Genomic DNA, 72,089 nt, shown 5'->3' with positions numbered 1-72,089 from the left:
AATAGCTAGTTATGATATTTATGAGGGCCATGGGTTATATGATTCAAATGTACGAATATCACACCTCAAAATTATTCAACTAAATGAGTTATGGATATTCATATTAAAACTAATTTGAAATTAGGTGTCACAACTATGTCACGGGAACCATACCCGTAGTTGTGAGGATTCATTATTTAAGCACTTGAAATGATTACCTACCCAAGTGTATGAAAAAACAGTAGAAATCAAATAAACTAAAATAAATGAAAGAGTGTCCGCTCATGCTAATTTTATTTTTAATTATGTTTAAATCCAAATCTCACGGATTAACAAACAATTCTTTTCATTATCCTTCCCAATAGTGTGGGACTCAGTCGAATATCAACACATAAGGAAATTCAAAGCGCGAACTGGATCTAAACAGAAATTGAAGCTAAAGTAAGAAAGAAAAAATGTTTTCAGATTAATTTGACTCTACTAACTAAGAAAGTATCACACATGTACTAACATGAATAAAGGTTATTGCACTTCCTCCCATGAAAACTTTACCTAGAATCGGGCGTATCAAACTCAAAAGCCTTTTATATGGACAAAAGCTCCTCTTTCTGACTTCTATGTTCAGATTTTGATTGTGTTGGTTCTTTAGTAAAGCCAAAAGCCATACTCCCAAGCTCTTGAGTGATAAAATGACGCTACAATGGCGGTCGAGTAACAGTACAACCCAAAGCCAATTAGTTTATCTAGACGCTAAGTGCAAACAATCAACCACTAAGAAAATAGTAAATTCAATAAATCACACATCGATTGAATACTACGACTTGTGAACATGCTTAACTTTCCTCCTAGAAATGGACAGTAAACTCAAACATGCGCAAGGAATTCTAAACAATTGGAAGCTAAAGGGTTAATGATAGGAATTCTTAATTCAAGAAGCTAACTTAGTTCACCAAATTTCAGAACAACTGCTTAAATACAAGTCGCTAACAACTACTATCGACTAAAATACATTCAATGACAGTCCCGAAACTTTGATGCAAAGTAAGATCATATTCTCAACAAGCAGTCATGGTCGGACTCAGATCTTAATACGAAGGAGTTAACAACTCGAATACTCAACTCAAATTCCTCAAGTAATAACACTCAATGAATTAGGACTAAAGTAGAATGAGAAGCTATTTTTCCAATTCCCAGAACTTCAAGGATGGGCACAGCTAACACAACTGAACCTCAAGCTTCAATTTTAAGTCCAAACAATGGCAACAAATAGACTCGAACCAAGTTTTCAGCCACAATACATCAGAGAAAATCGACATAGCTCAGCAGACTTTACCAAAAATCTCAGCTTGTCACAAATCAATAAGAAACTAAAGTCGAACTCATTGATTCAATCCCTCAAAAGCTTAAATGACAGCAACAAAGAGATGCAAACTCATAAATTCCAACATACTCTATTATGACTTGGGAGTGTTTTCAACTAAAAAAATAGCATAAATGGACCTGAACCAAGCCAAACGAGCTTAGAACTCGACCAGAAGAAACAGACATTGAGTTTCAAGATTCAAACTAAACCATGATAGAATACGAACACGCACAAGCACATAATTACGAGCAATAAGGAAGAGGATAAGAAATGAACCTGAGTTGCAAAAAACTTAGATTAATTCTGCCTTGAACCCAATACAAGTGAATTCGATAATGAAAACTTCAAGAAAACAGCAGCTACAATGCGTTAGGATGCAAGAATTACGAACTCGAACTCGGACGGTCAACTCGATCTCAGCTCAGTCCATCTCCATTTTTGAAGGAAATCAAAGAAAGATAACGAAAACTTTTTTCCCGATTTTTTTAGACTTTTGAAACAAAACTAAGAACAAAGCAAAAGAAACGAAAATTTTCTAAACCTTCTTCTACGGAATCGAAACTGAAAATGCAAAAAAAAAAAAAACAGAAAGAAAACTTAATGATTTTTCAAACTTTCCTCTCCAAATCTCAGACTCCGAAAATTTTTTCTAAAAATCCCCCCCATAAAAAAATCCCGTCAACAAAGAAACTTACCTGATATATATACCTCCCAAAAAAGTCTCGACCCTTCTATTCCTTTCTTCACATACACGAAACTTGAAAATCTCTTTCGGAACCAATTCGGATAGATGGAAGGAGGGGATTGATCCTCAAATCAATCCATGGCTCCCATTTTTTGGAATTTATTCCTTAGAGATTTCAACGAATTAAGCACATGGGGTGGAAAAATGTCAGAAGTCGTTAGAATATTCGGTGAAGTGGTGAGATGGGGGGTGCGTGAGGTGAGTTTGAGCTCACTCGCCTGAAATTTGGCGAGTTTGGACACAGATCCAAGGTGAAGAAGACGGTGAATAGTAAGGCGCCGTTTCTGAATTTGGGATCTAGGGTTCATTTTGGGGAAAAATTTATAAGGGCCTTATATACTAAGGGGAAATGGGGCGGGTCGCGGGGCGGTCGGGTCAAGGGTTTGGGATGGTCGGCGGGTAAATTGGGATCAGATTTTGGGTTAAAAGAGCTGGGCCTAACAACCTTTTTTCCTCTCTAATTCCCTATCTTTACTCAATTGTTTTTCCTTTTCTTTTTTTTTTTGTTTCTCTTTTCCTAAATTAATAAAAATCCTAAATTAAACTCTTAAACTAGATTAATTTACATAACTAAACCAATTATCTAATATAATATTTATATTAAATTAATTACTCCTAAATTAAAAGGAAAAATTACTAATTTAGAATCAAAAGGCTAAAAAAACAAAAGATAAACCAATTTTTGATTTTTCAATTTTATTAAAGCAAATAATTGACTAATTAACCTTAAAAATATGAAAATGACCTAAATTCACTGCATGGTATTTTTGGCTTTTTCATGATTTTTATTAAAAATAAACATGCACAGAAAAATGTAAATAATTAGCAAAAATATTCACAAAATCCTCTAAAATTGTAAAAAATGGAAAGAATTGTTTTTCTTGTACTTTATGGGAGTAATTCACATAGGAAAAAATCATGTGCTCACAGCTTCCCCTCTTTGCTCGGAAACACGAAGAGTTTTCGTGCAAAGATAAAGTGAGCGTATACGAGCGATTTTTGCCCGTTTGAATACTCCGTAGGAAGCATTTTTGAGAGATTTGACCGCACCCTACTTTCGAGGTTGCCTACATATCCTTGGCTATAAAAAAATCAGGTCAGTGTAGTTCGGGAAGTTTCGGTAGCTGGGACTACCAGGAAGCTGTGATTCACTACTGCTGCTGCTGCTGCTTGCTGAACTCCTTATTACACCAAGACAAAATAAAAGAAGCTAGACTAAATTATGATCTATGAATTACAAGAATCTTATCTATATCTTCAACTTGATCTCGCAGTTTCTGCTGCTCTGTTGTCTTGTACTCTCCAGGCGAAATTCCTTTATTGCTGACTTGAATGGTATTCTGAAGTGCTTTCCCTTTGTTTTTTAGGTGGGCGCCTGATTGCATGAACTTGACCCGTCTTCCTTTGAACATTATTGCTTCCTCTTTGTTCTCCAGGTGGGTTCCTGATTACCAACATTTACATGGTTTTTCCTCAAAACTTGAACTGTTTCCCTTTGTTCTCCAGGTGGGCTCCTGATTACCGACACTTGAACTGCTTTCCCTTTGTTCTCCAGGTGGGCTCCTGATTACCAACATTTGCATTGTTTTCCCTCGAAACTTGAACTGCTTCCCTTTGTTCTCCAGGTGGGCTCCTGATTACCAACATTTGCACTGTTTTTCCTCGAAACTTGAACTGCTTCCCTTTGTTCTCTAGGTGGGCTTCTGATTACCAACACTTGAATTGCTTTTCCCTTTATTTTCCAGGTGGGCTCCTGATTACCAACACTTGAATTGTTTTTTCCTTTGTTCTCCAGGTAGGCTCCTGATTACCAACACTTGAATTGATTTTCCCTTTATTCTCCGGGTCGGCTCCTGATTACCAACACTTGAATAGCTTTTTCCTTTGTTCTCCAGGTGGGCTCCTGATTACCAACACTTGAATTGTTTTTCCCTTTGTTCTCCTGGTGGGCGCCTGATTGCCGAAACTTGAACTACTCCCTCTTGCGACTGCTTTCCCTTTGAACTGTCTTCCCTTGTTTCTGCAGGTGGGTGCCTATTGCTTGAACCTGAGTTATCCTCCATTCTTGAAACTCGTGTTGTATTCCCTTGTTCTCCAGGTGGGTGCCTGATTTCAACAAAATAGACAAAACAAACGAAATTTTTCTGCCCCGGTTTGGTAGCTGGGAACATCTGTGAGTGTTAATTGAATCATGCTACCAGAAAATCTCAAAGCATTTTAAAAGCTAGATCCCATTATCCAGGAAGGTCCTAAAAACTCCTAATAAATAACAGTTTTAAAGCTAAATTATATTTCCTAAAAGTATGACTTCCACTAAATCTTGTTATCTATGAAGGTCTTAAAACTAAATCTCATTATCCAGGAGGGCCCTGAAAATTTCCAATTGAGTCTCGTCCTAAGATGAAAACTTCAAAACCAACTTATATTTTCTCAAAGTAGAGCTTATGCTAGATCTTGTTACTCATGAATGTTTCGAATTTTAACTAAGTCCCATTGTCCAGGAGGGTCCTGAGAATTTACGGTCAAACCTGTCTGGTACTTGCTTTCCTTACGGAGGGTTTCTCCGAAACAAACGAAATTTTCTGCCCCTGTTTTAATCAAAGAAAAATCTTGTCAGTTTAAAAAAATGGTGGTTAGTTTGTGGCATTCTTGCTAAAGGTGGCCCTCTCGCTGCTGTGTTTTGCTTTGACTGTCTGCCTTGAACTGGCCAAAAATTATTTGCCTTTCTAACTGAATCTCAAACGCAGGACCCTGAATGACCCGAGTGTTCTACACTCTGTAAGCACGTGATTTTTGACCCTCCCCGAGAATTTTCACATTTTTAGCGTGAATATGTGAAATTGGGTCCAATATAGTCATTTTAACTATTTTACTTCATTTCGTTGCAAAAAGAAAATTTCAAAAAATATATATATAAATTTTAGTTTATGTATCTCTCATAAACTTGAAAAATTGTACTTTATTTTGGTACTTTATATAAATTCAAAAATTACAAAAAAAATATATATAGTTCTATTAATGTTTGCAGTCATTATAATTTTGAAAAAATACGAAAAATATTACTTCACATTTTTGTCTTTATTAAAAAAAACGAAATTACAAAAATAGTTTTATTAATATAGTCATTTTAATTTGGAAAAAATACAAAAATATTACCCCATATTTTATCTTAATATTTAAAAACGAAAATTACAAAAAAAATAGTTTTATTAATATTTTGTAGCTATTTTAAATCTTGAAAAATATTTAAAAAAATATATAGTTTTGTTTAAATACTAGTCTTATTTTTGGTAGTTATTTTGCTTACATAGGACTAGTTAAGCAACATGTTCCTATTTCTCGGGTCCGGGCAAAAGAATAATATTCGGGTTTAAACTACCCGGTTTTAGGCCTAATTTCGGACCTAGCCCACAATAAACCGTGTCCAGGACACATGGGGAACCCCACCACGCGTGGGGGACATAAGTCTCGAACCCCACCACGCGTGGGGCTCATTTTTTGGGGCAAACCCATACAAATGCACGAGACTTGGACTGGAAAACGGACGGACTTTTTTTGGAAAATTTGGGACGGGGACTACTGTTCCTCTTTCTTCTTCAAAAAGAAGAAGAAAGAGCAAACCTACAAAGGACGAACGAACAAGGATTTGAATTTTTTTGGAAAAAGTACTGTACACTCATCTTCTTCCTCAAGAAGAAAGGGAAAACCCTACTGACCCAAACGAGCAAAAAAACCACCCAAGGACCACCTCCAAACAACTACTTCCATCAACACGTCCGAGCACCACCTCCATCCCGTCACCTTCCCGACGCTAAACCACCAAACGACCACCTTCTCCGACGACATATCTCCCTCGTCGTCTCGCAACCCGTTCGTCGACCACTACCCAAACCAGTCGACTCTACTGTCCGAACGCCACCACCCAAGCACCATAACCAAACAGAAAACCAGTAGCAAACCCCCCCCCTAACGCCTGAACACCACCGGACAACCCCGACTGGAGCTGCTCCACCATTTTCAAGCTTCGCTGCATTTCCGAGCAGCTAGTTCTGCATGCTTTCGCGTCGCACCCCCCCCCCCCCCCCCGTCGCAGCCCCAGTCCCGTCGACCTCAACCAAAAACCCAGCAACACCCATCGACCACCCGTCAAGCAACAGCCATCGCTGCTGCGTCGTCCAACCACCCCCTTTGTCAACTGCCCAAACGACCCCTCCAACTGTGGCTTCACGTACACAAGTGTCGCGCCGGAAAAATACAGCAGCAACCAAACAATCCCTGGTCGTTGACATTTGTGGGTCCGAGCTTTCTGTTCGTCGAGGTCCGGTACGTCGAGGTGTTTGTCCGAGGTTTCGTCGTTGTTCCTCGTCCAGTAAGGTCCAACTTGAGTTCCGTCGGGGTCGTGTTTGTCGTCCTAAGTTTGCCGAGGTTCAAAGGTTAGTAAACCTCAAGTATTAGATAAGGAAACGTTACGTTAAATGTTCGAAGATGCAATATAGAAATTGGTATGATAATTTTCTACTTATGTTTTCATCGTATGCATTTTTGCTCATTTTGCGTTATGTGATTCTTATTTATTTGATGTCATGTAATCAAGTTTGATTAGTTGTTCTATGACACAAGTTCGACGTTAATTTGTTCGTCCTTTACTTCGCTTAGTTCATTCAAAAAATTTTATTATTAGTACATGCTATTACTACTCCCGAAATACTCATTCGCTAAAACTCTTTTTATTAAACTTCTAACAAGTTATGAGATTTTAGTTGTAAAGAAGCTGTAAGGTTTAGTATGATTAAAGGCGTGAAAATGACATTTTTAAAAAAAAAATAAAAATAAAAATATAATAATAAAAAAAAAGAATAAATAAATAAATTAAAAAAAAAACGAGACTAGGTTCGCTAAATAAAAATGTACAAATTGCGGAGCCCTCGCAAAATATATGTATTAAATACTTAGATTCCGGGACGGGCCGTTTAGTAAATTTCACGGCCCTGCCCCAAAATAATAATGCGCTAGTTGCTTTAGGCGCGCCTTTAATAATGTTATCTCCCTAACCTCGGGTGCACATTTATGTGACCCAAATCCAAATCTCAACGGAGTCGAAATATGTCTCTAGTCACGGGCGCATTGATTGTGGCGTGGCCCGAGATGCATTTCCATGACGTTGCAAATTCCTTTAAAAAAAGTAAGAATGAGATGAGCCTCGCCGAATAAAAATACAAATTGCGGGGCCCTCAGTAAATACTTGTTTTAAATTACTTAGAATTCAGGAGGGCCGCTTAGTGAATTTCGTGGCCTTCCCAAAATAATAACGCGATAGTCTCTTTAGGCGCGTGTTTAATAATTTACTTTCTTAAGCTCGGGTGTGCATTTCATGCGACCCAAATCCAAATCTCAAAACATCAAATAAAATGCGTTCCGGATTGTGGGTGCATTTCATGTGACGCAGTCCAAAGACGTGTTTTAAGCGATGTTCACATTCTTGTAAAAACAATAATAATAAAGCGGTTAAAAGTCAAAATTTGCACATAAGTTCATACTTGTATAAAATCAGATAATCAAGCCGAATATAACAATTGAGCGACCGTGCTAGAACCACGGAACTCGGGAATGCCTAACACCTTCTCCCGGGTTAACAGAATTCCTTATCCGGATTTCTGGTACGCAGACTATAATATAGAGTCATTATTTTCCTCGATTCGGGATTAAAATTGGTGACTTGGGACACCCTAAATCTCCCAAGTGGCGACTCTGAAATAATTAAACCAATCCCGTTTCGATTGTCCTTTAATTGGAAAAAACTCCCCTGCGCCCCTCGGGTGCGGAAAAAGGAGGTGTGACAGCTCTGGCGACTCCGCTGGGGATGTGGAAACCCAGAACCACTGGTTCAGGGTTAAGAATTCGAGCTTAGAATAATTGTTATTATTTGGCTTTATTTATTATCTGATTATTACATGTTTTGAGCCTAATGTGCTAAATGCTGCTTTTACCGCTTTGATATTATTTGAACTGTATATAAACTGTGCCGAAACCTTTCTCTTCTTACCTCCGGGGATGTGCTTACTGGTTGAGACTCCCTATTCTGTTAGTGTCATACCCTAAATAAAAGAGGCTCGGAAAGTTTCTAAGCCGGCTGGCCTTTTGGTTCCCGGAAAGGAGCTCCTTCCTCAGCTCGAGTTGTCCGCTCGGGTACACTGTCTAGAACACCGACCCAGGTTTTTGAACCTAGTATAACAAAGCCACATGCCGGATCCCTAGTAGGAACGTTTATTTGCATCATGTGCATTTGACTTAGGGGACTCAACATAGGGGTTGGGTCCGTCTAGGACAAGCAACCTGAAAATAATAGACAATCTTTCGGCATCCTATGTGCTACATGTTATATTTAGTCAAGGGCGTATGTGTCATTTGGTCATTTCCAGCATGATGTTATTTTAATCGAAGCATGGGGAACATTTGTGGAATCCAAGAAGCCTTGGAATTCCCTATGTCCCCCACGCTTGCTTTTGGGAAAGCACATGGGGAACATTTGTGGAATCCAAGAAGTCTTGGAAATCATTATGTCTCCCATGCCACATTTTTGAAAGAAATAATAAATATAAAAAATAAAAATACAAATAAAAATAAAGCATGAAAATTCAACAAAAGATTTTGTATGTTGTCATCATTTTCCACAAATTAGAAAATCGTGAAAAGATGAGGAAATGGCAGTGTAGAGATATAACTACTTATTTTTAGAAAGAAAAAAAAAACAAATGTCCAAGTAGTGTCGAAACTCTGCCGAAATTTTGAGAATATAAAATAAAAAATATATGTCTTATTAGTTTGTTTTATTAAAAAAACAAAAAAAAAACATTAATAGAAAAGAAAATTGTTTGTCTTGCCATAAAAATGAAAAAAGAGTCTTGTTTTAAAAATATGTGTTATTTATTTGTTTATGAAAATGACAAAATTAAAATAATCCAAAAGTATTTTCTCCATTATTGGCTTCTCTAGGAAGTCTTTCTAATTGTTTTCAAAAAATAATATAAAAAAAAAAAAATCCGAAAATATTTTGAAATTGAAAAGAAAATTCAAAATCCAAAAAAAAATATTTTGAGAAGCATTTCTTTTTATTAAAAGCAAAATTCCGAAAAAATATTTTCTTCTTCTTCTTTAGAATAAAGAAAAAAGAGCAAATGAAAATTAAAAAAAATATATCTTAGAAGTGTTTCTTTTAAAAAAAGAAAATCAATAATAAAAAAAAATGCTTCCTTTAAAGTAGTTCTTGTGCCCGAACTACGCGGGTTTGATTCTCACCGGATGTGAGATACGTAGGCAACCCTCATCGGGTCCAACCCCACCTTTTTGCTAAAAATCCAAAAACAAATAATAATGAAAAACAAAAAAAAAAACATGTCAAAGATTTTCAATTTGTCGTAAATAACTCTAGTGATGTAACTTTCCCCTTTTACAAAAAATATAGCAAAAACAAATCTGTCAAATTTTAAGTTCATAAAGAAGTCGGGTGACGCTGTTTTATCAAGACATAGCCGAACGTTCCCGAAAGGGACGCCGGAAGGCTGACTTTGCATAAACAGCCACTTTTGGGTCATTTTTAAGACTTGGTCCAGTTGACCCCCACAGCCTAAAAATCTTCGTCCCCGAGACGTTGAAAGGCCGTGTTTGCAATATTGACTTTTCTAATTTGAAAAACGATGAAAAAGGGTTATAAATAAGTCAGGTGATGTTGTTTTGTCATAAATAGCCGAATGTTCCCGAAAGGGACGCCGGAAGGCTGACTTGGCATAAACAGCCACCTTTGGGTCATTTTGAGATATGGACCCACACAGCCTTAAGAAAGCTTCGTCCCCGAGACGCTGAAGGGCCGTGTTTTGCAACACCAAGTTTTTATCATAATTTGAAAAAAATTAACAAAGAGTCAACGGTCGGGTGAATGCCGTTTGGATGTTCAGTCAAAAAATATATGAAAAAAATAAAATAAGCCGAGCCAGTTTCGGCCGCGTCTTAAACCGTTCTTGCCGAAATAGCCTTAGAGTATCTTTCAGTTGTCGAAAGGCTATTTTCGTAAAAGAATGGACAAGTTTGTAAAGTGTCAAAATAATCCTCCCCGGCCTCAAAATTCATGTGAAATTTGGAAGGGGCCGCATTTGCAAAAATAACCGTTTGGTTGCATTTGTCGAACAGAGAAAGGGAGCTAGCCTTTTGTTCTTGAGTTTGTAAAGCTTTTGATTAAAATATGTGGTTTGGTTGATTTTTGAGTTTGCAGGTCATCTTCAAACCTTTGAAACCCAGTTTGTTTTAATATGAAAAGTGAAAAGAAAAAAATGTTCATTATTGTTTATCTTTTATTGGTTCGAACTACGCAAGGTCTGATTCATGCGGGGTCATGATACGTAGGCAATCTCCATAAGATTCGACCACAACAAAAAAAAAAGAAATGAAATGAAAAAAAGAAATGAAAAAAGAAAATGAAAAAAGAATGAAAAAAGAATGAAAAAAATGAAAAAGAAAAAGCGAAAAAAAAGAAAAAAAAAGAAAAACATCGAAAAAGAAAAAAAAAGATGTTGTTAATAATGAGGACCGACTGAGTCCATTCTAACCTGTTTGTTTTGCAAAAAAGTTAAGGTGGTTGGTTTGTGGTAAGCCGGACAATGACACCTAAAATCCTTTACTTGCACCTCATGATGCACACTCTGCGGGGATCAGGCCTGATGACGGAAGCATTCGAGCCCTATTGGGAACTTGTTGACTAAGGGTAATGATATGGAAGTCGGCAATGGTCATTGCAATACTAATGCAAAGCTCAGTGGCTACGATGCCAAGTTTGATAAAATGGGAGGACGCTCCGTTTCTTGGTTAGCAAGAGAGAAGCTGTTGGTGGTTTATTTTGTTGTCATTTCTGTTGTTCGGATTATTCTTAGGGTTGTAATCCGAGCATTGTCTTGTGTCAAACCTTCTTATCTTTCCAGTTTGTGTTAGGATTTTATTCTGGTTGTTTTGTTTTTTTTTATTTCAACCATTTCGCCGGTAGTCTAATGCAAAATTCGGTCTTTGATTATTCCCAGTCATCTTTCTGTTTAGTCATTTTATCATTTTTGTTCAATGCCGATTCTAGGGACATGACATGCGCACCCAGTTTGGGCCTAGTCTTAAAAGTTAATCATAAAACCCTAGGAAGGTGATCAAAGCATTTAAAGAAAATAAGAACGGTTTGAGATTATGTGGAGCCCGAGTCATGTGGAATTGGGGCAAGTTAAACAAAAAGAAAACCGTTTAAAAGTAAGATTCGCCAAATTGGCATGAGGTTCGTTCACAATAATGAGAAAGAGAGTGTCACCCAACGGTGCTTTAGAAGTGACAAATGAACAAACAGATGTTGAATATAATTGTCAAGTCCAACACCATCAGAAGAGACTACAAATTTAAATTGTGTTGTTTGCACTTGGCATGTTTTGAAGACTGGAATGACGAAGGCATTTTGTTCTGCTACCTAAATACTTTATCCTTCGTTACCCCTTTTTGAGCCTTACTTATTTTTCTTTTATACCCCTCGTTCGGAATCAGTAAAAACGACTAGAAAATGCAAGCATGGCATGAAAAAAAAAAAGAAAAAAAAAGGAAAAGAAAACAACAAAATGAAAAAAGAGGGAAAAATGAAAGAAGGAAAAGAAAGAAAGAAAAATGATAACAAAAAAAAAAGAGGAATTGGGAACTACGTTTGACCTGATTCCTCAAAGAGGATACGTAGGCGCTTCACGGCTCGGTCATAGTTTTGAAAAATGAAAAAAAATCAATTAAAATATCCCCAAGCAAGAAACTGGGGCAAAAGTTGCGTTTGTTGTAAATAAATCTAATTCCGAAGGTTGTAATTAATAACCCAAAATTAATGCATTTTTTGAGCCTTTTATACCCTTTCTTTCTAGCCCTATCCAAAACCCACATTACGGTCCAAAGAAAGACCTTCTGATCAGTTTTCAAAAATGCCAAGTCAGACAAATGAAGAGTCTTACCGGCGAACATAACATTCTGTTCCACAGCAGAAAGGACTCTAATCTCCAACAGAAAGAGTCATACCAGCAACACTCCAAATCCCCAGCTAGAGAGAGATATAAAACGAGAGAGTCTTATTGGTGAAAACCTTCACAGGCACCATAAGGCGATGAAAGCTGAGAGGAAAACCCAAAAATGAGAGAGACTTGATAGTGAAAACCCTTCGGGCACTACAAGTCGAATAAGATTGAGAATTAGAGGGGGAATCGCCAATTAAAGATCTTGAAAGATGATTGACGGTAAAGGATAGGCCACATACGCATGTCATGTCCATTAGAGTCGGTATCTGCATTTTATAGGGTTTTTATTTATAGTTTCTTTTGTCAAAGAGTCATGTTTTTTCCTTTGTCTTTTTATTCTGTTCCCTTTTATCTTTTTCCTTTCATAAAAAATCCCCAATAGAGTCTGTTTGGTCAGAACAAATACGAAATGACTTCAAATAGGCCATCAGCTTTCCAAAATGAGATCTGACTAGTACATCCAAGTGGTATAGTCAGCAGGGAACAAACGCGAAGCCAGTGTCAAAAAGGTATCCCCAGCAAAAGGGAATTGACAGAAGGATTGACAAGCGTCAAGAGGGATACCGTTGCCTTTATCAAAAGTTATAAACCTCAAGGCCAAGGCCCATGGACAAAGCAAGGAAAGCAGTGAGCATGATTTGGCGAAATCCATACTAGACTAAAAGGTCGGGGAAATGCCAGTTTCCGAGCTATGCCACAAAAGAAGAGGGATATCCCCAGCAGAAAGGGATTGTACCCAGCAAATAAAATCGTCCCCAACAAGTTGTGCAACGCAGAGCAAGGAAGGAGAAAGGGAAAGCCATCCCAGTAGGAGTATCACAACCAACCACCATGTTTTAAACTAACAATTTTGTTTGATTTGAAACAGGTAAAGGAAATGGCATTGATGCCAGAACTGCGTGCCACAAGGGATATTATCAAACTGGGGCAGAAAATTTTCCTTCCATTTAGAAAATTTTCTGGAAGTCAGGTACCCCCAGCTGATAACATTTTACCCCCCAACAGGTAAGTAAATCAAGGGAGGTATTCTTTGAAGGGAGAAGCTATGCAAAAACAAAACAAAAATAAAAAAGGACTTAAAAAAAAGAATAATAATAAAAATGGGGAAGGTAGAAAAGGAAAATTCATCCCAATCCCCAGCAAGTATTCGAGGTAAGACATTTTCAAGTCTTAAGGATATTTTGGGTTCATCCGCCCTCAAATAGGATATGTTGGGTTCATCCGCCCTCAAATAGGATATGTTGGGTTCATCCGCCCTCAAATAGGATCTGTTGGGTTAATCCGCCCTCAAATAGGATCTGTCGGGTTCATCCGCCCTCAAATAGGATCTGTCGGGTTCATCCGCCCTCAAATAGGATATGTTGGGTTCATCCGCCCTCAAATAGGATCTTTCGGGTTCATCCGCCCTCAAATAGGATATGTTGGGTTCATCCGCCCTCAAATAGGATATGTTGGGTTCATCCGCCCTCAAATAGGATATGTCGGGTTCATCCGCCCTCAAATAGGATCTGTCGGGTTCATCCGCCCTCAAATAGGATATGTTGGGTTCATCCGCCCTCAAATAGGATCTGTCGGGTTCATCCGCCCTCAAATAGGATCTGTCGGGTTCATCCGCCCTCAAATAGGATCTGTCGGGTTCATCCGCCCTCAAATAGGATATGTCGGGTTCATCCGCCCTCAAATAGGATCTTATTTTCAAAGTTATTGTTGAAGACAGGCGCCCACCTGAATAACGAGAGGAATACATTTTTGTCTTTTCATTTCTTTTCTAGGTCACCCACCAGTATAATGCGGGAATACATTTTTGTCTTTTCATTTATGTTCTAGGTCACCCACCAGTATAATGCGGGCATATCATTTTTCATATCTTTACCTTTCTAGGTCACCCACCAGTATAATGCGGGCATATCATTTTTCATATCTTTACCACCAGGCGCCCACCTGAATAACGAGAGGAATACATTTCAGTATTTGCATTTCATGTTCCAGGCGCCCACCTGTATAACGAGAGGAATACATTTCAGTCTTTTACTTCAAGCGTTGAAATTGGGAGCCCGCCCAGATAATATAGGCATACATTCAGTTTTTACTTTTAAGCGTTGAAATTGGGAGCCCGCCCAGATAATAGAGGCATACATTCAGTTTTTTTTACTTTTAAGTGTTGAAGTTGGGAGCCCGCCCATAATAACAGAGGAATACATTCAGTCTTTACTTTTAAGTGTTGAAATTGGGAGCCCGCCCAGATAACAGAGGCATACATTCCACGTCTTTACCCATAGGAGATGCATTTCCTCCTAAGTTTTAGTTTTACCCATAGGAGATGCATTTCCTCCTAAGTTCAGTTTTACCATAGGAGACGCACTTCCTAAATTCAGTTCTACCAATAGGAGACGCACTTCCTAAATCCATTGTACCAGTAGGAGACGCACTTCCTAAAAAGTTTCACCAGTAGGAGACGCACTTCCTAAGTTTATTGCACCCAATAGGAGACGCACTTCCTAAGCAAGTTTTACCAATAGGAGACGCACTTCCTAAGAATAGTTTCACCAATAGGAGACGCACTTCCTAAAAGCAAGTTTCACCAATAGGAGACGCACTTCCTAAAAGCAAGTTTCATCAATAGGAGACGCACTTCCTAAGCAAGTTTCACAATAGGAGACGCACTTCCTAAGAATAGTTTCACCATAGGAGACGCACTTCCTAAAAGTCAAGTTTCATCAATAGGAGACGCACTTCCTAAGTCAGTTTCACAATAGGAGACGCACTTCCTAAGAATAGTTTCACCATAGGAGACGCACTTCCTAAAGTTCAGTTTCACCATAGGAGACGCACTTCCTAAAGCAAGTTTTATCAGTAGGAGACGCACTTCCTAAGATAAGTTTCACCAGTAGGAGACGCACTTCCTAAGCAAGTTTCACCAGTAGGAGACGCACTTCCTAAGAAAGTTTCACCAGTAGGAGACGCACTTCCTAAGTTTATTGCACCCAATAGGAGACGCACTTCCTAAGCAAGTTTTACCAATAGGAGTCGCACTTCCTAAGAATAGTTTTCCCAATAGGAGACGCACTTCCTAAGCAAGCTTCACCAGTAGGAGACGCACTTCCTAATTTGATTCATTTTAAGTTCGACCATAGGAGACACCATTCCTAGTCCAGTTTTTGAAGTTTACCCGTAGGAGACGCACTTCCTAATAGGGATTTTATTCATAGGAGACGCACTTCCTAGTTCTAGTCACTGAAATTTTCACCCTTAGGAGACGCACTTCCTAGTTTAGCTCATTCCGATTCAACCATAGAAGACACACTTTCTAGTTTGAGTCATTGAGGTTTTTATTTTAGCAGACACATTTGCTAGCAAGAGTTTTGGTTTTACTCATAGGAGATGCACATCCTAGCCTAGTCTTTAGTTTACTCTCATCATTGCATCAATAGTGTAAGTGAGTTACAAATTTTGCTAACGACTCACAAATCTTCCCAGTACAAACTGGTTAGGAAATTTTGTTTGTTTTGTTTGTTTTGATTGTCAGGGACCCGCCTGTAGAACGAAGTTTGTGGTATGTCAAAGATCGAAGAAGTCAGGAGTCCGCTTGTAGAACGGGGAAATTTTTTTCAAGATCAAGCAGTGACCCACTGAAAAGCAGAAGGTTACAACAAAAATCCCCAGCACTCAATCCAAGATAGAAGCAACAAGAAGCTCGCTCCAAGAATGCAAGTCCACAGTCTGGGATGATCAACAGAAGCTGGTCACAAGAAGAAAAAAGAAAAAAAGAAAAAGAACCCAAATTACGGAAGTGGAAAACAAATGTGGTCTGCTCAAGAACTAGCACCTACAACTAGCAAGTATCAAGGTTCAGATCCAAAGTCTGCATGAAGCACCATTCAAGACTCAAGACCAAGTTTCAGAAGACTTAAGAGATAGGAATCCTTGTAACTAGTAGCTGATAGACTTAGTTAGTCTTTTTCAGTTTTCATTTTTGTTGTAATGACAGGACCGCGGACCGGAACCTCAACGGAACGGCACCTCGATCGGCTCTTCACCTCGGTACACTTCACTATCTCTCTCATTCCCGAACTACACGTGGCCTGATTCCTGTATAACCAAGGATATGTAGGCAGCTCAGATACCAGGGCTCGGTCACATTCCCTCCCTTTCCTTAAGTGTAGTCCGTCCAAGTAATGGTCGGGTCAAAAACACGTCTAGTCGTTCTTTGTCGGAAAACTCTTCGTGTTTCCAGTCAAAGAGGGGCAGCTGTAAGCACGTGATTTTTGACCCTCCCCGAGAATTTTCACATTTTTAGCGTGAATATGTGAAATTGGGTCCAATATAGTCATTTTAACTATTTTACTTCATTTCATTGCAAAAAGAAAATTTCAAAAAATATATATATAAATTTTAGTTTATGTATCTCTCATAAACTTGAAAAATTGTACTTTATTTTGGTACTTTATATAAATTCGAAAATTACAAAAAAAATATATATAGTTCTATTAATGTTTGCAGTCATTATAATTTTGAAAAAATACGAAAAATATTACTTCACATTTTTGTCTTTATTAAAAAAACGAAATTACAAAAATAGTTTTATTAATATAGTCATTTTAATTTGGAAAAAATACAAAAATATTACCCCATATTTTATCTTAATATTTAAAAACGAAAATTACAAAAAAAATAGTTTTATTAATATTTTGTAGCTATTTTAAATCTTGAAAAATATTTAAAAAAATATATAGTTTTGTTTAAATACTAGTCTTATTTTTGGTAGTTATTTTGCTTACATAGGACTAGTTAAGCAACGTGTTCCTATTTCTCGGGTCCGGGCAAAAGAATAATATTCGGGTTTAAACTACCCGGTTTTAGGCCTAATTTCGGACCTAGCCCACAATAAACCGTGTCCAGGACACATGGGGAACCCCACCACGCGTGGGGGACATAAGTCTCGAACCCCACCACGCGTGGGGCTCATTTTTTGGGGCAAACCCATACAAATGCACGAGACTTGGACTGGAAAACGGACGGACTTTTTTTGGAAAATTTGGGACGGGGACTACTGTTCCTCTTTCTTCTTCAAAAAGAAGAAGAAAGAGCAAACCTACAAAGGACGAACGAACAAGGATTTGAAATTTTTTGGAAAAAGTACTGTACACTCGTCTTCTTCCTCAAGAAGAAAGGGAAAACCCTACTGACCCAAACGAGCAAAAAAACCACCCAAGGACCACCTCCAAACAACTACTTCCATCAACACGTCCGAGCACCACCTCCATCCCGTCACCTTCCCGACGCTAAACCACCAAACGACCACCTGCTCCGATGATACATCTCCCTCATCGTCTCGCAACCCGTTCGTCGACCACTACCCAAACCAGTCGACTCTACTGTCCGAACGCCACCACCCAAGCACCATAACCAAACAGAAAACCAGTAGCAACCCCCCCCCCCCCAACGCCTGAACACCACCGGACAACCCCGACTGGAGCTGCTCCACCATTTTCAAGCTTCGCTGCATTTCCGAGCAGCTGGTTCTGCATGCTTTCGCGTCGCACCCCCCCCCCCCCCCCCCCGCAGCCCCAGTCCCGTCGACCTCAACCAAAAACCCAGCAACACCCATCGACCACCCGTCAAGCAACAGCCATCGCTGTTGCGTCGTCCAACCACCCCCTTCGTCAACTGCCCAAACGACCCCTCCAACTGTGGCTTCACATACACAAGTGTCGCGCCGGAAAAATACAGCAGCAACCAAACAATCCCTGGTCGTTGACATTTGTGGGTTCGAGCTTTCTGTTCGTCGAGGTCCGGTACGTCGAGGTGTTTGTCCGAGGTTTCGTCGTTGTTCCTCGTCCAGTAAGGTCCAGCTTGAGTTCCGTCGGTGTCGTGTTTGTCGTCCTAAGTTTGCCGAGGTTCAAAGGTTAGTAAACCTCAAGTATTAGATAAGGAAACGTTACATTAAATGTTCGAAGATGCAATATAGAAATTGGTATGATAATTTTCTACTTATGTTTTCATCGTATGCATTTTTGCTCATTTTGCGTTATGTGATTCTTATTTATTTGATGTCATGTAATCAAGTTTGATTAGTTGTTCTATGACACAAGTTCGACGTTAATTTGTTCGTCCTTTACTTCGCTTAGTTCATTCAAAAAAAATTATTATTAGTACATGTTATTACTACTCCCGAAATACTCATTCGCTAAAACTCTTTTTATTAAACTTCTAACAAGTTATGAGATTTTAGTTGTAAAGAAGCTGTAAGGTTTAGTATGGTTAAAGGCGTAAAAATGACATTTTAAAAAAAAAAATAAAAATAAAAATATAATAATAAAAAAAAGAATAAATAAATAAATTAAAAAAAAACGAGACTAGCTTCGCTAAATAAAAATGTACAAATTGCGGAGCCCTCGCAAAATATATGTATTAAATACTTAGATTCCGGGACGGGCCGTTTAGTAAATTTCACGGCCCTGCCCCAAAATAATAATGCGCTAGTTGCTTTAGGCGCGCCTTTAATAATGTTATCTCCCTAAACTCGGGTGCACATTTATGTGACCCAAATCCAAATCTCAACGGAGTCGAAATATGTCTCTAGTCACGGGCGCATTGATTGTGGCGTGGCCCGAGATGCATTTCCATGACGTTGCAAATTCCTTTAAAAAATAAGAATGAGATGAGCCTCGCCGAATAAAAATACAAATTGCGGGGCCCTCAGTAAATACTTGTTTTAAATTACTTAGAATTCAGGAGGGCCGCTTAGTGAATTTCGTGGCCTTCCCAAAAATAATAACGCGATAGTCTTTTAGGCGCGTGTTTAATAATTTACTTTCTTAAAACTTGGGGTGTGCATTTCATGCGACCCAAATCCAAATCTCAAAACATCAAATAAAATACGTTCCGGATTGTGGGTACATTTCATGTGACGCAGTCCAAAGAGTGTTTTAAGCGATGTTCACATTCTTGTAAAAACAATAATAATAAAGCGGTTAAAAGTCAAAATTTGCACATAAGTTCATACTTGTATAAAATCAGATAATCAAGCCGAATATAACAATTGAGCGACCGTGCTAGAACCACGGAACTCGGGAATGCCTAACACCTTCTCCCGGGTTAACAGAATTCCTTATCCGGATTTCTGGTACGCAGACTATAATATAGAGTCATTATTTTCCTCGATTCGGGATTAAAATTGGTGACTTGGGACACCCTAAATCTCCCAAGTGGCGACTCTGAAATAATTAAACCAATCCCGTTTCGATTGTCCTTTAATTGGAAAAAACTCCCCCTGCGCCCCTGCGGGTGCGGAAAAAGGAGGTGTGACACACTCAACCCGTCGTTTTACATTTTTGTCCCTCTAATTTGAACCTCTATATCTTTCACAAAAATCATAAACCCCTTGACCGCTTGAACTTTCATTAACACCTTATTTTTACTTTTGCATCATGCTATCTCTGGTATGCTTTGGACGCACTTTGCTTTGTGCAATTTGGAAGTTGGTAGTAAGCTTTGAAATCCTTTCTTACTTGCTTAAACAAGGCTGACATTGGAAAAATCTTAGAGAAATAAACCCAAAAGAAATGAAATGCAATGACTTTGAGAGTTAGGAATAAAAGAAAATCCAAAACTGGATACCTGTTTGAGAGGGGAAAAGGAAAAGAGACTTATCTGAGTGGAACACTGGTACCAATGATCATGACATGCATTTCGGATTAATTAGCCCAACCTATTCAACTAATCACCTTTCAGTTGTTATACTATATGCCCCAGGATTTCCATAACCCGATTTCTTTGCCGAATCACTGACCTTGTTTGGTTCGCGGTGCCCTAAAGGGTTTTCACCAACAAACTTCTCTCATTTAATCATCTCTCGACTCACCGTCGCCTTACAGTGCCCGTGAGGGTTTCACCAATAAGAATCTCTCATTTTTTATTTCTCTCAGCTTTCCATCGCCTTACGGTACCCGTGAGGGTTTTCGCCAATAAGACTCTCTCATTTTTTCATTTTTCTTGCTCAGAACGGAGTGTTGCCCCTGATATGAATCACCTCTACTTGCTCGACTTGGAATCTCTCTAAGACTGGTCGGAAGGTCTTTCTTTGGATCGTAATGTGGGTTTTTGGATAGGTTTAGAAGGAAAAGGTATCACAAAGTCTCAAAACAACTTGAATAGGTTAAATGTTACAACTCTTGGAATCAGATTTCTTACAACAACCACAACTTTCTGCCCCATTTTCTTGGTTTGGGGACTTTTGGATTTTTACTTTGATGGGACTGAACCGTGAGGCTGCTACAAAACAAAACAAACTACCAAGACTCCTTCCGGGTAGGGAGAGGAGTAGCCTTCTAATTGTTAAGCTTTACATTCGGCCCAACGAACTGCACGTCTTCTTTGCTAGAACCTTCTCCAACTTCCACCATGTTCACATCATCGAACAACCTCTGGAACCTTTCGATTAACTCCTCATCAATGTCAACCACATAACTTGGAACTGTTGTCACTGGGCGTTTCCTAGCACTGGGCTTGACAAAAGACCTGGAGAGACGCGGAATAGGCTTTGGAAGTACCCACGCCTTTTGTTTCAACCTTTTAGCCCTTTTCATATCTGCCGCTATAGGTTTGAATCCGAGACCGAATGTACCCAAATTTTCAGGGAGGGACACTGGTTGTATGATACCTTGCAGAGATGCACCAAGACCTTTACTGGGCATAAAGCCATTTTTCAGCATTTCAAAGGCCACCATGACTGATGCAGAGGTTATCTTTGGAGTTGGAACACATTTCCCTTCTGGAACCTTCTCGACCGGCACTGTTTCAAAAACTTGATAGACCCAAGGCCTTTTTTCATCTTCAACCTCAATGAATGGGGCAGAGGTATCATTGTGAGCACACAAATTATCCTCGCCATGTACGACGATCTCCTGTCTATCCCATTCGAACTTGACCATCTGATGCAGAGTGGATGGGACTGCTTTAGCGGCATGAATTCAAGGTCGACCTAACAACAAATTGTAGGAGACAACCACTTCCAGTACCTGAAACTCCATGGTAAATTCCACCGGTCCTATTGTCAACTCAAGCACTATATCACCAAATGATTCAATACCTTCCACAGGCAACTCGTCATTAGAGAAGGTGACCCTGTTCACCTCAAATATTTTGTTGGCGATCTTCTCTAGATAATTCACAGATATTTTGTCAGGGACGTGAGCTTCGTTTAGAATTTTCATCAGGCCCCGACGATGCTCGTATGAGTGGATTAACAATGATAACAATGAAATGTGAGCAGGCGTCTTTCTCAACTGCTCCACAATGGAATAATCTTGCACCTTTATTTTTCTCAAAAACTCCTCCGCCTTTTCTTCAGTCACTGCTTTCTTCACTAGAACTGGGTTATCTCTTGATGTTTAGCTTTATTTAACTCTTTCGGGGAAAAACATCTCCCCGAATGAGTTAATCCCTGGGCCTCATTGACTTCTTCTTTCACTTCCTTTCCCTTATAGGTCACTATCACCCATTTATAATTCCATGGGATGGCCTTGGTGCTGATTACCGGCAACCGGGTTACAGGCTTGATGATGACAGTATCCGTACGGGCACCCTTTACAATTATGATAGGCTTGTTTGTCATTCCTAGCACAACCACTTTTGACTTTTCTTGCTTCGCCGCAACATCACTTGGGGATCTTTTCTTGACTACCACAGATGGTTGACCGTTTGTCATGCTCAACTTGTTCACTGACCCTTAAACTGTTGGTTTTTTAGCTGGCTTGACCTCACTAGACTGAATCGTCATGACGGTTTGTGAAGTCTTCTTGGATTCCCCTCCCTTATGTACTATCTCGATCATGTTTGTTTCCTGATAGGTTGGTAATGGGTTCTGGTTGATGTTGGGTGCCTCTGGAGTTTGGACTTCAATCTGGTTTGTGTCAATGAGCTCCTGGATGACATTTTTTAGGTGCCAACACTTCTCCGTATCATGCCCCAGAGTACCAGAACAATATTCACAGCTCACGGAGTAATCAAGATTCTTTGGAGGAGGGTTTGGCAATTTCGACTCAATTGGCCTAAGCATATCCAACTACCTCAATCTATGGAATAGACTGGTATAAGATTCCCCCAATGGGGTGAAGGTTTTCTTTCGGTGCAACCTCTCATTTTTGAATGCTGGATTGGGTCAGAAACCTAGGCCGGCTGGGTTTTGGTAGGCTCGTGGGGGTGGGTAGGTATTTGGTGAAGCTGGGTAAATGTTTTGTGGGGCCGGGGCACGCCATTATGCGTAAGCAGGAGGTTGGGTATATGTTTGGGTGTGGTGGACAGAAATATGAGGGTCTGGTGATGGGAAGTAGTGTTGGGGTGGGATATATGGGGTTTGGGTGTAGGTTCGGTGATGGGGTCGGGGCTGGGTTTATTGGTTTGACGGGCCCCTGGGTCCAAACCATGATCCTGAATCAATTGTTGCCACATCTTCTTTCTTCTTCTTTCCAATCACTCCCCTAGTACCATTCTGAATGGCTTGGGTAGTTGCCTTGATAGCCGAGTAACTCATGATTTTGCTTGATTTAAGCCCTTCTTCCACCATTCCACCCATCTTCACTACCTCGTTGAACGACTTGCCTATGGCCGATATCAGATGGCCAAAGTAAGTAGGCTCTAAATCCTGCAGAAAGTACTCCACCATTTTGCTCTCCTACATCGGGGGGTTAACTCTTGCCGCTTGTTCTCTCCAGCGAAAACCATATTCTCTGAAACTTTCACTAGGCTTCTTCTCAATCTTAGTCAAAGACAAATGATCTGGAACAATCTCAATATTGTACTGGAAATGACGGGTGAATGTTTGAGCCATATCATCCCAGGTATATCATCTGCTGTGATCCTAACGAGTATACCACTCCAATGACGAGCCACTTAGACTCTGGCTAAAGTATTCCATCAATAGCTCATATTTCCCGCCGGCTCCTCTTATTTTACTACAGAATCCCCTCAAATGGGCCACTGGGTCTCCGTACCCGTCATACAAATTAAATTTCGGCATTTTGAACCCCACTAGCAACTGAACATCGGGGAATAGACACAAATCTTTGTAGGCTATGCTCACCTAGCCTCTCAATCCCTGCATGTTTCTGAATGACTGTTCCAGGCTTCTAACCTTACTGAGCATCTCCTCCTGCTCTGGGTTTTTAGGTCGTTTCTCAGTCTCGACAATGAGGTCGAAACAAAGAGTGTAAGAGTAATGCTCGTGGGCCTTGAAAGTAGGTGCCGGGGGATAGTATTGGTTATCTTGGGTCTGGAATAAGGGCTCACTGGAGGATCGATGGAGTATAGAGGGTGGGGGTGCCACGAAGACAGGGGTGGCTGGTGGAGGAGGGTATGGGACTGGTTTGGGTAGTGGTGCTTTTGGTGTTTGGGAAGTGGTGCCTTGGTAATGGTGGTAAATGGGAAAGCCTGAAGATAAATCAACAGAGGGAGGTTCTTGGGATTGAACCAGCGGTGGGACGAAAGCAGGGTTGGCGGGGTAGGATGGTGGTGGATGCCCTTTTACCCATGCCTGGTACATCTCTGTCATCTGGTGTTTCAACTTGTACAACTCCTCTTTCAGGTTAACATCAGACTCTCCCCCTCTCTTGACGGATCAATAACACTTGCATCCAGTTCTCACTTAGTCATGATCAACTTGTCTTTGGACCTAATGTTGTACGGGTGAGTTGCCAGAATGCCAAACAAACTAACCACTTGCCTGTACTTGATGACAACAAGCAAACTTGTTAGCGATTAGAGCTTAACAGATAGGCAACCGCACATTGGAGATGCAATTCACCTAAGCAGTTAACCATTTCTATTTGAATTTGAACTGCAGCTTGCGTCATCCCAGCTTTCACTAATTTCCATTTTGCAATTTCTCTCTCATCTCTTTTTTTTTCATTCCTGCTTTTCTTTATTCCCTCATTTTCCTCTCTTGTTTTACCATTATTTATTTCCCACAACCTTTTTTATTTTGCTCTTTCTTTCTTCTTTTTTTCATTTCACGGTTATGATCGAATACTGTGGGGATTGCCTACGTATCATGACGCCGCATGAATCAGACCAAGTGTAGTTCTAGAAATAAAAATAAATAAAACAAACATTTTTTTGGGGTTTTCAAATTTTTATAAAATAAAAACGTCTTGATTACAACGATTCATCCTACAGAAATTAATCATAAAAACTAAAAGACTTGAAAAAGGGGACTAACAGACTCCAACAGAAAGATGAAAATACAGACTCGAAAACAAACTAACAGACTCCAACAAAGAAAATGAAAATACAGACTCGAATGAAAATCATGAATACATCAATGCCTCAACTGCTCCAGGGGCCCGCGGGACATCAGTCGGTCTCACCACGGGCCTATGCGCAAGATCCCCTTGCAGACGCTCCAGGTCACTCATTACTTGGCGGAAAAAGGTCATTACCGTAGCAAAGAAGGTGGTTCTAGTCATGTCTTCACATTCATGGAACTTCATGACGATGTAGTCAATAATTGCTCTAACCCTCTCCCTGATGATACCCTTTTATTGTAGCAACCGTCCAACCTGCTGAGACCTGGCCCCTAAAACTTGTTCAGCTGTATGATTTTGTTCTTGAAGCTGTTGTAGGTCTTTTTCTAGTTGTGACATCAGTGCATAACAGTGTTCTCTTTCTGCTTTGAAATCCCTTGCATGCTTAGTCATTTCGTTCTCAAGGACAATAATCTTTTTCTTCAACCCCACGATTCCATTGTCATATTTCTCTTTTAACTGTTTGACCAAGCATGATTGTTCCTCTGCATTTTTAGCCAATTTTGTTCGAGCTCTTGCCAGTTCGCCTTCGGCCTTGTTTAGATCAAAACCATATTCACCCACTTTCTACCTAAGGTTACTTATAAGTTTTTCATTTTTACACTTCTAGCGGGGTTTTTGGCTGCTATTTTCATTTCCTGATTTTGGGCTTGTAGGGCATCATTTTCTTTGGCTAGCTTTTTCTTTTCACCCTCATCCGCAGTGGCTTGCAAACCATTCTCAAATTGAAGATCTCTAACTTGCTTTTCCATCTTTCTTATGGTGGCCTATACTCATTTTCTTTGGCCAACCAATCCCATTGTTCCTGTGACGCCTCGACAAATTCTTGAAGATGGGGTCTTTTGGCTGGTCTTCCAAACTCAACACTTCTTTTGTACCATGCGAGGTAACCGGGCGAGACTTCACCCTTGGATAGATCATGCACTTAGGTGCTTGTTGTCAAGTACTGACACTCACTCCAGATCTAGCGAACTGCCGCTTCATGAAACTAACCATTGGAACCGATCTCGACTACCTAAGTACTAAGGTCTTCATCCTTTGGAACTATTTGATACCTCCCCGGCTGTCTCAAAACCCAGTACGGGACATAAGGCTGTATGCTTCTGAGACCCATCAAGAGGAAGTGAGGACCTGTAGCAGGCATATATATGATTTCATCAGCACAAAGCTAACCTAACTTCCATTCTATTTGATTGGCGGTGACGGAACGGAGGCAGGATATCCATTCTGCGGCCCCTTCTGGCATGTTGAACCCGTCGACCCTTGTATAAAACTTCTCTATGCAGCTTTCTCCCGTTGACCCATGGTTCATGTACTAGGGACGATGACATAGATACTCGGTGATCCACATTTGTAGCAACAAGTTACACCCTTCAAAAAAGTCTGCTCCGGCTTTGCAGGCTGTGAGAGCTCGAAATATTTCGGACACTATCATGGGTGCGAGGGTGCTTTTGTCCTGGGTAAGCAAAGTGTTGACGACCCCGGCTACACGTACATCGATATTTCCGTCCTTCCTGGGAAACACTAAAAGACCCAAAAATACTACCATGAAGGCGAAACATCTATGCTCTTCCCATTTTAGTCGAGTCCCTTTACTGCAAATTTTGCTCTCTGGGTTTTCGAATCCCCCTATGTGTCTGTACCGCTGATATATGAACTGTGGAGTAGAAAACCCAATCGCCAAATCTGTATATTCAACCCCTTGCTTATTTTTAGCAAATCAAGAAACTTGTGAGAGGTGACGGCTCTCGGGGTAACCAGATATTTATGTCTCAAAGCTTCGATACTCCCAACATAACTGGCTATCTCTTCTAAAGTAGGTATGAGTTCAAAGTCCGAACAATGAAACACGTTGTGTGCTGGATCCCAAAATATAACCAATGCTTTTATTATGTCTCCTTTAGGCCTAATCTTCAATAACCCGGTGAGACCCCCCAAGTACTGGTTGACCACATCTCATCCTGATTTTCCCAGATCTTCCCACCATATATACAGTTCCAAAGGAATCTTGGTCATGAACTTCATTGGCAAGTTTTGATTTGTGCTCATTCTGCACATTTAGGTTAGGGTGATTGGTTTACACACAAAGTGAATCTTATTTGAAAAACTGACAAAAAGGGTTATTTTTTGCAAAAACAAATTAAGAAATCAGGGCTACTTTTGCGAATACGGCCCTTCAACACTTTCAAGTGGAAATTTTTAGGGCTGTGCTCGCTAAGTGGCCAAAATTTGGCAAAACAAAGTCAACGGCTATTCTTGCAAAAACAGCCTTCCGGCACCCCGTTTGGGACATTCAGCTATTTAGACAAGAACGGCATGACCCATTTTATTTACGACAGAATGACGACGCCTCATATATTTTTCCAAAATTTTCAAAAGCGGGCTGGACCCGATGAGGGTTGCCTACTGATCCCACATCCGGTGAGAATCAAAACCTGCGTAGTTCGGCCAGTTTTTACACGATTGAAAAATATAAACACTTTAAATGATTTTTCTACTCTTTTCTTTTCTTTTTTTTTTCAAAATTTTCGGCAGAGTTTCGGGTTATTTTGGATACCAGATTTTGGGCAACGGATGAAATTTTCTCTTATTTTCCGCACTTGGTCTCTTTTTTTTTCTTAAAAAAACATCCTCCTTTTTTTGGATTTTTCTCACTTAATCCAGAAGCCAGTCAGCATGCAATCCGAAACAAATTAAATGCACAGCTAGCACATAAAAATGCATCAAGTTGGTCTTTTATTTTCGGGTATGCCTGTCCTAGACGGACCCAACCCCTGTGTTGAGTCCCCAAAGTCAAATGCATATGATGCAAATAAGCGTTCTTACTAGGGATCCGGCATGAGGCTGAGTTATTCTAAGTTCAAAACCTGGGTATGTTGTTCTAGACTTGTGCACCCGAGCAGACAACTCGAGTCGGGGGGGGGGAGGGGGCTACGTACCGGGAACTAAAAGGCCATCCGGCTTTGTAACTTGTCCGAGCCTCTTCCTAATTTAAGGTATGACACTAACAGAAGAGGAGTCACGCCAGTGTGCACATCCCCGGAGATGAGAAGAGAAGGGTTTCATAGCAGTTTATATACAGTTCAGATAATATCAAAGTGGTAAAAAGCAGAATTTAACACATTAGACCCAAACATGTAATAAAACCAGATAATAAATAAAAGCCAAATATAATAATTATTCAAAGCTCGAATTCTTGAACCTTGAACCAGAGATTCTGGGTTCTAATCCCCAGCGGAGTCGCCAAAGCTGTCACACTTCCTTTTTACTACCCCGGAAAGGGTACAAAGGAGCTTTTTCCAATTTAAGAGACAATCGAAACGGAATTATTATTTAAGATCAGAGTCGCCACTTGGGATAATTTATGGTGTCCCAAGTCACTGGTTTTAAATCTCGAATCGAGGAAATATTGACTCTGTTTTATAGTCCGCGACACAAAAATCCGGGTAAGGAATTCTATTAACCCGGGAGAAGGTGTTAGGTAGTCCCGAGTTCCGTGGTTCGAGCACGGTCGCTCAACTGTTATTATTGGCCTATTTATTTGATTTTAAAACATCTTTGAAACCTATGTGCATTTTTATTCCTTTTAAACCGCTCTTAATAACCCAATTATTATACTAATATTTATTTAATTATACGTTTCGAATCACGTCACGGGAACCGTACCCCCGATCCACAATGTGTTTACTTTATTAACAAGATTAAATTGTGGCCGGGTCACATAAATGTACCCCCGAATCTTAGAAATTAAGTTTCATAACTACGTCACGGGAACCGTACCCGTAGCCATGACAATTATTTAATTAACGCGCCTAAAGCAACTACGAAAGTTCGAAGCATTTTTCTAGGCTAACTTTGTGAGGGCCATATGTTATAAATTTTATTCGTGTATGGCGCACCTCAAATTATTTTGATGAAAAGTTTTGTATATATTTTGAAGGCTAACTAAAGATAATCCTACTTATCTAATTTTAAAAAAAAAACAAATATCACAACCACGTCACGGGAATCGTACCCATAGTTGTGATAGTTTAATTATGTGCCTAAATCAAACTACGAGATTCATTTTTTAAATAGCTAGTTATGATATTTATGAGGGCCATGGGTTATATGATTCAAATGTACGAATGACACACCTCAAAATTATTTAACTAAATGAGTTATAGATATTCATATTAAAACTAATTTGAAATTAGGCGTCACAACTACGTCACGGGAACCGTACCCGTAGTTGTGCGGATTCATTATTTAAGCACTTGAAAGGTTTACCTACCCAAGTGTATGGAAAAATAGTAGAAATCAAATAAACTAACATAAATGAAAGAGGGTCCGCTCATGCTAATTTTATTTTTAATTCTGTTTAAATCCAAATTCCACGGACTAACAAGCAATTCTTTTCATTATCTCCTTCCCAATAGTGTGGGACTCAGTCGAATATCAACACATAAGGAAATTCAAAGCGCGAACTGGATCTAAATAGAAATTGAAGCTAAAGTAAGAAAGAAAAAATGTTTTCAGATTAATTTGACTCTACTAACTGAGAAAGTATCACTCATGTACTAACATGAATAAAGGTTATTGCACTTCCTCCCATGCAAACTTTACCCAAAATGGGGCGTATCAAACTCAAAGGCCTTTTGTATGGACAAAAGCTCCTCTTTTTGACTTCTCTATTCAGATTTTGATTGTGTTGGTTCTTTAGTAAAGCTAAAAGCCATACCCCCAATCTCTTGAGTGATAAAATGATGCTACAATGGCGATCGAGTAACAGTACAACCCAAAGAAAATTAGTTTATCTAGACGCTAAGTGCAAATAATCAACCACTAAGAAAATAGTAAATTCAATAAATTACACCTCGATTGAATACTACGACTTGTGAACATGCTGAACTTTCCTCCTAGAAATGGACAGTGAACTCAAACATGTGCAGGGAATTCTAAACAACTGGAAGCTAAAGGGTTAATGATAAGAATTCTTAATTCAAGAAGCTAACTCAGTTCACCAAATTTCAGAACAACTGCTTAAATTCAAGTCGCTAATAGCTACTATCAACTAAAATACACTCGATGACGGTCCCAAAACTTTGATGCAAAGTAAGATTATATTCTCAACAAGCAGCCATGGTCGGACTCAGATCTCAATACGAAGGTGCTACCAACTCGAATACTCAACTCAAATTCCTCAAGTAATAACACTCAATGAATTAGGACTAAAGTAGAATGATAAGCTATTTTTCTAATTCCCATAACTTCAAAGATGAACACAGCTCACACAGCTGAACCTTAAACTTCAATTTTAAGTCCAAACAATGGCAACAAACAGACTCGAACCACGTTTTCAGCCACAATACATCAGAGAAAATCGACATAGCTCAGCAGACTTTACCAAAAATCTCAGCTTGTCACAATTCAATAAGAAACTAAACTCAAACTCACTGATTCAATCCTACAAAAGCTTAAACGACAGCAACAAAGAGATGCAAACTCATAAATTCCAGCATACTCTATTATGACTTGAGAGTGTTTTCAACTAAAAAAAATAGCATAAATGGACCTGAACCAAGGCCAAACGAGCTTAGAACTCGACCAGAAGAAACAAACATTGAGTTTTAAGATTCAAGCTAAACCATGATAGAATACGAACACGCACAAACATAGAATCACGAGCAATAAGGAGGAGGATATGAAATGAACCTGAGTTGCAAAAAACTTAGATTAATTCTGCCTTTAACCCAATACAAGTGAATTCGATAATGAAAACTTCAAGAAAATAGCAGCTACAATGCGTTAGGATGCAAGAACTACGAACTCAAACTCGGACAGTCAACTCGATCTCAGCTCAGTCCATCTCCATTTTTGAAGGAAATCAAAGAAAGATAACGAAAACTTTTTTTTTCCCGATTTTTTCAGACTTTTGAAACAAAACCAAGAACAAAGCAAACAAAACGGAAATTTTCTAAACCATCTTCTCCGGAATCGAAATTGAAAACGCAAAAAAAAAAACAGAAAGAAAACTAAATGATTTTTCAAACTTTCCTCTCCAAATCTCAGACTCCAAAATTTTTTTCTAAAAATCATCCCAGAAAAAAAATCCCCTCAATAAAGAAACTTACCTGATATATATACCTCTCAAAAAAATCTCGACCCTTCTATTCCTTTCTTCACATACACGAAACTTGAAAATCTCTTTAAGAACCAATTCAGACAGATGGAAGGAGGGGATTGATCCTCAAATCAATCCACGGCTCCTATTTTTCGGAATTTATTCCTCAGAGATTTCAACGAATTCAGCACACGGGGTGGAAAAATGTGAGAAGCCGTTAGAATATTCGGTGACGTGGTGAGATGGGGTCGCGTGAGGTGAGTTTGAGCTCACTCTCCTGAAATTTGGCGAGTTTGGACACGGATCTAAGGTGAAGAAAACAGTGAATAGTAAGGCGTCGTCTCTGAATTTGAGATCTAGGGTTCATTTATTGGGGAAAATTTTATAAGGGCCTTATATACTAAGGGGAAATGGGGCGGGTCGCGGGGAAGGCGGGTCAAGGGTTTGGGCTAGCCGGCGGGTAAATTAGGATCAAATTTTGGATTAAAAGAGTTGGGCCTAACAGCCTTTTTTCCTTTCTAATTCCCTCTCTTTACTCAATTGTTTTTCCTTTTCTTTTTTTGTTTCTCTTTTCCTAAATTAATAAAAATCCCAAATTAAACTCTTAAACTAGATTAATTTACAAAATTAAACCAATTATCTAATATAATATTTACAATAAATTAATTACTCCTAAATTAAAAGAGAAAATTGCTAATTTAGAATTAAAAGGTTAAAAATGCAAAAAGATAAACTAATTTTTGATTTTTCAATTTTAATAAAGCAAATAATTGACTAATTAACCTTAAAAATATAAAAAATGACCTAAATGCACTGCATGGTATTTTTGGCTTTTTCATGATTTTTAATAAAAATAAACATGCACAGAAAAATGCAAATAATTAGCACAAATTTCCATAAAATCCTATAAAATTGTAAAAAATGGAAAAAATTATTTTTCTTGTATTTTATGGGAGTAATTCACATAGGGCAAAAATCACGTGCTCACAGGTGGTTTCCCCTTTCGTTGTTTCGCTCGTCGTATTGAATCCGTTGGGGACTCGGGAGGCGGGCATAATTTGGTCAAGCAGTCCGAGCTGTTTTGTCACCCTCGGCCTGATAATATTGGCCGAGCTACCTGAACCCACAAGCACAAGTTTAATTCGAAATGTATTCACAAGATAAGAAGTTACTAGAGCGTCGTTATGGGGCTGAGATAGAGCCTCGAGTTCGCTTTTTCTTGGTGAGGGTTGTTTTCGTTCTCCTGACCGTGGGTTTCTGCAGGGCACTGATACCTTAAAAAATCGTATGGGTGACATGTTGTGGCTAGTTTGCTTCGTTCTTTTTGGTCGCATCTCTTTCCTGGAACTGATTTTTGGCTCAGTCCTTGAGGAATTCTCGGAAATGACCTTTGTTGAGTAGTTGGGCTACCTCTTCCCGTAGTTGTCGGCAATCTTCGGTTCTATGACCGTGTGTGTTGTGAAATTCAGATACTAAGTTATGGTTCCTTTGTGAAGGATCTGATTCTACAAGCCTTGGCTAAATGTTGTCTCTGATTTTACTGATGGCGAATACGATGTCTGATACGTCGATGTTGAAGTTATATTTCGACAAGTAAGGTGCCTCAGTCGGACCTATGTATCTATTGAACACAGCTCTGCTGACAAGTCCCCTAGGGTTCTGGCCTCGGTCCATCCTCCGATCATTGCGGGGTATGTTACGCCTTGGGGCATTTCTTCTATCTTCAATATATGGTTGGTATCTTTCTTTGTTTGGCTTTGGTTCTTTTGCCGGGAGCCTGTTAGGATATACTAAGCCCGAGGGGGCTCCTAATTGGTCGTCTTCGACCCTGATCTTTGACTGGTATCGGTTTTGAATGTCCGACCAGGACACAATGGAATACTCGACTAGGTTCTGTTCAGCTGCTTCGAAGCTACCGAGCTTTATTCATTCAGACCTTAGGTGAAAGCCTGTACTGCCCAGTCATCGGAGACTAGTGGTAGTTCCATTCGTTCCGTTTGAAAGCGAGATACGAACTCTCACAACATCTCATTCTCGCTATGCTTGATCTTGATGATGTCAGATTTCCTTATTGCTACTTTGATGGCACTGGCATGTGCCTTTATGAAAGAGTCTGCCAGCATGGCAAACGAGTTTATAGAGTTAGGAGCCCTTCACTACACAAGTGAAAGCGGTAACGTGCTCATTGGGGTCTGAGGTTCCATTGTATTTCGAAAGGTCTGGCATTCTAAACTTCTTTGGAATGGGTTTGGGAGCCGCTTTCTCTAGGCACGGCCTTTGCATGAACTTCTTTGAATCCACACCTTTCAGGATCGGGGGTGCGTCTAGAATTTGGTCGACCCTGGAGTTTTCGGTCTCGACCTTTTTGTCGTTGGCTTCTATCTTCTTCTCGCCCGATTCAATCCTCCTCGTGAGGTCCTCGAGCATCTTTATGATGGAGGGGTCAGCCGTCAATCCGTTGTTGCTCGATCTCTCCAATAACTACTCGACTGGGGGAGTCGTGCCCGGTGCTACCGTGCTGGGAGTTTTCTGGTGACTTTGCAGCTGAGCAATCGCCAACTGTTGTGCTTGTAACATTTCAAAAATAACGTGAAGGCTAACCTCCCGTTCTTCCCTAGTTGGGGTTTTGTGAGATTCTTATTGGTCTCCTTAGTGCACGCTCATATTAGTGTGGGAGCCTACATCGACGTGTTGAGCATCGCGCGAGACCGCGTCCACGGGGATTGGTTCTTGGGCGTTCTCAGGGTTTCGTGGTGGTACACCAACACCAGGGACATCCACACCGTTCTCTCCATGGTTCTCGAGATTGTTTTTTACTGAGTTAGACATTTTGACCTGAAATCAAAGATCTTGGGCAAAAAAAGTGTGAAAGATAACTTGCGTTACGTAGTGAAACCAGCAAGAAAATAATCACTATTATTTTTAGCCCCACGGTGGGTGCCAAACTATTTATCATGAATATAATAATAACAATTAAATTTGATTTGTGGTTCTAAAAATACGTGATCTATTTTTATGCTAGTTGTTAGGCAATTGATGTTATGTGAAAGACTTAGAAAGAGATAAGAGCTTGAGAGTAAGGTGATAATCAAACCGAATGGTTAATAATCGGGGCCTCGAGCTTGCCTACTTGGGGGCCTCGGGGTCGAATCTGATGCTCGGCTGGGAGCTATCGGGGGTAGTCGGTGGAGACTAACAGTTATAATAAAATCAGTGATGGCTCTTTATGGCCAATAATAAATAATAAATGATGAACAATGAATAGAACACAATAAATATGAGCAATCAATGAAGTAATAAGTCAAGAGAATATGTTAGAAAGCAGAGAGAATGTTTTTGTGTCTTTTATTTTTCACATAACTTTACAAAGTGACAAGAATCCCCTTTTTATAAGAGGAGGAATCCTAATATAGTACAAATACATTAATTACATAGATATAGAGATGAGACAGCTAGTTGATGTCATGATTCCGGTCTGAACTTAGCTCACTAGACTTTGTCAGCTCTTGCTATGCGCCTTGGAAACTCCCCACTTTTTCATTATAGCCGTTGGTCTGCACTGACTCGAGGTCGAGCGTCGATAGCCCTCGAGGGTGAACCTCGACCATAGTCTCGAACTTGTGAAATACGCTTACGAGGCATTATAACGATGGAAAATTAGACCCTCCGATTTTACCGTATACAGGCTGCTTCCGATAGACCCTTGGCATCTCTCCCTCCAAGAACTCTCCACCTTGCTTCTGGGGTGACTCGAACTCACAACCTCTTGATTGAAAGTGGAGGGTGCTCACCACTAGAGCAACCCACTCTTGTCCAGCCTGATAAGTAACTAGAAAATAAAGCGATAACTTGTGTCCATCATGTCAAATTACAGTTGTATAATCTTCTAATATCCAAACTTACTGTCTGAAATCGTATTGTGTAGGCCTACTAAAGAGGAAATACTTCCTATAAGCTACTCCCTCTGTTCCCTTTTAGTTGTCAAGTATTTCATAAATAGATTTTATTTTTATTTGTCACTTTAAAATAATTTATTTTTCTTGTTTTGCCCTTAACATTAATTATTCATTCCAAATAATTTTTTAAATCCATTTAGTTTTATACACCAATTAATATGGGTATCATAATAAATTAAATATTTTATTTATTATTTTTTAAGAGTATACAAAATTAATAGTGGACAAGTAAAAGTAAACGAAAGGAGTCTAAAGGATTTATCTATTCAAACGTGTTAAACCCAAAACTTATAAGTTGTCTTTGTGCTATTTTTGAGATTAGACAAAGTAGGGCCCATAGGGTGGGGGCCAAAGAGAAATATGTACGAGTGGGGCCCTCAAACGTACATACATACATGTTGTATATGCATTTATGTGTCTAGATTTTATATGGACAGTACAAAAAAATCAACATAAAATCTTTTTTAATCTCTTTAAAAAATGGAAAATTTAAATTTTTTAACAAAACAGCTGGAAAACTATAAAGAAAAAACATCCTTCTCTGGCAAAACAAATCTTTTTCTCTCACGTTTTTCAACTCTCTTTCCTAATGGATCCTCCACCGTTTTCCGGCGGCCCAACTTCCACAACAGCCGCCGTTCCGCCGTCGGGAAACGTCAATTATGCTGACTCAGCAAATTCCTCGCCGCGATCCCGCCACACAGAATCCTGGGACGAGCAGCCGCCACATGCCGCCACCGCCGGCGGCAAGCTCCGGCTAATGTGCAGCTACGGCGGGCACATAATCCCTCGTCCCCACGATAAATCTCTCTGTTACGTCGGCGGCGAAACCCGCATTTTCGCCGTCGACCGTAACACCTCTCTCGCCGACCTTTCTGTTAAGCTCTCTAAAACCCTACTCGGCGGCCATCCCTTTTGTTTAAAGTATCAGCTTCAGAATGAAGACCTTGATTCACTTATCTCCGTTACTTCCGATGAAGACCTCGAAAACATGATCGACGAATACGACCGTATGAACATGAATATGAACAATTCATCATCTTCTAAAGTCGCTCGGCTTCGTTTGTTTTTATTTCCGAGCAAAACTGAGACAACTGAAATAGTTCGAGAAAGTTTAATTAAATCGAAGACAATTGAAATGGTTCGAGAAAGTTTAACGAAATCTGATGATTGGTTCGTTAATGTTTTAAATGGTGCGAGTTCTGCTACGGTGCTTTCTGAAACTTCGTCTGTAAATTACCTTTTGGGTTTGGACGATGACGTGGAAAATGTTAAAAATGACGTGGAGGGACAGTTAGAGGTGAAAAATGGTGAAAATAGTGTTAAGGTTAGTGCGCAGGATGTTATTCAATCGGTGCCGGATTCTCCGATGGTTGAAACGACGTCGTCTTTTGGGTCAATGTCTTCTATGAATTTGCCGCCGATAAAGGTTCATGTTGAGGAGAATCAAAAGGGTGGAACTTTTGAGGAGCAATTTTCACAGATGACTCTTGGGATAGTAACGCAGAAGCCTGAGGAAGGAGCATTTGCGGGTTTATCTTCGCCGCCTGCGCCGCCTGTTTTAGTGCCGGCGACGGTTGTTTCCGGCGTGCAACTGCAACAGATACAGCTGCCTCCTCAGCTGCAACCAAAGCTTGTTGTCCCATCTGATTTGCCTTCCCCTGATTCAGTTTCTAGGTAAATTGTCTAACAGATCTTTACTTTAAGTCATATGGACTGACTTTACGTCAAAAATATTTATGCAATCAAGTGACTTAAAAGTAATTGCAGGTAATTTTATTTAATAGTAGCATTGATTGCTAACCTGGATTAAATAACAAATAAGAAGTTATAAAGGGCAGCCCGTGCACAAAGTATTCCGCAATAATGCAAGGTCCGGTGAAGGGCCGCACCCCAAGGGGTGTGTTGTAGGCAGCCTACGCTGATGCAAGCATCAGTGGTTGATGCCACGGCTCTAGCCCGTGACTTATAGGTCACACGAAGACGACTTGACCGTTGCTCCAAGGCTGATTCCACGGCTCGAACAAATAACATGTTATAATAGGTTAAATTAGACCGACAGCGTGTAAAGTCGTTAACAGCATATGTTACTTAAAATTATATGTTTGTGGAAACATATCAAATTGCTTGAGAAATTTGCTTTTACTTAATGCAAGTTCTTATTAGTGTTAAAAAAATGGGTAAATGAAATGGTCTGAATTTGGATCTTGATTCAATTTGATGCAGTGAGAGTAGTGTGACAAATCCTTTGTCCAGGCAAATGCATTACCTTTATCAAGAACCAGGGGTTCAATTCCAGTCTGGGAGTGGTAGGATTTCTGGTAATTCCGTTGATCCAAAGATGAGCGATTCGATTGGAAGGGCTCAGGTAAAACAGCAAGTTTTGGATAGTGGATATGCATTGCCAGTACAATATGATCATCAACAGCAAATGCATCAACCCCAACAGTTTGTTCATATGGGACAGTATATGCAGCATACGCCTTCTGGCCCTGTGCCGATGGCGTCTTATTATCCTATGTACCCTTCACAGCACCAAACTCATCCTCAACAACACCCGGCTCTTGAGCACCAGTATCCCGTTTACTTTATTCCTGCTAGACCTTCCCAAGGTTACAGTTTGCCGTTGCAACAAACAAATTATACTGAGCCTGCTCAAACAGCGCTTTCTGCCCGTCCCCAAACTCCTCCTACAATGGTCAATCCCACAGCAGCTTACAATCCGGCTAGAAATCCTCCGACAACTAAACCTGAAATGGTTGCTGGTCCATACAGAACTGTAAGTGCCGGTGCAGCAGCTCCACAAATTGTTCAGATCACTTCAGGCCAGCATCAGCCACAATATATGGCCTACTCTCAGATTCATCATCCTTCTCAGTCGGTTCCTCCTACTTCAGCTACTACTGCCAGTTATGCATATGATTTTGCTGATCCTACGCATACAAAGATGTACTACACTCAGCCGCTAGCTCCCCAGTTGGCTGCTCAATATCAAACAATGACATCCGCCCCTGCAGTTAGCTTCACAGAAACTTCTTCTCAGTTCCCCGTTGAAAATTTGAAGCAGCAACTTAGAACTTCGCAGGCATGAAACTGTGAGTTGAACATGAAGAAGCAATTTTGAAAAGTTGGTTTGGTAAATCTTAAAGTTTCTGTTAAATGCTTGAATTCTTATTATTATTGGTTTGTTCAAATGTATAAGTTATAGGTAATAAGAAGGTTGGGTCTTTCTTTTCTTTTCTTTTCTTTTCTTCTGTAAGTAATGCTGTTTTACCCAGGAAAGCATAGTGGTGAAAGACCTTATTGTGAAATTTCAAACTCATATCATACATCCTCAATTCAATACTATGTGGTTTTCAGAACAAATATAAAATTAGTGCAAGCCCTGCATATATTTGTTAAGTACACTCCTCTAAATCTATTTGTTTCTTTGTGTCTGGAGGACGACATAACTCGTTCTACAATATATTGTCTCAATATTTGTGCTTTCTGCGGGTGTGGAGGCTGGGAATTAGGATAGAGGGTTAGGTAGTCGAGCTTTTTCTTTGTTTTGTTACAGTAGCCATAGTACACCACTAGGTGTCTTTATGTTTTTTCGCCTTTCCGGGTTTCTGTTATTACTTGTTGTTGCCTTTGCTTCGATTTTAATTGTAATAACTAGTGCTAGTTGTGCGTCTTCGCTTGATTCTCCGATTGGTTTGCTTGTCATTGGCCCTTTCCTTTATCTCCCATGAGCGGAGGGTCTACCGGAAACAGCCTCTCTGCCTTTTAAAGGTAGGGATAAGATCTGCGTATATACTACCCTTCTCATACCCCACTTGTGGGAATACACTGGATTTGTTGTTGTTGTTGCGCTTTCTGCGGCTATCATTTCCGGTGTATATACTACCCTTCTCATACCCCACTTGTGGGAATACACTGGATTTTGTTGTTGTTGTTGCGCTTTCTGCGGCTATCATTTCCGGTCTACAATAATATTGGGAAGCCTAGTGCTCTGCATCTTTATTTTTATTTAACATCACATTAGAATATTGCATTTCCAGAAAGCTGATTAGATGAATGTACTAGTTCCTCATATGTAACCAAACAACCTGCTCCAAATGAAATAAAAAAAAATATTTTTTCACTGATTCTCATATCACTTTTAATGTGGTACTATATTCTATTAACCCTATATATATATGTCTCTTTTAACCCCTGCTTTTTTTAATCTTCATTACATAGTTAATTTATTATTTATATTATATAATACTTAAAAGGTACGAGGTTTTTGACAAAGTTTGGCTGATTAATGATAGTACCAATTAGCTTATTCAAGATTCGGATGTCTCTTTCCAAGTCCCACGGTACCATGTTGTTGTCAAAAGCTGCCAATTATTTTTGCTGCAACAGTTAGAAATTTTAGACAAGGTGGTTTGTTGCTGACTCCATGCCTTGTCATAACCAGCACATTTGTATGTCTCATTTTGGACTGCAATTATGAGAAATTTGACCATCTGGGGTCTTCATTTATTGTTCTTTTCTATGTGTGCTCAACTATAATATAAACAGTAAAAATGCGCGGCACGTCAAACTAATAGGTACATGATATATCTTCGCACGTAGGTTATTTTCACTTAACTAGAGTTAATTAATATATATATTTTCATCTCATTAATTCATTATACATAATAAGTTGATATGGTTTTGTGTAAACATTCGAGGAGGCAAAGTTTTTACGCTAAACTATATCTGCAACTAAATAAGTATCATAGTTTTATTTGACCAAAAAATATAGATCTTGGTTCAACTAATTAAATTTATATAAATGAGGGTTAATTTTAGCTAACAATAATATCCCAAAGATGGAGTTCTCAGATGTGCAATAAATGTAACGTAGGTATACTTGAGTAGCAGCAGCAGCATACAATCAATTTTCAAGGAATCAAAAGAAATAATACATCATTAAATATTGATGAATAGTAATAAATGATATTTAAGTAAATAGAATTAATGAGTCACCCAAAAAAGGATGGAATCAGAGAATTCTTTCTAACAATAATGAGTGATGGACAATCCTTTGAATATTTGAGTTATTCGTGGAAAAAGGTGTAGACAAGAATTTTAGTGAAAAGATCGTGTTTGTATGCTTGCAATAAGATCTGATTCTCTCTCTAAAGTCAAAGTATAGTTTTTACAAATAAATATCACATGTGATGTTCCATATCATTGTGTCTCTTTCTTTTTAAAGGGAACATGTTCCTAAAAACCTTAACAGTACAAGTGCAAAGAATATTCACTAGAATATTCTCTTTTATGTCCTATCTCGAAACAAGCCGTTATAGCTCTATTAAGGATGCTCGACCTCAGCCTTAATAACAATTCCTCGACTTCAGTCTTGCTAACTCTTCGACTGCGGCCTTCGTTGATAATTAGATTACTTCAACGCGTGGCATTCTAAAAATATTTTACAAATACCATCTCGACTAAAGATAGATTTTGACCCATACAAGTTTTCGGCTTTTCGGCTTAATAGCATAGTAAGAAAATGTGTGCTTCGGAAGTGTGAAGGCATCAAACCTACTCAACACGCATTTTCCACAATGGCTTTGAACCTTTGTCTACATGTAGAGGTGATGCAAGATAATTTTTGTACATTTTTCCTTTGCCAAACATAGAATACCTTTTACTATTTATGCTATCATAGATAATTATCTTTATTTGTGTTTATTCAGATTTAAATCTACAAAATTTCGTTCTTAGTATTACATCTATTCATTCCATTACTTAAATAGTCGCGTGCATGATTATAATTAACCATTATTCCAGAGAAAATATGAGCATTCTGCATTAAAAAAATTTCAGAAGAGGAACCTTGGAGCTAACTGTAAAGTTGTCTTCGTGTAACTTATAGGTCACAGGTTCGAACTTAAGAAATAACCACTAGTGCTTGCATTAGAGTAGGTTGTCTATATTACACCTCTTGGGGTGCGTCCCTATTAGGTGTTTGTCCAAATTTTTTTTTATCATAATTGGTTTTCCTATCTCATGAAGGAAATGACAACATATTTACCATAATTGAATTTTTCTTTTCCTAGAAGGAAAATATAATTCTTTCATATTTGATTAGTCTCTTTTCTTGTAGGAAAAGATTTGGACTTCTATAAATTGAGGATCCTTCCTTCTCATTCAGTAGCATCCACAATGTAGCCATATGAGGTTTGAGAGTCGTGTTTAGGGGGAGAACTTTACGAGACAAGTGTTAGTGTATCACTTGTGTTTTGCCTCTTCGTGAGGTTGTTCTCTCGATATGGATTGCTCATCTCCGCCGTGGATGTAGGTCAGTTGACTGAACCACGTTATATGCTTGCGTCTCTTTTGATATATTTTTCTTTTGTTGTATGATTTATCGTAGTTCAATGTTTGTTTTACTAGCTTTCGCATGAAATCTATTTTTCGGTCCTAACAGTCCCTTCTTCGAACGCTACGTGAACGCATAATATTTTATGCATCGAATTGCCCTCATTAATTTGAAATCTTGAAACTGTCTTTAGTAAAGGCTACTAGGCTCCAACATTCCATTCTCCTTATATGAAACGAATGCCGCAAAGTGAGAACTGAGAATAGGATTCGATAAAGACAAGAAGAGCTGAATATGAACGCCGAACAGGACAAATGGGCAATCTTTAGTCAGTCTTATTCTTTCATAACAAGTTACGGCCAATTTGAACTTTCTTGATGACCACATGCCTATGAGAAAGGGCAGCCCAGTGTACTTGTATCGGGAAAAATTAAGTTTATATATAGAATTTATTATAAGATGACATGTCATGATACGTAGACCAGTTAAAAAAGAACAAGTGATGAAGAATAATCAAAGAGACACGAGCTTCAACAGGCACAGACAGTCATTCAGATAAAAGGCAAGGAAGGCAGGTGCTCGAACCTCTTTATGACGGAAGAGAATGAATCTGATAGAAAATAAGGAATGGATGCGAACTATTGGTCTTTAAATACAGAATCGTTAAGGAATTTGTATTGAATCAAATATGATTGATGATTGCAACATTACATTAAATGCCATTAATTGACAATAATGGCTCAATTATAGAAGAAACGAAACGTACCACTTAGAAATAGCTATAAAATGAGAAGATTGATCATTTGTAAGGACACGAAATATCACAGAAATATACTGATTTACTTTGTTTTCTTCTGCTGATTATTATCAGAGTCAATTTCTTTTATTCATTTTATATATTGATTATCAGTAACCCGAGTTCTTCTAAAATAAAGCTTTGACCGAAATTACTATTTTTGGTTAAACAAATTGGTTCCGTTACGGGAATATGATAATCGTTTACTTTCTTAATCAATTCTTTCATCAAAACTTACCATGTCGAATAACAACGACAACAACCAAGATACTCAACATCAGGAGAATGATGCGGGTGATAGGACACCACTTCCCTCACCGCGTGATTCACAACGTCAGTCACGAGAAGGAACTCCAGATGGCTCTAAAACAAATAATGAGGTTGCAAACGAACAAGCACTTGATGATGCCTTAAAAAATCTCATTGCTCAACAAGTCAGCAATGCCCTCCGAGCTTTTACCAGCCAATTGCCAACTGCACAACCAACACCAACTCCGAATCAGAATACTTTGGAAAACCCATGTTCTGGGCTCGTTAACTCAGGAACTGGTGGAACTCCAAGCGAGTCTCACGATGGCGAGCCGGGTAACATAGTTAATTCTGATTTACAAAATTTAGTTCTAACCTTGCAGAAGCAGCTCAAGGAGCAAAGCGACCGTATAAAGCAAATACCTGGAGTACCACCTGTAATCAAAGGAATAGACATGGATAAGTACTCACAACAACCATGGAAGCCTAGTGCAACTCTAGTGCCAATCCTAAAGAAGTTCAAAATGCCTGATATTCCAAAGTATGATGGTACAACTGATCCACGAGATCACGTGGCTGCATTCACAACTGGTGTGAAGGGCAACGATTTAACCAAGCAAGAAATTGAATCAGTGTTGGTCAAAAAATTTGGTGAAACACTCACCAATGGTGCATTAACATGGTATTCCATTTTGCCCGAAAATTCTATAAATTCTTTTGCTGAGCTTACAGATTCTTTTATCAAAGCACATTCGGGAGCTCAAAAAGTTGAAAAGAGAATGGAGGATATTTTCAAAATCAAGCAAGGAGATTCAGAGTTGCTTAGGGAGTTCGTGGATAGGTTCCAGCGTGAAAGAATGATGTTACCACGCGTACCAGATAATTCGGCAGCTATGGCTTTTGCCAGTAACTTGAATGAGAAAAGTTCAGAAGCCACGAGACGACTCAAGGAAAGTCTGCGAGAATTTCCAGCAAAAACCTGGAAGACGTTACAACAGATACAACACGAAGCTGAGGATAAAAGAAGACACTATCTCCCGATCTCAGAAAGAGGAGAAGGTAAGTTCGAGACGTTCAGAAAACAAAAAAAGATCCGATAAAAATAGGTACGAACCATATATGTGCCCAGTAGAAAAAGACTCACGATCAAAGCAGGATAATTCAAGGTACGATCGTAGATCTAGAAATAGAGAGTCGGGTTTGTCATCGAGATTTGGGAACGATCGAAACTCACATGAAATTCGAGATGATGATAGAAACTTAAAGGCAAGATTTGGCGGTTACAATTTCAATGTCAGCACTTCAGAATTGGTAGCGGTGTTAAGAGGCATGGGCGATAAGGTGCGTTGGCCAAAAGAAATGAGATCAAATCCAAACAGGCGCAATCCTGATCACTGGTGCGAATTTCACAACGATCATGGTCATAAAACGGCAGATTGCAGATTGCTAAAAGGCGAAGTTGATCATCTATTAAAGCAAAGGTATCTCATTGAATTATTCAGTGAGAAAGGTAAGCAAGCATATATGAAGAACATGCAGGAGTCCCCTAAACCTCCTTCTCCCAAAAGGACCGTTAATGTTATAAGCGGGGGCAAAGAAATCAATGGTGTAACGTACACAACAGCCAATAAAGTTTCCAAAGTCACAATTACCCACAGGAAGCGAGTACGACATGTTTTAGAGGAAGAAAGCATTACGTTTAATGATATAGATGCGGATGGCGTGTTAACTCCACATAACGATGCACTGGTAATGTCTCTACTTGTACATGATACTAATGTGAAACGAGTTTTGATTGATCCAGGTAGTTCTGTGAACATTATTATGCTGAGAGTACTGCACGAGATGCAAGCTGAAGATAAACTAGTACCAAAGGCACATACTTTGTCTGGATTCGACAATTCTAGCATTGTGACGAAAGGGGAGATAACACTTACTACAATCGCAGAAGGGGTTGTCAAAGATACAAAGTTTCAGGTAGTAGAGATGGAGATGGCTTACAATATGATTCTCGGGAGGCCATGGATACACGACATGGATGTCGTTCCATCTACCTTACATCAAGTTATTAAATTTCCATCACCATGGGGGATACGTTAAATTCGTGGGGATCAACAGACATCTAGGAACATCAACTCCGTAGCAGATTCAAATACGAGAAACGAAGAAAAATAGCAGTTACAGAATCCAGTTGAGGACACCACAACACAAGCCTCAACTGAACAAGGGCGAAGAGATGTGGACTCAAGGCCCGATTCCATTCAAGAACTAGAGGAAAATAAAAATATCAAAACAACGATTGAAGAACTGGAGGCTGTAGAGTTATTTACACAATGGCCTGAAAGGAAAGTCTACGTTGGGGCTAACCTAAGCCACGACATGAAAGGTCAGTTGATTAAGTTTTTGAAAACTAACGTGGATTGTTTTGCTTGGTCCCATTCTGATATGACAGGAATACCACCGGAAGTAATGACTCACAAGTTAAATGAAGACCCATCATATCCACCTGTCAAACAAAAGAAGAGAAAGCAAGGGACTTTCAAAAATCAGGTGATTCAAGATGAGGTTCAAAAATTACTAATAATTGGGTCTATCCGTGAGGTAAACTATCCTAATTGGTTAGCTAATACTGTTGTAGTACCGAAAAAGAATGGTAAATGGCGAGTTTGTGTAGATTACACAGACCTTAACAAAGCTTGTCCTAAAGATTCTTTTCCATTACCACATATAGATCAACTAATTGATGCTACTGCAGGATATGAGTTGTTAAGCTTTTTAGATGCGTATTCAGGGTACAACCAGATCAAAATGGATCCCTAGATGAAGAAAAAACTTCATTTATAACAGACATGAGGACTTACTATTATAAAGTAATGCCTTTTGGTCTCAAAAATGTTGGTGCAACGTATCAAAGATTAGTAACCAAAATGTTCCAAGAACATTTAGCAAAGACTATGGAAGTCTACATAGATGATATGCTCGTCAAAACTCAACATTCAGGGGACCATATATCGCACTTGTCTAACACGTTTCAGATCTTGCGAAAATTCAATATGAAACTAAATCCTGAGAAATGTGCATTCGGCGTTTCATCAGGTAAGTTTTTGGGTTTTCTTGTTTCTAACTGTGGTATTGAAGTAAATCCCTCGTAGATTAAAGCCATTGAAGAAATTCTTGACATGCTTACGAGTAAAAAAGAAGTGCAAAGGTTGACAGGAAGAATTGCAGCCTTAGGGAAATTTATTTCCAAATCATTAGAAAAGTGTTTTAAATTCTTTTCATCTCTTAAAAAGCAAGATCAGTTCGAATAGACTGAGGAGTGTCAACAAGCACTCAAAAACTTGAAGACATACCTGTCAAATCCGCCGTTGCTCGCAAAACCAAAGGTTGGGAAAAATTGCTCATTTATCTTGCTGTCTCCGAAGTAGCAGTAAGTGCTGTTTTAGTTCGTGAAGACCAAGGTAAATAATCTCCAATTTATTACGTCAGCAAATCATTATTAGATGCAGAGTCGCGGTATCCTCAATTAGAAAAACTTGCACTTGCACTAATCATGGAATCTAGAAAACTAAGGCCTTATTTTCAACGTCACCCTATTGCTGTAGTAACTGCTTATCCATTACGCAATATATTACACAAGCATGAGTTGTCAGGTAGGTTAGCCAAATGGGCTATAGAATTAAGTGAATATGACATCACATACCAGCCTAGAACCGCGATAAAATCTCAAGTGTTAGCAGATTTTGTGGCTGATTTTAGCCAAGGAATGCAATTAGAAGCAGAAAAAGAATTACAGGTGTTCAACGGATCTAATCCAGGAATTTGGACCTTATTTACTGATGGCTCATCTAATGTAAAGGGGGAAGGTTTAGGAATTGTTTTGGTACCACCTACAGGTGAAACCATTCGACAAGCCATTAAATGTCATTTTATAACTAACAATGAGGCAAAGTATGAAGCTGTGATTGCAGGTTCAGAACTGGCACTGGAACTCAGCATTAATCAGATTGTAATCAAAAGCGATTCGCAGCTTGTAGTTAACCAAATACTGGGGACTTATACAGCCAGGGAAGCACGAATGCAACAGTATTTAGAGAAGGTACGGGATTTGATTAGGCAATTTCAAACCTGGAAGGTCACACAGATACCAAGAGATGAAAATGTCGAGGCAGATGCCCTAGCCAATCTCTCATCTGCGGCAGACATGGCAAGCAATGAAAATGCTTCCGTAATTCATTTGTTTCATTCAGTACTCGATCCAGACAAAAATGAGGTAAATTTTAATAACTTAACCTGGGATTAGAGGAACGATATTGTTGCTTTTTTACAGTATGGTACCGTCCCTAAAGACAAGAAGAAAGCTCATGTGCTTCGAAAAAAGGCTGCTCGATATTGTTTAAAGCAAGGCAATTTTTATCGAAAAACGTTCGGTGGTCCCTTGGCAAGATGCCTCAGGCCTTCTCGGACGGAATATGTAATGAGAGAAATACACGAGGGGCATTGTGGGAATCACGCCGGAGGAAGATCACTGATAAGAACTATGATTAGGGCAGGTTATTATTGGCCTAAAATGGAAGAAGAAGCAGAAAATTTTGTGGCTAAATGTGATAAATGCCAAAGATACGGTACTAACATGCATAGACCAGCGGAGTTGTTACATCCGATCATTGCACTGTGGCCTTTTATGAAATGGGGAATAGATATCGTGGGTCCACTACCACAAGCAAAAGGACAGGTAAAATTCTTGCTTTTACTCACTGATTATTTTACTAAATGGGTGGAAGCATGAGCATTCAAACAGGTGCGAGAAAAAGAGATCAGAGATTTCATTTGGAGAAATATAATATGTCGATTCGGTATACCAAAGGAAATCGTGTGTGATAATGACCCGCAATTTATAGGCGCACAAATCACAGAGTTTTTTCAAAGTTGGCAAATCAAAAGGATTACATCTACGCCTTATCATCCGGCGGGTAAAGAACAAGCTGAATCAACAAATAAAGTTATTGTTAACAATTTGAAGAAGCGATTAGAAGAAGCTAAAGGCAATTGGCCAGAATTGTTACCTGATATTTTATGGGCATACCGTACGACAACGAAAATAAGCACGGGAGAAACACCATTCTCATTAGTAAATGGAGTTGAAGCTTTAATCCAGTTGAAATAGGGGAGCCAAGCGTGAGGTATACACAAACGTTAGAAGAATCCAATGAAGAAGAAATGAGCATAAACCTTGATTTACTTGAAGGAAAAAGGAAGTTGCACTAATAAGAATGACAGCACAAAAGCAAGTCATGGAACGATACTACAATCGAAGAGCACGATTAAAATACTTCAAGATTGGGGACTTTGTACTCAAGAAAGTTTTTCAATCCACGAAGGCGGCCAATGCGAGTAAATTAAGTCCAACCTCGGAAGAACCCTACAAGATTCATGGTATTGCAGGGAAAGGAGCATACGAGTTGGAAAAAATGGATGGCAAGATATTACCTTCACATTGGAATGTCGTTCACCTGAAGAGATACTATTTCTAAGGAGTACCCATGGTCAGGTATCCTCAATATAAAATTCTATTTTTGAATTGTTAAAATTTTACTAACGATTTTAGATGATACGCAAAAAGCTAGCCCGTACTAAATGATGAATCACGGCCTGCAAGGCACGTGGAATAAATTAAAATTTTCGGTCTAGGGTTACACCTATTCTAATAGAAATTGATACGGGTTAAGCTGTCTTCATCTATTATCGTACCTCCGAGTCCCGTATATTTTATTCCTTTACAGGAAAAGGACCGAGTAAGAGGAGTAATCAAGTGCTCGAGATTCATACTTCAAAGCTCAAACACTTGGGGGACTATATAATATACATGGACATATGTATAAAGAAGGCAAAGAAGATTGGGAAATAATCAAAGTTCAAGCCTAAAAAGTTTACTCATTGAATGAGTCAAGTGCAGAGCAAAGTTACAAGCTAAGGCCAAAGAAAAACCTTATCATAGTTAGGTTAAAGGCAATGTACTGAAACGAGTTATAAATAAAAACCTGTGTGTTATTTTCTTTTTGAAATTTGTTGTAAGGAAAACAGTTACGAAAAAGTTATAGAAGTTACTTAAAAACATGTAAGGTAGAAATTGACAAAATTCAAATAAAAACTTGTCTAGGTTATTCCAAAAAACATGTGTATTCCTATTTCTTTATCGTACAGTAACACCATTATGAAGCTGAGACGTCTTCTTCATTAAGTGTCGAATATAAAAGGGCCCTCTTTTATAAAATTCATTAAAAACATGTGAGGTAGAAATTGACAAAATTCAAATAAAAACTTGTCTAGGTTATTCCAAAAAATATGTGTATTCCTATTTCTTTTATCGTACAGTAACACTATTATGACGCTGAGACATCTTCTTCATTAAGTGTCGAATATAAAACGGTCCTCTTTTATAAAATTCATGATTGATTTAAAACATTCATGGAATTAAGAAAGCATTTTACAAAATAAAAGTGCAAATTATCGAATAAGTCTTTAAATATAAAGGCAAGACAGAAGTTCAAAAATAGCTACGAAAACTTCTTAATATTAAAAAGTTTAAACTAAGTATGAACTTAGTCATAAACTAAGAGTTGCTTATACAAAATGCCCCGAAAAAGGTTTGGGGACTTAATGTTTTCAAACTCTAAAAAAAGACCAAGGGTTGCAACCATATTCCACCAAAGAAAAAGAAAAAAAAAGTCACACATCATTGACTTGTCACTGAGGAGTTGAAGAAGGAACCAAAGCAGGGTCTTCAGCAGCAGCAGGCTCAATTTGACTTGAAGGAATTGGGGTACCCATATCATCTTCAACATCGCCAGAAGCTTCATCCACGGGAGAAGAAAAGTCTTGGCTCTGCTGAGTTTTTTCAATAGTCTCTTTGATTTTGGCTAACTCAGATTCCAAGTTAAAATTCTCCTAGCTAACTTCAACAAGGATATCATGGCGAGAATTTAAAAACGCCCAACTCACTTCAATTGCGGTTTTATCTTCTAGAATCTCATAATCTCTTTCCAGTCAGCAATATCATTTTTTAGCTTCTCATTCTCAGCCAAGGCAGAATCATAAGTAGTTTGAAGAGAAGTATGTAAAATTTCTAAGGAACAAACTTTATCAAAAGATACCCGGAGGTCTTCTTAAATTTGAGCCAGAGTCTGCACGAGTTCACCAGCATATGCTTCTTTCTTATCTAAGAGAGCCTTCAACTCTCTGATCTCTTCACTTGCCCTGGAGAGTTGCTTGGAAAAAGAGGTTTCAAGAAGATTCTTCTCTTTACCTGCTTGATTTGATGAAGCCTTTTCAACCGCCAACTCTGAAGTTAAAACCCTTACCTGTTGCTCTAAGGTACATTTACTCTCTTCTAATATTTCCATGTCGATTTGAAGACTTTCAAACTGTTCCTTTCAATTATCCGCCTCCACTTGGTAGTCACGCGCTAATTGCTCTGAGAGGTAAACGCTCTTCATCATCTTCGTGCCAATTAGATTGACCTAAAAAAAAGGGGAAAGATGAGAACCCTGAAAATAGGAAAAAAGTAAAGTAAAGTTTGAAAAAGGGATACATTTAAAGAAGCATGCACTATATCGTTCATCAAAGTCAAGGAACTGTGGCGATCAAGTTTAGCTCTTTCAACTGGACCAATCAAAGGTTTCAACCACACGTCAGCTCGACCTGATTTTCTCAAAAGGTTACCCTCAGCATGAACTTCAATGGTAACTTGCCTCATAGTTTCACCTCTACTTGAGGAACCAACCTCGGTATGATGGATAGTTGAAGTAGGAACTAAAGAAGGAGAAACTGTAGAACGAGTAAAAACAGCCTGGGGAGTAGAAACAACCTGGGGAGGAGCAGCAACGGTAACAGTCACGACTGGTAAAGAGGGTATCAAAGGAACATGTGTAGAAAAAGAAGCAAGGGGTGCTACATCAGAAATTGGCCCAAAACTTTCACTACCAAACCCGCAGGCAAAAAGCTGTTCAGCAGAAACATGAGCAGCAACGGGAGTATCGTCATCAAAAATCACCAACGAGGCATCAACAGGCTCGGTGGAAGAAATATACTAAGGGGGAGATGCTTCATCATCTGAAATAATTCTTCTTCTAGCCCTTGGCCTTTTTATCAACGAGCCCTCATCTTGTTCTTCTTCCTCCCCAGAGTCTTGATTAACAAAAGCTTTCCTTTTTGATGAAGAACCTAAAATTATCTCTTGGTCCCTTTCCATAGAAATTTTGGAAGCTGTGATGGCCTCAGCACTTACGCCTCAAATGGAAAATCCTGACAAAAAGAAGGATCAAAATAATTTCTGAAGAAAACAATGAGTAAAATAAGAAAAACTCTTAGAGTGAGTTTTCACTTTCCAGCCAAAACGATAAGAGAGATTTTTCCAAGATCTATTGTCCATCGGAGCGGTACGTAACAATTTTCCTACCCAACCACGGAAATTGGGAATTTCATCAACAACTCCCATGGTTGCTGGAATAGAAAAGGAAAATTAAAATAATGATCATCAAAATTGATGAAAAAAGGTATGAGAAAGTTATTAAAAAGAAAACTCACGTGCAAAATTCCACTTCTCAGGAAAGGGAACATTTTCATCACCCATTAAACCAACAGTGGGGGCAGCAACAAACCAGGCGTACCAGCCACGGCCTTTGTCATCTTCTGGACTGACCAGAACTCTTTTCTTCTTGCTACTAGAGTAAAGACTCCTTGGCGAAAGCGTTTAGGAGAATAGAGGTGGATAAAATGAGAGAAAGTAAAAGGCACGCCAGCCATGTTGGTCAAATGCCTCAAACATGCAACAACCCTCCATACAATAGGGCCCATTTGACCTAAGCAAACGTCGAAAAAACGACAGAATTCAAGTATAACAAGGTCAATAGTAGTCTTAAAACCTAATGTGAAAGGGTAAGTGTAACAAAAAAAAACAGTTAAGTAGGAGGTGATTCTTTGGTTCGCATTAGGGATTATAATGGGAAAGTCATGGCCCCAATGGCAATCTCTGCTAACTATTGAAATTAGACCTTCAGTGATTTGAGTCGGATAAGTATCAGCACGATCTAAAGAAGAAAATTGGTTTCTAAGGGATTCTCTATCGTTGTAGAAAGATAGTTCCGCATGGACTATTTCCTCTACTAAAGGTTCACGAAGAGGTTCAAAGGGTTCTTTACCTCTAGAAGAAGACCTTTGAGAAAGGGAACCTCTAGTTCTAGAAGGAGGAGAAGAACTCGATGAAGGAAAAGAGGGGATTCGTGATGAAGAAGACCCTAAACTACGAAGCCTTCCTCCTCTCCTACTTCTAATAGGAGCAAGAGAAAGGTTGTCAACAATGGGAACTCTCCGAGGGTTAGGGTGTGAGGAAGACATAGTAGTACGAGGAAGAAGAAGATTAGAATTGAATATTCTGAACTTTTGTGAAAAAGACAAGGGTAAAAAGTTATATTTATAGTCAGAAGCAACAGTCAAAGGAAAAGGTGCAATGATGGAAACGTCATAATAAAAACTAACGCTTCGTAATTGGTGAAGCCATAAAAGAGTCTTAAAGGGCGCTGAAAGGTTGCAGAGCCAACCATGAAACGCCACATGTCATGGACATTAAATGGAAGAGATAGTTGAAACATCAGTTCCAGGGAAAAATTAAATGGCGGCAAATATTCCCGCTTAAATAAGATTCACTTCCCAAATATTCTATTGATGAATAAATGGCAAGTGGGGGGACTATCTGTATTGGGAAAAATTAAGTTTATATATGGAATTCATTATAAGATGACACGTCATGACACGTGGATCAGTTAAAGAAGAACAAGTGATGAAGAATAATCAAAGAGGCACGAGCTTCAACAGGCACGGGCATCCATTCAGATAAAAGGCAAGGAAGGCAGGTCTGCGAACCTCTTTATGACGGAAGAGAATGAATCTGATAGAAAATAAGGAATAGATACGAACTATCGGGCATTAAATACAGAAACTTTAAGGAATCTGTATTGAATCAAATATGATTGTTGATTGAAACGTTACATTAAATGTCATTAAATGCGGGGAAGGGACGAATCACAAGGGCCTATTGTACGCAGCTTTATCCTGTATTTCTGCAGGAGGCTATTTCCACGGCTAGAATTCGCGACCTCTGATCACATGGCAACAACTTTATCAGTTACGTCAAGGCTCCCCTTTGACCACATGCCTAATAATCTCAAACAAATGTCCGGCAGCATTCTTAGTATTAAAAAAATTCCATTGTTTTCATAAATCCTTGATTTTCGGAATAATTTATTACGCCCTCCACCTTATTTTAACTATTACTTTAGCTCAAAAATTTTATTTCAAAATAATTGTCACTTTTAAGAATTCAACACCAAATTTGTTAATTGTTTCCAACATACCACACCCTTAATACTAAAGAAGTAGTAGTTCTTCTTTTTTAATACTATTCAATTCTTAAAAAGTATTTAACAAGAATAATTTAATAAATTATACCTTGTATTTATCAGTTTCTTAATGGGCGGAAAAAGTGTTGAAGCGATTGTTAAAATGGGACATAGGAAGTATCTATTTGATTTACAATATTGTTCTATTTGACATAATTTAAGTTGTAACTTAGCTTTCTTTAATGACATTATGTTTCACCTAGTAAATTGTACACATCAAACAAGTCGTGTATGTATTAAATGTTTGCTGCCAGTAAAACTGCTCACAACAGTGACACTGCAAATCATCAAATGGTTGAGCCCATAGAGTAGTTGTATATGGGGCTAGAGGTCGAGGCAGAGGCAGAGGCAGAAGTAGAAGCAGAGCTACAAGCAGGGTCGGCTTTAACGTGACGCTGGTAAGGCTTGTGCCTTAGGCCCCAAAATTTTGGAGGCTTTTTTTTTAAAAATAATAGGTTTATAGGTATTTAAAAAATAATATTTAGTACTTTTAATGCAAAGTAGAAATTTAATATAAAAGGAAATAGGGCTCTTTAGATAGGTAAATAAAGTAATAATTTGCCATATTTAAAAACAAGTAGATGAATAGATAATGTATAAAAAATTTACTATCCCTTTCTTATTATGTCCAAATCATTCTTTCTTCTCCTCAGTCTCTTCATATTTCAGAAACCCCTACATATTTTTTGTCTTTCTCTTTAATATTCTTACCTACCTTTCTCCAAGATTTCATTATTTACTTTCTTTCTCCAAGATTTCATTACTTACTTTCTTTCTCCAAGAATTCATTAGTTTTGCTGTTCAACAATAATTTTAAGTTTCCAATAATTCTATGTTTCTATTGCTCTATAAAATCTTATATAAAATCAACAATATCCCAAGAAAAATTAAATGAATTGGCTATATTATCAGTTGAATAAGAATAATTAGAGAAAATTGATTATAAAAAAGATTATTAACAACTTTGTATTTCAAAAAGTTAGAAGAATAAACTTCAAATAAAAACATATGTTATAACTTTTTTTAAAAAAAATTTAGGCCTCACATTAAACTTTGGCTTTAGGCCCCACATGTTCTTGAGCCGCCCTTGGCTACGAGTTCGGCTGAATTCAATACCCTTTGCTCAAACAGTATATCTGTGTTAAGAAATCCATTAAATATATATAAATATTAAATTTAGAATCCAGTCATTAGCACGTAAAATGATCATTCTAAGATCTAGAACTTTTGAAATCTTAGCTCCGAGTCTGATTGTATAACACAAAGTCACCCTTGGTTTAGTTGTACTACTTAGAATTAATGTAGTACGTCGACCATCTTGAAAATGATATATGTTGAGTCAACATCAACTGTATGTCGACATCTTTATGTTGCAGATGATTTCTGGGCAGTATCAGGCACAATTTCATGTGGACTACTCTCAGATTTCGTCAAACTTCTCAGTGGATTCCTCCTTACTTCAGCGCAGCCTACTGCCAAAATGCACATGAATTTGCTGCCTCTACACATGCAAAGATACATACATTCAGAGATAGACTCAGGATTTGAAAGTGGCGGGGGCATTATTATCGGATAAAAATTTGAATACCCAAGTTGGAATCGAACCTAGGCAGTGTATTAAAAGTCAAGTTATACCTTCTAAATTGACCAATTCGGCTGCCTAAGATTTGAATCTTAGGGTGACAATAAAAATACATACATGTTATTTAAGATAGAGAAACTACCAGCTATGTCTATTTATAAGTAGTTCATTACAATGGTCAATTCATAAAATATTATTAATATTAGTCAATTAGCTACTTGTAGCAAAAAATGTAAAATTTTTGCTTTCTTTTGAGTGGTTGTTATTAGAATAGATTGGGTACATCTTAAAGAGCTTGAATCTCAATTTTGGTGAAGTTTTGAGAATGTTTGAATTTAAAATTTGAAGTAAAAACTGAACATGAAAAAATGATATGTGTATCATTTGTGTATCATATTTGTATCACATGTATATCCATGTATACCTATGTGTGAGATACATGCGTGATACATGTTTGATACATGTGTCGCAAAAGAATTTTTTGAACTCGATTTAATTACGAATTTTGATACAAAATCAGTCCAAATTACCTCAAATCTTTCTCAAATTTTGTATATTGACTTATCTATATTTTTTTAATGAATTTCAACTACACCCATTGAAAAGGTTCCTTTTTTTTCTTAGAGTTTTAGAATATTGTTTTTTTTTTTTTTTGTATTTCTCACCTTATTTGCTACCTCATCCATAAAATTTCCTTTCCGTCTTGCATCTAATATTGCTAATCACGCTTAAAGATATGGAAGGTGATTTTTGCATGTGATTCTTTGAGAGAAAGAACCTTATTTATTTGGTTTTTCAAGTTTTATATGTGCTTGGCTAGTTTTGGTAAGTCTATAACCATTGGTTAGAGGTTGGTAAGTTGAGACTTATGTTAAACATTTGTGTAAGTTTCCTTTTAAGATATATACACATATATACATACATTTTTTCAAAGTTATCGAGGGCCCATAACCCCTTACCTAAAGGGTAGGTCCACCTCTGCATACACTTATCAGCTGTGGCCAGTGGCGATTTAGGAATTCTAATATTGGGATTAAAATAAGGGATTTTTTCATACCTATACAAAATTATAAACTTTATTACAAAAAATATGCATGTTTACATAATTATCCGACCTACCCATGTTTAGTCTACAAAATATATACAAGTCACCTTAAAAGGCTCCTAAATTCATTATTTGTGCCTTGAATCGAGGATTTAGTTACACATTTTTCTTTTTTTTTTCTCCTTTTCTCTTTCCTTATTTTTCTTCCGCCCTATTTTTTTCCACCTATGAATAAATATCAATAAGCTACGTAAATGATTGATGCAAAGGTTTTAGTTTTACTGCTACTTTATCCTTGGAAGGGTGGGAATTAATAAGTGTACCTCCATGAATTGCACTAATTTCATACAACTAATTATATATTATACAAGCTATCTATAATTTTCATATATTTTTTCTACATATTTATATACTACTACAATATTATACAACTTAAATATAAATTTTGTACAAAATTTAAACAATATGTCTTTTGTATATTTTGTATCTGATTTATACATAGTAAAAACAAACTTCATACAACTAATTATATATTATACAACTTATCTACAACTTTCATACATTATTTTTACCCAGTTATATATAACTACAATATCATACAACTTAAATACAATTTTTATACAATATTGTTCAACTTTCATACAATATTTAAATAAACAGTTTTTTTATAAACAACAGAATACAATTTTTCTACAATTTTACTATAACTTTACTACAATTTCTGCAGTTATAATGTATGTCATGTCTTTTCTGCTTTTTCGAGTTTCAATCTGAAATTCAGCCAAAATCAAGTCTAATCTTCACCAAAACACTCTCAAAATTGAGATATAAACTCCAAACCATATTCACAATTGTTTACAACAACACTCAAAACAAACAAACAATGATTTTTGAAAACCCAAATTCGAATTCAAAGCTTTAAAGCTTTTTAATGGCTGTCAATGGTGGAATTGCTGCTCTCTTTTTCTTTGCTTTACATTACTGAAATTAGGGATTGAGAGATAGAGAAAGACGTAGAGAGAATTGAGAGAAAGAGCGCATGAGAGAGAGAGAGAGAGAGAGAAAGAGCGCATGAAGAGAGAATAAGGATGAGAAATAATTGATTCCTAATATAAAGGGATACTCATTTAATTTCTAAAGTGTATATAATTGGTAAGTTTGTATATAGAAGGTAATGAAATTGAAACTTGAGTAGGGAGAGTAATAAAGTTTCCGCCCGACTGCGGCAACAAAAACGAATAAATAGGTGGTCTTTCCAGAAATGTTAAACAAAAGTTTTTCCCTCGCATCTCGGTCACTTTTACCTTTTCGTTATTTTTTAATCCCCAGAGTATGATATCTTATAACTTCACAGTTACAAGTCATTTTCTCATTACTTTGGGTGTCTAATTTTTTATTTTTATTGGTATTACTATAGTGGGATTTCAAAAAAAAATGGGCTTCATTTTTTAAGCTTCTTATTAGCACCTTTTTTTAGTATTCCTTGAGCTAACCCCTTATTGTTTTCGAGCATAAGCACGCTAATGGGATAGAGACGTTAATTGGGAAAAAATTTCATTTGCTAATGCGCATGGCCCAAGGTATTCGTATTGGAGCCTCGATTAATTCAAATTCGCGACGTAAGATCCATCAAAGGGGAAAGCGCTTTCTATTAGAATTTTTTTTATTCTGTTTTTTTTTTTTTTTGCTAAGGGAATTTTTTTTATTCTCAAGGTTCGAATCTAAAACCTCTGGCTAAGGGCAGATGAATCCTTCCATATTTCTCATCACAACCTATGCTGGTATATGTACTAGATCTTCTATAGCAGAATACCGAGCTCAGAATGGAATATAATTAATAAAATAATAAATCAAAAGATTCTCGTCACTTTGAATTGTACCGGATATTATTAATCTTATGTTGTTTTTTATTCACACTTGGTGTTCGCCTGTTCGGTATTCATCTGAAAGCCTCGACTAATTCGAATTAACATCGTGTAAGGCTCATTAAAAGAAAAATACTTTCTATCAGGGTTTTTCATTTTCAGGTTCGAACGTACCCGAGATATCTGGAATCTATAGTATATAGTTGAGGGGAGTCTTAACGTAATTAGTAAAGTTGTTGTCATGTAACCAGGATGTCACATGTTCAAGCCGTGGAAATAACCCTGCAGAAATGCAGGGTACGGCTGCATACAATAGACCCTTGTGGTCTGATTCTTCCCCGGACCCTGCGCATAGCGGGAGCTTAGTGCACCGAGCTGTCGTATGTAGTTAATCATGATTATTTTATACTTGAAAAGTACGAGGTTTATATAAATTTGTTTTGAGATTCGTACCAATTAGCTTTTGCTAGATTTGAATGTGAAGAATAATGTTATACCTTGTGTTAAAAAAGCTGCCATTTATTCTAAGCTGCAATTGTTGCAGCCAAAGTTTTAGGCAAAGTGTCCTTGTTGCTGACTCCTTCCCATGACATAGCCACCACCATTTTCTTTGTCGTTGCTTCAACAACTGTTTTTGAACTGCAATTATGAGAAATTTGACTTTCTTGGAATCTTTATTTAAGTTTTTTTTATTTGGTGTTTGATGTCCGTATTGGTTATGACTAAATTCGACTTCATGCCGAAAGTCCCATGTTGGGATAAGCAGAGGTGGACCAGGATGGGCACCGTGACATTTAATATAAATTTATCAGTGCTCATAAAGATTTGTACGGAGGTCCGTGCTAATATCAGGCTATTTTTTGAAGACATTTGCAAATATATATGAAGTTTTGAGGAAATTTTCGGGTGTCGGCGACCCCTCAACTCATCATGTGCGTCCGCCTCTGGGGATAAAGTGCTTCCTAATAGATGCGATTTCATACTCAGGGCTTGAATTCAAAACCTCTAGTTAAGGATGAAGGAATATTTACTACTTTTTTACGACTGGTGCCGACATTTATGGTTCTTTTCAAGTGTTCCAAAGTCTGATTCTGCATCTTCTGAGTATCTTTATCAGCAACTAAATCTTGTCTTGAGTTTTGCTTTTGCTGCCTTAGTAGTATAGATACCCTCCTTGTGATTTAGACTTCCCACCTACACCCTCCCTAGACCCCCACCCCCCAAAAACAAAATATGAAATACAATTACGAAATTCTTTCATAAAAAGAAAAGGAAAAACTGTAATTTTGGCCCCCTGTGTTATTGGAAAATTAAACACAAGAACGGGTAATCACATGATGTTATATTTAAAAGAATTTGTTAGCCAAAGGACTGTAGAAGTATAGATTTAGACTTTTTCCTAGAAAAATTTGGACAAGTGAAATCCACCAATTTTACATGGAAGCTTAGTTAATGGCAAAGGCAAATACGAGACTATATACTAGGGGTGTCAAATGAGCGGGTTGGGGCGATTTTGGGCGGAGCAAAATGGGTTGAGTGAATAAATGGATGGATCAAATGACTCATCCAAAAGTTACTTGGACTGAGATGGGCTAGATCAAGATGGACTAAATTTTGGGTCATAACTAACCCGCCCAACTCTTACCAAGCTTTAATTAATATACGTTATTTTCTTATGAATTGTAAAATTAGTAAATAAGACATTTTTCTTTTGTTATAGTCATAAATAGCATATCAAACAAAACAAATATTCTTAAAGATATTTTAGCAAAGTTACTCATGGATCAATTTAGGCTAAAAATTAACCCAACTTTAAACGGGTTGAGACAGGTTATGTCAAAATAAGTTAAATCCAATAAATGGACGGGTCAATAACTAGCCCAACCTTGGGCGAGTCATTTGGGCTTGGGCCAAATTTGACAGCCCTACTTTATACTAACGACAAGGGTATGAATGGACCAAAATAGTAACGCAGGGACAAAAATTTGAGCAATTTCACATAGTACAGGAGCAAACTTACCTTTTCCCACTGTATTTTAGCCTTTCTAGCTATTTCAAGAGTAGGATCCACTTAATTTTAATAATCAGTGCCAATTCCAACCTTTGACAAGTAGTTAACTATTACAATAACAATAGGTTGATACAGCAATTACAGGGACAAAGGCTAAAACAAACATCTATCTACCACAAAATTTTGTTGAGCTTAGGAAATAGTTATTCCTTTGAGCCGAGGGTCTTTCGGAAACAGCCTCTCTACCTTCATTAGGTAGGGGTAAGGTTTGCGTACACTTTACCCTCCCCAGATCCCACTTGTGGGATTTCACTGGGCTTCTTCTTGTTGTTGTTGTGAGGAAACAGTTACCCTGAAGATTCTCACACAATGATCAGCTCCGCAAGAGGCAAGCTGCACAGTCTCAGAATCTTCGCTCTTCTGTGGATTTCTCCAAGATAGACGTTGAACAGTAGAGACGTGGCATAGAAATGGATCAAACTTAACAGCAAGAGAAGCATTTTGGGTCGATGAATGTCCGTTTGCTGTTCCTCTGTTTAGATTCCATAGTTCAATCAAGCCATTTTCCATTCCCACTGCAAGAAGCCCGCGATTGCTATGGCTGTCGAGGCCTAACCAAGACAGGGCAGTGACACTGCTCCTGAAAGGTGGAAGTGTCAATAGTAGCTTCACCGACGTTTCATTTTCCACTGCCCATATTTTGACAGTCTTGTCCCTTGAACCGGTAGCAAATTCATGACCAAACGGGTTCCAGGAACATGCCCATATTATTCTTTTATGTGCTTCTTGCTTAGCTACAAGCTGGTAATTTATCTCATCCGTTCCTGTAACGCAAAGAACGAGTTAAGGCCATGAGAATATAACAACTTAAACAAAAAGTTGTATCATAGGCTAAATGAGTATTAAACCTGTGTGATTAATTCGGAAAACAGAGAAGTGGCGATCTCTTGAAACAGCCAACAGATACTGGTTATCATGAGAGAACTCCAACTGAGTCACTGTTAAACTGTGAGACTGCAAGCGGCCAACCGACTTCCACGAACCCACTTGCCATAGCCATATTTCAGCAACCGGTGCTGATTGAGCCTGCAGGATTGTATATACACAGCATAATTACTTCTTTCACAACTAATTATAAAAACAAACTTATCAAGAAATTAAGAAATATAGCGTTAAGAGGTTTCAAGGGTTATTTGGAAAAATATTGTGAATTCCATCACAAGTGGCTATAATTCACAAAGGTATCTAACAATGTAACAACACCATATGTATTGGGGTACTTTATTTTTATTTCTTTTTTGGGAAGCATATTAAGATCAGAAACTAACAACCGAGTTGACTGCTGTAACAGGAGATTCAAGTAAGCATATGACAAGGAAGAACGACATGAATACCCAAAAGAAGGAAAGAGAAAAAAGGGAAAGGATAGTAAACCTTGCAGGATGAAGCTACAAGCTTTCCCTCATGATCACAACATAGAGCAAAAAGCTCATTCCCGTGACCGTAAAGTTTGTGTGACTCGGGCCATAGAGTATGCCATGACAATTGCTCTTCAATAGGCGGCTCTGTCAAGACAACTGGAACTGCTTCAGGAACAGTTTCTAACGTATCAAAACCTTCCGTATTGCTTCTGTCCGTTGTTGTCGATGATGCTGCAAAAAAGATACGAAAATCAAAGTGATGATGGAAAAATAAATATCTTTTATGTTATTATGCAAAAATGATGCCATGCGTTAAACTGGGAAACTCACCTTGAACATATATAGGTTTCTGTGATAGACCTAGAGCAGACATATTTGCCCCTAATATCTGCACATCAGCTTGAATGTCGGCAGAAAAACTAGAGTCGTCTGACGTAACGTGACTCAATGTCTTCAGAAAGGAAAGAGGAGATTCAAAAACTCTGGCAACTTTCTCGTCTGCCCCACAGACAAAACGATGGTTTCCTTTTCCTCTGATTACTGTGACACAATTTATGTCATGACCATGAACTTGAGGGCGAGCAATTTCATGCCAAGATTCTTCATTCTCTAAACTTGTATTATTGAGCCAAGGAGCAAATACTCTAGTTGTCTGCCAAAAACATGAAAGATGTGAGCTCAGGAATCAGATAACATATGCATGTTAAATATTTCCAAAAGTTAGACTAGTGGGACAATGCTAATCAGTAACTTGGCAAAGCGGTAACATTTCCTACCTGAACTCCTTGCAAATCTATTCTTCATTTGCTCATATAATTCAAACATAACAGAATTGGAAAAAGAAATAGCGTGTGGAGAGAAGGATAACCAATGGAAAGATTCAAACTTGTTCGCCACACTTTTTTGCTGATTAGAAAGCCACCTACAGCTTAAGGACATATGTTGAGTTTTTCACCGCAACGCAGTTAGTTATGGTAGTACTAGTAGTGCGCTACAGTACAATCAGCTTAGTGAATACTAAGTTGCATGGGCCCAAACAGCTTATAGTAAAACTAAAATCCCATCTACAATTCCCATGGGCATACTAAGTACTAACTCAATTCCTAACCATCAACGGTTAGGGCTTTGGCCACAACAATACAAGAATGGCAATATCTAACAGATAGGGGCTTCGCTGAACGTGCTATTTCATATTTGATCAGAGCACAATGCTAGACACTACAACATTATTATCCTCCGAAATGGCATATATGGGACATATTTGTTCTCCTAACTTACAACATTAAGTAAGACGATAAGCCTCTTTCATGATATTACCCTGACCTATCTGCAGTAACACTGGAAAGCTCTATTTACATGATGTATCTTTTTCCTTTCTTTTCAAATTATGTTTAGCTTCTTTTTTTTTTTTGTAGTAAACATATTTGGTTTAGTTTACTTGCACATATTCCACGTCTTTGGAATGTTCTTCGTTATAAATAAACTTCTTTTCTTTGTTTTCTGGGTAAGTAACCAAAACTTCTATTCTTATTAGAAAGGTTTTTTTTTTTAAACTGTGGTGTTCGGGCCAGCTTGTGCGCTCCTGACTAGTTCCAACTTCCAAGGAATACCTGCCACCTCCCACCACGCAACGCAGGTACTATGTAACTCTGTTCACCAAGGCTTGGATAGATGGGAAGAAATCACCTAGTGTCATTTGCTTGGATTCAAACCTGAGACCTCTAGGCCACACCCTTGGGTGCTTAATAGGAAGGTGTTCATTAAGAGTGAAAAGCAGAAATGTATTCTCCATTTCTGACAAATAGCTTAAACTGATATACACCATTCCAGAAATAGATTCTCAATAAGATTACCTGATCATGACTGACAGACATCATGTATTCTCCACATCTAGCCCAGGCAATGTCTGAGACCGCAGCAAAGTGTCCAGATGGAACTTTCTGTGGCTTCCAATCATCAAAATCAACACCAACATTTTTCCACAGATGAAAAGATCCCCCGTATCCATGAGCTAAAATAGAGTCTGCATTTGGACTCCAGTGCCCACCATAAAATCCCAAAGCACAGTGACTTAATTCCCCGACGGTAACTACATTCATCCAAATACCAGTTGTCTTTTCAGGTTGCCAGATCATCATTGTCTTATCCATGGATGCAGATAAAATGCTTTGAGGCTGAAAAAAATCAATTCCCTCGACAGAAGAAGTCGATGGGGGCTGCCATTCCACTGAGTATACCCAATCCTCATGCCCAATGAGGAGAGATTCCATAGATATCTGATAAGAGTACGAGCCAGCTACAAGTACAGGACCTTTAATGTAAGAAGCCAAGCTTGTTTGCTGCTTCTTGTTATTAGCTGAAGAATCCTGTAAAGTCATCTTCCATATGCGTATGCCTTTGTCTTGAGATGAACTTACAAGAAGAAGACTAGTTTCACCGTTCACATACACGGGCAATGAGAGATCTAAACTTCTAATCCAGTCTGTATGGGCCTTTAACTCGCAAGCACGAAGAAACTGGGACATAATAAAAACAGAAACAATAGGTTTAGTATCAGCAAAGGAGATGGTTATGTAAACAAATGAACAGGAGATATGAATTAATGTTTCATACTTTTCCATTTCTCTCACCACAATATAGATGGATTTTGCTGTCCAGTCCTCCCATGGCCAGAACCAGCTGCTTGCTATTCCCTGGGAGCTCTGCTAGTGAAAGAGCAACCATAGGTTTCGAGCCAACAAACAGAGAATCCGAGCATGACAATTTGCAATCACCTACACAAGCCAGATCAAACGTAAGAGGTAATATTAGTACCAAGAACTATATAGCAGTAAGGTAAAACACGTGAAGGAGGGGAGAATATCCAGATGCGCAAAAGCAATTTGTCCATATATTTTAAGATCACATGCACCTTAACAGTTGCACCACTATAGGATATCATCTCAAAATTCTAATTCAGGTTTATGAAGTAATAAAGAACATGAAAGTAAAAAAGAAAAGAATATTTCACCTAATTGCACCTATATAAACCTAATTAAATATGCACAAAGGACAGAGAAAAGGTTGATAACTGAATTACCTTCCACTTAAAAAACAAATGAAAACAAATGAAAAAACACTTCCTGGCACCAAAATCTAATCTAGCTTAAAGTCTTAAAAAAGACATACCTGTGGGTTGAGACTTAGTGGAATACCCCTCTTGGTGTCCATAAAGTAAAATATAATAAATACTTTGGACTGCTATAGTATTGCAGGAAAATGCAGATAATATTTCAGACTATTGACATCCATAGCACATATTGTCTGGATTACTGATTACAAGGATGAACCAAAAAGCGCTGAAATCAGAGTAATTTAGCTTTTAAAGTGATTACAGCTTCTGCAGAAAGGCATCGAATTTTAAAACAAAAAGGAGTAGAAGCCTCCTATGCAATAGAATGAACATTGATCATCATGTAACAGTTTCTTTTTTATTGATAAGTTGATCATCATGTAACAACTGAAAGGCAGACTGTGAGTCAATTCAGATATATCCTTCTCACCTCCACAAGTAGATGGAAATACTACTTCCCACACGTTCACTGTGCCATCAGAAGATGCAGATGCAAAAACTGCTTCTTGTTGAGACACCATGATTGCTGTGATGCAGGTAACACCTTTTTTGTGGGCTTGTGGCACTTGTAAGACATATCTCCACTATCAGGAAAAAGGAAAAAAAAAAAAGAATGAGTCAAGCGGGAGTAGTGTTGGATAACAAGGGGATGTGTAACAAGCAAAGGACTACCTTCTCATCCACAAGAGAATATTCCCACAATATTATAACACCTTCAGCATCGCCGGAAAGCAAATAATGTTGTTCCATATGCTTAGCTGCAAATACACAAAACCTTACTCAATAACTGGCTAGAAACTACAGGGTTAGACCTTAGGAGCATGTCTTTATAGAATCGAGGAACTACAAGCTTCCTTAGAAAAGTAAACATTTGGGTGTGTCACATATTTGATAATAGTAATACTACAGAAATAAAAGGAGAAAACAACTATTTACATTTCGCAAGCTATTGATATTTAAATAAGTTTCTCATTGTTTGTACATTGAACAAGCTATTTATATTTTGCTTAAACATCCAAGCATTGTACATTTAGCAAGCTATTTACATTTAGCTTAAATATTTATTTACTCTTACATGTTAAGCATATAAACTATTTACATATTTAACCACTTGAGTACAAAAGTGATAGTGAAGCAGTTAATTTGTATGTTATAAGCAACTAAATGAAGTGCAACAATTATATTACTCGGGAAAGAAAAAGCGCAAAAATTGTGAGCAAGTGAAAATTTTAACATGACATTAGTAAATTTGTCTTCCTTAAATCCTTCCATCCCCTCCTTCTCAGCTGAAGTATTGTACCATGAATAGCGATGATACTAGCCTCCACAACCACTTACACCACTTTTAATCACAAAAATTATAATTTTTGTAACCTTCCAATTTCTTTCATTTTGGTCCTCTTACTATTTTTCTATATATATGCTTCTTTTCCATGGCTCCTCACTATTGTTTCTAGCCGTTTTCTTTTCAGTACTATTGTGCTTATGCTTTACTAAGCCGAGGATCTATTGAAAATAACCTCTCTAACTCCACGAGGTAGGGGAAAACTATACGTACACAGTACCCTCCCCAGACCCCACTATGTGGGATTACACTAGGTATGTTGGTGTTGTTGTAACCATCCTCAAACATAAGCACAAATATATAACTAAAGTAAAAAGGCAGTACCTTTAAATGCAAACTTGCTATTGGGAAGCCAGAGGGTACAATTCACAGAAGCTTTATGACCAGGTAGTGTAGTCAAAATTTGAGCTGTCTGATAAATAAAACAAAACAAACAATAAGAACATAAACTTCAATCGAAAAAAAAAAAAAACAAAGACACTAAATATTAAATTAACGCTAATCCAAGTTTAAAACAAAAAGAACCTTAGGACAAAAAATGGCAACGGCATTTTGGGCACCAAAAGAAACTAAATTAGAAGCACCCCATGAAACATTATTCACTATTCTATTACAGCCTGCTCCTATAAACACTCTTTTTACTTCTTCCCTAATTTGCAGACTGTTACTCTCAGAAGCCATTTATTGAGTTTCTTCTTTACTTTCTACTGTAATATTATATAAGTATAGAGCTGGCCAGAGGGAGAAAAATGGGGTGGGTGGGTGGGTATAAGCGATGATTTGAGTGGAGCTGCCGTCAACGGCGGTGTGAGGGGCGGCGGAGGAGTGACGGAGTTCTAGTTTTACTCTTTGCATGAAGAAAGTTTGAAGATCTTATTTCAAAGCCCATAGGCCCAAATTTGAGGTGTGTATGTAAGCCCAAAGATAACTTTGTGGACCCAATAGCTATTTTGACTTGACATTCCTTTGGGGAAAAATCAGAAATAGCCAGACTTACAACGTAAAAACAGTGCGGGCTAGCTAATTTTCGGATTGATCATTCAAAAAATAGTCAACGTTTGCAAAGTTATTGAAAAATAACCACTATTTTATTATAATAGGGACCGATCCACATAATATACTGGATATCGGTGCACCTGTGTATAAACTTTCAGCATATTATGCTGGAGTTCCAGTATACTTATGCTGGAACTCCATTATAATATACTGGAGTTCCAGTATACTTATGCTAGAACTTGTATATTATGCTGGATTATTTTTCGGATTTTGAACACTATTTTCGTTCAGATTTATCTTTACATGAAAAGTGGCTAAATTTTGATTACTTTTGAAACTGTGACTATTTTTGAATGACAACTTGTAAATCTGGCTATTTTTTAATTTCTCCCACTTACAACTGGTAATTAAAAAATAGCCATAGTTGAAATTTAGTCACTTTTCATGTAGAGATAAAATCTGAACAAAAATATTCTTAAAAATTCAAAAAAAGTCCAGCATAATATATTGGAGTTCGAATTTTTTATATATAAGCTTCTAACATAATATAGTGGTATTTCACAATGTGTTGGAGTTCCATTAGCTGGAAGTTTATATGCAGGAGCTTCATAATCCAACAAATTATGCTGAAAATTTCATGTACTGGAGTTCCAACATAATATGTTAGGAGTTTATATACATGAGCTCTATAATCCAACATATTATGCTGGAATTTTCCATATTTCAACAAAATAGTAGCCATTTTTAATGACTTTACAAATTCTGGCTACAATTACCAGTATAAAAATGGCTATCCCGTGCTATTTTCACCATTCCTTCCAAGGTAAAAAATTACTTTTAGCCCGCGGCGGAGACTATTGGGGCATTTGCACAAATGACCTTTTTCACTAGAAATTTATATATATATATATATATATATATATATATATGACTATACAATATTATTTTCCTTCCTTTCCTCTTAAATCCAAGCTATCTTAAAAAATTGGGGCATTTGCACAAATGGCCTTTTTCACTACTTAAATTCTGTCCTTGTTAATTTAAATTATTCTCCTAAAAGAAAATTCATCCAACTATTTTAAAGACGGGATTTAATCCACTGAGTTAAGGGACACAAATTTAAACAGTGCCGCAAATAATACGAAAAAGTTGGGAGAAACTCAAAAATAGCCAAATTTACAAGTGATAATTGAAAAATAGCCACAACTTCAAAAATAATTAAAATTTTGTCGCTTTTCATGTAAAGATAAATCTGAACGAAAACACTGTTCTGAAAAATATTCCAGCATAATATACTGGACCAACATAATATGCTGGAAGTTCATACGCAGGTGCTCCAATTTCTAGTAGGTGCACCAATCTCCCGTATATTATGTTGGAACTTTTCATGTTGCAGCAAAATAGTAGCTATTTTTCCATGACTTTACAAATGCTGGCTATTTTTCAATTACCAATCCGAAAACTAACTAGCCCGTACTATTTTCACAAATTAATTGGAATGAAAAGTGCAGTGAAAAGCGCGGCTCAATTAGAATTATATGACAATTTTCATTAGAGGTATTAAATGAATTGTTCAGTTAAATTATATTTTAGCGGATCATGGCTTAACTCTTTTATAGTTTAATTTAATTCGACATGAAATAAGATGCTAAAAGAAAAATTACATAACAAATACAATCCTCAAAAACCTGTACAATGTATTGTTATTTGTTAGTTGGCCGTCATGCTCTCAAGCTTTTGATGAGTTCCTATTTCGAATTATTGCTTAAGAACATGACTTTCTTCATTTTAGTATAATTTGATCAATATGTATCTGCACTACGAGTTATTTGTACTATATTTGTTAGCTTGCAATTTTTTATTTAATGGATATAATTTAATATAACTGGTTAAAGCATTTGGTTAGATACATATTTTCCTACTAGATTATCTTTAAATTCTGTCAAAATTTATTTATCTCCCACTCATTATTTCTGATTTATTATACGAATTTTTACACCCTATAGAAAACCTTAGTACCCTATTTATTTTAAATAAATACCATTTTAAAATATTACATCCTATAGATATCTTTTATACTTTATAGCCAAATTATAGTTACATCCTACATTTAAGGCACCATATATGCTAAATAATATTTTTCTCTCTCCTTTTTAGTCTTTTCTCTCACGTAATCACAGTAAAATTGACTAACCACGCTCTCTGTCTCTTTTTGCATACACTTTACTCTTTCTCCCTCAACCCACGATTCATACCTCTTCTCCCACCAAATTCTCTAGTTCTCCTCCATTATCACTCCATTATCTTGACCATCGCAGATCCACGAACTTTTCACCTTGTTTGATACAGATCACGATGGGAAGATCAGCAAGGCCGATTTGATCGCCTGTTTAAGAAGATATCCTTTGTTGATTGCCCTTTTCTCACCTTGTTTATTGCAACAAACTTGCCCATAGCTGGTCTATAGTATGGAGAAGTGAACTAAGTATGGAGAAGTGAACTAAGTTGATGGACATAGGCACCATTAATGGTAGAGAATCCTTTTTTGGCCTTCTACCAGTGTTGTGAACTACTAATATATCTCAGATGTGTTAGGGGGCTGACCAGTCGGAATTAATGGCTGGCCGCCGGCCGACGAAGCCATAAAGCTGTTTCTCTCTCTAGATCGCCCAAATCGACTATTTGTATTCAGTTGTATTCGAATGTATATTTCAGTTGTATTCAAATATATTCAGTAGCATTCATTTATATATTCACATGTATTCAAGAGTTTTATTCAGCTGTATTCAATTGTACTTTGTTGTATTCAAGTGTTTTATTCAGGTGAATTAAGTTGTATTTTGTTGTATTCAACTGTATACAGTTCTACTCAACTGTATTATTCATATGTATTTCTCTTTATTCAGCTATAATCTTTATTATGTATCTTTCAAATACAGATTAATGAGGGATCGTTTTAGTCCGTTGAGTTAAATTAGGAGAATATCATGTGATTTGATTTCCTTCCGTTTTTAACCAGTTTAACCTTCCAGATTTTGCGCAGATACGTTACTGTATTTAACGTTAATGTCGCTTGAATACAGCTAAATATATGTCAAAATTAGCTGGAATTCCAGTTTTTACGCCTATTTTTTTTGTTGTATTAATGAATACAACAGCTTAAATACATGAAATACAGTGTATAAAAACATAAAAGATATCTATAACACGTAATATAGCAAAGGGTATCTATAAATGACTAACTAGACCTAAAAGATGGTGCTTTATGAAAAATTCTCTTTATTATAATCACTTGTGTATTTCAAATTTAACTAACAGAGGTCAAAGTTTTTTCTTTTTAGTCTTAGAGTAATAAAAGTAATAATGAAGCAAATATGTATTTCTAAATTGTCAACTTGTTAGAATATTAAGGTAAAATTAAGAACAAATAAGATGCACAAAAGTGAGAAAATAAACACAAAGCTCTTTAAAGGACCTCCAATTTTAATTTTTTTAATAATTTTTTCTAAAAATTTGTGAAAACAAATGCTTGAATGAATATTCTGACCCCCCCCCCCCCAACTCATTCGTAGTTCTATCTTTCTTTGTTTTATATATCTATAATTTAATTATAATATTTTAATTAAGTTTTATTATTTTAATTCGACGCTCGATGGATATTTTTTTAAAAAAAAACCTTGCAAATATGCAAGGATCATTTTATTTCTTTGCTTACTTGAGCGTAGTTACAAGTAATGGACTCTTAATACCCTTCGTGTGCTTCATTTATCTCATTTACGTTTGAGTTATTTAGAAAGTAGGCTTGGTTAATATATACACATTAGTAATTGTAAAGTAAACATTGGTTTCTTTATTTACTTTCTCACTTCTTTATTCTTCACAGAGCTTTAAAACTTTTTGAGAAAATTTTAAATAAATACAAAGACCTTCAAATAAAATTTAACTTCGTAATAGAAAATTAAACAAAAAATATGACCATTAGATAAAATATATCTTTTTTGCAAATTATTATTATTATTCAAGCTGAACGAATGAAGGCTAACAATGGCTGGGACATTTTAAGTGTCCGTTTGGACATAAAATTTGATGGAAGATTTTTTCAAAAAAAATTTAATTTTTTTCGAAATGAGCGTTTGTTCATAAAATTTTCAATTTTCACTTGAAGATGCATTTTGAAAATTTTCGAAAATTTGAAAAACTGCAAAAAAAAGCTGTTTTTCAAAATTTTCACTCACAAAACTTCAAAAACAACCCAAACTGAAATTTATGTCCAAACACAACTCTAAATTTCAAATGCCATTTTCACTTGAAAAATATTTTCACCATTTTTTCAAATTTTACAATTCTTTATGTCCAAACACTACTAATTTTGTTATAATAGATAGGAGTAATTGGATGATTGAGTTAAAAATGAAAAATTTGTATGCTCAAAAACATAAATTAACGGGCAAGTTATATTCAAAAGATAGCTATGAAAATGGAATTGTCAGCCGCAATCATAATGAGAGATGGACCCACTAAAAACTTACACGGTTGCCTCAAAGGGCTTAAAAGTCTGCACAGTCAAAATTTACTAAAGTTAATGTAGTTATTAACTTATTGGACTAATCAAAACTCAAAACACTATTTAAATAATCAATGACTAAAAATGTTACAAAAAATAATAGGAAGAGGCTTTGGTCGGCAGCCGGCAAGACAACGCCCAGCTGCTTCCAAGCCTCTTCTATATATTAGAACTATTTAGAAGCGGGAGTTTAGCAAGTCTTCGTCGCCCTGCTTCCCGGGGTAAAAATGGAATTTCATATATGGGCTATATAATTGGTTGACTGGTCCGCTATATAGGTTGAACTTTGAGATTAATCGACAAAAGATCGTAAAAATAGTACGATATAGTCAATTTTCGGACTGGTCATTCAAAAATAGCCAGCGTTTACGAAGTCAATGAAAAATAGCCACTATTTTGCTGCAACAGAGACCGGTCCAGCATAATATACTGGAGTTTGGTGCACCTGAGTATGAACTCCAGCATATTATGTTGGACCGATATACTTTGTTGACTCCAACATAATATACTAGAGACTGGAGCACTGGTGCTCCAAACTCCAGTATATTATACTGGACAATTATACTTGCTGGAACTCCAGTATATTATGCTGGAGTTCTAGTGTACTTATGCTGGAACTCCATCATATTATGCTGGAACTCCAGTATAATATACTGGCGTATTTTCCGGGTTTTGAACGGTGTTTTTGCTCAGATTTATCTTTATATGAAAAGTGGCTAAATTTTGATAACTTTTAAAACTGGACTATTTTTGAACGACCAGTTGTAAATCTGGCTGTCTTTGAATTTCGATGTGTGTCCGATACGGTAAAAGTTGGGCACATAATTACCTTTGTGCCCTTTTTGCACAAATCGCTTGTCTCTACAATTTCAGCTTTATCTTCAAGTCTTCTTTGACATCATTCGTCTCATCCAAATTCGGTGGTACAGATTATTAAATTTACCTTCCAATGGATTCCCCATTCAATGTTAGATATTGAGTTAAAATTTGGGAGTTCTTGGGTAAATTTCTTTACTTTGTATCTGGAAATTTAGGAATTAAGTGCTGAAATGTGTTGCACCTTATTAATTGACAGCTGCGTATTTTCGATAATGTTTCCCTTTTGCAATTCCTCGCTTTCGGCATTTACTTCTCTATTGGTTTCTTTGAGTGGTTGTTTTATTCTGGTCCGAAGTAAACCAGTAGCGTGATAACGAGTAAGGGTGTACAAAGGAAACCGACAAACCGCACCAACCCGATAATCCGAGTCAAATCGAGAAAAAAAATCCGACTATGGTTTGGTTTGATTTGGTTTGATGTTAGAAAAAAAACCCGACCATAGTTGGTTTGGTTTGGTTTTAACTAAAGAAAGTCAAACCGAAACCAAACCAACCCGACATTACATATATAGAAATTTTAGATATATTTAATATATAAATATACTTATTGTGATGTAATTTATAAATATTTCTTAAATTTTTTCATAATTTTATCTTTTAAGGTATTATTTCAAGGTTGGACTTATAACTTTTGAATGCTCCAATATGTTTTATAGTCATTAATATTAGTAAATTAATTAATGCTAACAAAAGCCCAAACCAAAATCAAATCAGTACTAATGCTAACAAAAGGCATTCAATTTAATATTACGAACAAGAATGTATTGAATATCTATTTTTTGTTTTGCAATAATTTAGATAAAAATGCATAACCTATTTTTATTTTTCTTTAGCGTTTAGTCATGTAATTAATACTTCCTTATTAGTCTATTTATTTTAGCATGACTTAGTACTTTTAGATTATGTTTAT

General features: G+C 37.7%; 2 protein-coding genes across 2 annotated transcripts; one reads left to right on the top strand and one right to left on the bottom strand.

The window, feature by feature from the left end:
- The first annotated feature begins 35,046 nt into the window (after nucleotides 1-35,046).
- On the top strand, nucleotides 35,047-37,863 carry LOC104243320 (uncharacterized). Its single transcript, XM_009798500.2, has 2 exons — nucleotides 35,047-36,195; nucleotides 36,745-37,863. The coding sequence occupies exons 1-2, from the start codon at nucleotides 35,108-35,110 to the stop codon at nucleotides 37,607-37,609; spliced, it is 1,953 nt and encodes a 650-aa protein (XP_009796802.1). The 5' UTR covers nucleotides 35,047-35,107; the 3' UTR covers nucleotides 37,610-37,863.
- A 20,956-nt stretch (nucleotides 37,864-58,819) lies between these two features.
- On the bottom strand, nucleotides 58,820-65,510 carry LOC104243321 (elongator complex protein 2). The gene is made up of 10 exons (XM_009798501.2): nucleotides 65,267-65,510; nucleotides 65,066-65,153; nucleotides 64,069-64,154; nucleotides 63,827-63,980; nucleotides 62,898-63,058; nucleotides 62,138-62,800; nucleotides 60,615-60,936; nucleotides 60,298-60,515; nucleotides 59,772-59,949; nucleotides 58,820-59,687 (listed from the first exon to the last, which is right to left on the bottom strand). The coding sequence occupies exons 1-10, from the start codon at nucleotides 65,420-65,422 to the stop codon at nucleotides 59,173-59,175; spliced, it is 2,541 nt and encodes an 846-aa protein (XP_009796803.1). The 5' UTR covers nucleotides 65,423-65,510; the 3' UTR covers nucleotides 58,820-59,172.
- Nucleotides 65,511-72,089: the final 6,579 nt, after the last annotated feature.

Source organism: Nicotiana sylvestris, chromosome 10, assembly GCF_000393655.2.
Source record: "Nicotiana sylvestris chromosome 10, ASM39365v2, whole genome shotgun sequence".
Classification (NCBI taxonomy): Eukaryota; Viridiplantae; Streptophyta; class Magnoliopsida; order Solanales; family Solanaceae; genus Nicotiana; species Nicotiana sylvestris.
The sequence above is the reverse complement of the archived record's forward strand: the minus strand, read 5'-3'. Positions and strand labels throughout refer to the sequence as shown.

Excerpts from the sequence above, each read along its gene's own strand:
- LOC104243320 (XM_009798500.2), top strand. The coding sequence starts at position 35,108 with ATGGATCCTCCACCGTTTTCCGGCGGCCCAACTTCCACAACAGCCGCC. Across the intron at positions 36,196-36,744 it reads TCCCCTGATTCAGTTTCTAG|TGAGAGTAGTGTGACAAATC; the intron begins GTAAATTGTCTA and ends AATTTGATGCAG.
- LOC104243321 (XM_009798501.2), bottom strand. The coding sequence starts at position 65,422 with ATGGCTTCTGAGAGTAACAGTCTGCAAATTAGGGAAGAAGTAAAAAGA. Across the intron at positions 64,155-65,065 it reads TAGCAAGTTTGCATTTAAAG|CTAAGCATATGGAACAACAT; the intron begins GTACTGCCTTTT and ends GTGTATTTGCAG. Across the intron at positions 62,801-62,897 it reads GTGGTGAGAGAAATGGAAAA|TTTCTTCGTGCTTGCGAGTT; the intron begins GTATGAAACATT and ends ATTATGTCCCAG.